The sequence below is a fragment of the Patagioenas fasciata genome, chromosome 2 (assembly GCF_037038585.1).
Source record: "Patagioenas fasciata isolate bPatFas1 chromosome 2, bPatFas1.hap1, whole genome shotgun sequence".
Lineage (NCBI taxonomy): Eukaryota > Metazoa > Chordata > Aves > Columbiformes > Columbidae > Patagioenas > Patagioenas fasciata.
Genome location: NC_092521.1, coordinates 111,303,684 through 111,364,631, shown reverse-complemented (window position 1 = coordinate 111,364,631; position 60,948 = coordinate 111,303,684). Strand labels below are relative to the sequence as shown.

General features: G+C 53.2%; 6 protein-coding genes across 6 annotated transcripts in view; all 6 read left to right on the top strand.

Moving 5' to 3' along the window:
- The first annotated feature begins 825 nt into the window (after positions 1 to 825).
- Positions 826 to 3,254, top strand: LOC136098785 (uncharacterized). Its single transcript, XM_065832469.2, has 4 exons — positions 826 to 1,867; positions 1,978 to 2,072; positions 2,204 to 2,328; positions 2,530 to 3,254. Exons 1-4 carry the CDS (start codon positions 1,217 to 1,219, stop codon positions 2,547 to 2,549), a joined length of 891 nt encoding a protein of 296 aa, XP_065688541.1. The 5' UTR covers positions 826 to 1,216; the 3' UTR covers positions 2,550 to 3,254.
- Positions 3,255 to 10,788: 7,534 nt separating this feature from the next.
- On the top strand, positions 10,789 to 13,217 carry LOC139827236 (uncharacterized). Its single transcript, XM_071804730.1, has 4 exons — positions 10,789 to 11,830; positions 11,941 to 12,035; positions 12,167 to 12,291; positions 12,493 to 13,217. The coding sequence occupies exons 1-4, from the start codon at positions 11,180 to 11,182 to the stop codon at positions 12,510 to 12,512; spliced, it is 891 nt and encodes a 296-aa protein (XP_071660831.1). The 5' UTR covers positions 10,789 to 11,179; the 3' UTR covers positions 12,513 to 13,217.
- Positions 13,218 to 20,753: 7,536 nt separating this feature from the next.
- Positions 20,754 to 23,167, top strand: LOC139827237 (uncharacterized). Its single transcript, XM_071804731.1, has 4 exons — positions 20,754 to 21,780; positions 21,891 to 21,985; positions 22,117 to 22,241; positions 22,443 to 23,167. The coding sequence occupies exons 1-4, from the start codon at positions 21,130 to 21,132 to the stop codon at positions 22,460 to 22,462; spliced, it is 891 nt and encodes a 296-aa protein (XP_071660832.1). The 5' UTR covers positions 20,754 to 21,129; the 3' UTR covers positions 22,463 to 23,167.
- Positions 23,168 to 40,675: 17,508 nt separating this feature from the next.
- Positions 40,676 to 43,099, top strand: LOC139827235 (uncharacterized). The gene is made up of 4 exons (XM_071804729.1): positions 40,676 to 41,717; positions 41,828 to 41,922; positions 42,054 to 42,178; positions 42,380 to 43,099. The coding sequence occupies exons 1-4, from the start codon at positions 41,067 to 41,069 to the stop codon at positions 42,397 to 42,399; spliced, it is 891 nt and encodes a 296-aa protein (XP_071660830.1). The 5' UTR covers positions 40,676 to 41,066; the 3' UTR covers positions 42,400 to 43,099.
- Positions 43,100 to 50,628: 7,529 nt separating this feature from the next.
- LOC139827238 (uncharacterized) lies at positions 50,629 to 53,052 on the top strand. The gene is made up of 4 exons (XM_071804732.1): positions 50,629 to 51,670; positions 51,781 to 51,875; positions 52,007 to 52,131; positions 52,333 to 53,052. Exons 1-4 carry the CDS (start codon positions 51,020 to 51,022, stop codon positions 52,350 to 52,352), a joined length of 891 nt encoding a protein of 296 aa, XP_071660833.1. The 5' UTR covers positions 50,629 to 51,019; the 3' UTR covers positions 52,353 to 53,052.
- A 7,556-nt stretch (positions 53,053 to 60,608) lies between these two features.
- The window catches only part of LOC139827239 (uncharacterized), a 2,424-nt gene continuing 2,084 nt past the window's right edge, over positions 60,609 to 60,948 (top strand). The window contains exon 1 of the mRNA XM_071804733.1: positions 60,609 to 60,948. This exon is cut by the window's right edge and continues 702 nt beyond it. The gene's annotated coding sequence lies outside the window, so the exon portion shown is untranslated.

Below are 60,948 nucleotides of genomic sequence, written 5' to 3'. Positions count from 1 at the left end.
AGATGGGACAGAGCTTGACCGACATCCAGGCTGATCAACAAGCGTATTTCATCCCATTAGCATCACGGTCATTCTTTAAGGAGGGAGGGGATCTTTCTCACTCTCTCAGGCGTGCAGTGGAATCTCGATCAACTGGCCACATGGGTCAGGAAAGCTACCTGGCAACCAAAAAGATCCATTGCACTCTTCTGCTCAGCACATCAAGATTTGCCCTCTGAGTCGCGGCAACTTCTTGAATATCACCAAGAATCAAAACAGGTTTCAAATAGCAACATGGCATGGCCAAATAACAAATACTTCTCTTTAAGTCCACTCATTTGTTTAATCTTTGCCTAGACCTTCAGGAAATGGAAAAGCAAACGAACTACGGAGAAGTTCAACACAACAACCCACGCCAAATAAAGGCTACCAGTTAGGAACCCGATGACAAGGATCAGTCACGCAACTGCTACTCTATGACAGGGCTGCCCCGAACAGATCACCCCCAAGGATTCAGTCCAAGGCAGAAACTACTCAGCTGGCAAACATTCATTCCAAAAAAACAAGCACGTTTTGCTTACAGACCTTACAGCAAGTTTTCCCTCAGGAAATACAAACTTAAACAGCAACAACAAGCAGAAATAATACTCACAAGCCTGTAACATCTTCGACGGGATTTTCCCGCACCGGCCGACACCGCCGGACCCGGCGGGCACACCCGCTCCCCCCGCTCCAGCTGCCCGCCAAGCGGCGGCGCCGACCGCGCCACCCACGCGTGCCCGCAAGCGGCCTCGGCCTCCCTCCCCGCCCGCCCGCCCGCCGGGCACAGGCCGGGCCCCAGCGCAGCCCCGCCCGGGCACCGGGAGAGCGCGGAAGCGTCGCGGCGCCGCTTACCGAGCGGCAGCAGCAGCTGAGAGGGGCTGCTGCTCGCCTTGGCCGCCATGCTGGACACAGAGCCGACCAATCGCTACCGCCTCCCGCAAAGACCGAGCCAGCAGCCCTGACGAGCGGATGGCAGAGCCGTCGCTCCTCGGCCCCGCCCCGTGTGCCGGTAAACGCGGGAACGAGCACTGTCTCTTCAAACACCTTTTGCATTCTTCATCGTACAGCACTAAAGAAACAGCAGAATCCCTTAGCACAGGATAATTGTGCAATACAAGTGCCAGGTTTGTCGTGCTGGTCAAAGATACTGTCAAAAGATGTGCGGCTGTCGGTCTTTCCTTTAGACAAAAGGCAAATGAGTTGGTTCCACCTGAGGCGAGGCGAGGCGAGGCGAGGCAAACCAAGTATAAGCATTGACAGCACTGCAGAGCAAAATGGCCCCGCGACGGGGCCCTCGTGGCCCTGTGGGCCGCCATGCCGGCCACCGCAGCGTTCGCTGGGGACGCCGCGAGCCTCTGTTGTGGCAGTTGGAGCAGAGCCGTGGCAGCCGCGCCAGCGCTCGGAGAGAAGAGGCCGCAGCGAGCAGAAGAAAGAAGAGGAGGCTCACGGACCCCCCGGCCCATGGCTCCGCCGCCCAAGAAACGGCGGCAGCCTGCCGGGAGCAGCAGCACCGCCCCCAGGCGAGAGGAGGAGCCGATGGAGGTTGACCCACCCCGGGAGGAGGAGGAGCAGCCCATGGACATCGACCCGCCTCGGGAGGAGGCGGAGCCGATGGACGTGGACCCGCCTCAGGCAGGGCTGCTGGGGCACAAGAGCAGCGTGGGCGGGCTGCCCCCAGCGCCGTGGTGCCCGAAGCACCGCAGGACGGCCGGGGGCTCTCCCAGAGCCCCCAAGCAGGCGCCTGGGCACAAGCGGCGCCGCCCCCGCAGCCGCCACTAGCCGCCTCCGGGGCATGGGACGGGACGGGATGGGCCGGGCCGGAGCAGCAGCCGCTCTGGAGCCGCAGGTGAGCCCGGCTTCCCAGCCCGCAGCCCCGGCCCTCATGCCGGGGCATCTCCTCTGCCCTGGGGCCTGGGGAAGAGGCGAGGAGAGTCGCTGCCATCTTCTGGTCGGCAGCCCCAGAGCACCGGGAGGAGTCCTCAGGAGCCCCCACAGACGGCCAGGACACCCAAGGGCAGCGCTGGAGCTGGAGCTTGCCTTCAAGGGAAAAGGTTTGCACATGGCACAAATAATTCAGACTTTTTCTCCTTCTCCCTGTAGACGTGTATACAGACTCTAGAGTTAATAGAAATGTGTAGATATAGAAAATAAAAACCAGATATGTGCGTGTGTGTGTGCACAGAAGCCCGCTGGAGAGCGCCAGAGACCGCCGGGGACCGAAGGACGCCGCGTCGGAGACCAAAGGACAGCGTGGGATCTGCAGCTTGCCTTCAAAAGAGGAAAAGTTTGGAGACAAAACCTTACGAGGTATGCTTTGTATTCAGAGCCTGGTCTTTTGGAAGCCTTCTCTTACTCCTCTGATTGGGTGAGATTCAAGGGTCTCGTTTCCTTCTGTGTTCTCTGCTCCTCCTCTCCTTCCCCTCTTGCTGTTTTCCTCCGTCATCTCTGTTGTGTCCTCTTGTTACGTGCAGTAAGTTTCATCTCTGGCATTTTGTTTTCTCTGCCCAGGTTTGGTCATGAATTCTTGACAGGACAGCTGGAAGCAGGATTTTCCGAAGCGTTCTTGCCCCCCGCCAAGGTCCGTTAGGTCGGAGGCCTTTGGGCACTCTCCCAAGTCCAGGAGATGGCTCCAGCGCAAGGTAGGATAGCCTAGGGTAGGGTAGGAGAGGATAGGATAGGATAAGATAGGGCTTGGGCAGGTCCTGGGAGGCGTGAGCAGCCTGTGGGACAAGGAGCCAGGTCTGGCTCACATGCTCAGGGAACAGCCGATCGCCAGCACTGGGGTCAGGAAGGAATTTTTTCCCCCGGGGCAGATTGGCACTGGTCCCCGGGGGTTTTTTGCCTTCCTCTGCAGCATTGAGCATGACCACTTTGCAGAGCTCCTCTGGGCCCTTTTGGCTCGGATCCTGCCTGCTGCTCAAGCACCAGGAAGATGGCCTCTCGTGCCCTGCAGCTGGGGGGAGGAAGGCTTTTTTTTCCCCCAGGTGGGACAGCAAGGGTCTCCGGGGGTTTTTTGCCTTCCTCTGCAGCGCTGAGCACGGCCCCTTGCCATGGCTTCTTTGGGCCATTTGGGCTGGGTGCCTGCTGCTCCACGAGGTGGTCCTAAACTTAGCTAGAACAGCACACCCAAACCAGCATAGAACAACTCACCTAAAGCAACCTACAACAACAGCAAGCAACTAACCAACCTTCAAGAACCTATAATAAAATAAAAAGGAACACTTTGTATCCATTGTGTTTTGTGTCCTTGAAAGTCTTTTTTAGGGAAAAGAGGAGGGAGGGGGGAGAGAGGGAGAAGGAGGGAGGGGAAGTGAAGAGAGAGGGATAGGACGGGGAGGGGGGACAGAGCGGGGAGAGGGGAAGGGGGTGGGGGGAAGAGGGGGGGAGAAGGGGTGAGAGACAGGGGATGGGGGGGAGGGGACATGATAGAGGGAACTACCATTTTAAGGGTTAACTAAACATATAATGGGTGCCTACTAATGAACTACCACTTTAAGGCTTAGGCACACAATAAGTGCTTAGTTTAGAGCTTTATGTAGACTCATGCTAAGAAAAACAGAACCCCCTCGAATGCCAAGATAAGAAGTTTTACTGCACCCAGCTGTAAACTTGAGGAGACGAGGTAACAAAGACTTAGAGCAAAAGGGGGCGCCAGCCTGGTTTCAATTGACTTGGCCGCTTGGGTCCCAGTCAATTCAACATAATGAGCCAAAGGTAAAAAGTTCACTGTGACGAAGCTGAAGGAGCCTTCATCCAAAGACCCCTCCTCAAGACCACCAGATGGCACCGCGCAGGCGCAACAGGGAGCTGTCTAGGAGGAGGCTTTGGAAATTATGACCTGGGACTCATTTTAATAAGAAGCGGGGAAAGGTTATGAATAAGTATAGGCGTTCCTGGGGTCATTATGAATACCTAACACCTTGCTGTATTTAAACACACCTCATAGTGTTAGAAGGTGCGCATGAATGGTGGAACGATCCCCCTTGCGCCCGATATCAGATAAACGTACCCGCTTTATAGGCTTGCACGTTGTAAAGTTTTATGACTTTATAGGCTGTAAAGTTGTTTCCACATATCAATTTTGGCGACCACGAAGGGACAAGCTCTGCCCGGCTGTGCGGACCGCCTGAGAGAAACGGACCTCCCAGACGTGTCCCACACCTTTTATTTCAGAGGGGCTCCGTTCCACTCCGGCTGGTCACCGCGGGGGCAGACAACGACTTTTTGAATTAAGCGGATAAGGTATGCTTTTGTTTTACTGTAACGTGGGCCTGTAACATGGGGGCCAGCAACTGGCGAGGGAAGCCTCCGCATGGCCAGATTCCCCATATTGCTGTAAATGGGCACCTACCTAAGGGGGCTACTGACTTGACTCCACCAGAAGGGGGTCTGCCGCTAGCGATCTTGGGGGTAGATCGAGTAACCCTGAGTGAGCCTTCTGTTGCGTCCCGGTCACTGGAGCCAGGATGGACCCGCTAATGACTGCATGCAAGTGGGAGAAGGGTAAACAGACTCTCCAGTCATGGGTTCGAGTCCCCATGGCAACTGAAGCTTTATAACAGAACCAACCTAAGCCACCCAACCTCAAACCATCTCAACAACCTCAACCAAACCACCTACACCAACCTCAAACAAAATACTGGAAACAACCTCAATGAAAACAACTTCACATACCCCACCTAAAACAACCAAGGGAAAACAACTTCAACCAAGTATCACCTACATCAAGCTACCTAAACCCACCAGCCTTCAACAACCCAGCCTCCCACAACCACCCTCAAAGAAGAACCTGCCTCAAACAAACCACCTCCAACCACCTCAACAACCTCAACCAAGCTACCAAAACCAAAAACCTCCCTCCACCAAAACAGCCCCTGCTTGGAAGGGCTCCAGCCCGGCTGCAACATCCGCAGCTGCCACTCGGCACCTCTCCCTGCGGGCAACACAAGCGCCTGGCAGGGACCAAAGCGCTTCTCGTGCATCCCTGCCCAAGAAGCACAGCAGCAAAACAAGCTGTGGAAGGCAAAAAGTCCGCTCGTTGTCGCTACGTGTCACGTAGCTCTGGAAAACATCCCACGGTACCACACCCGTCATCATCATCTTCTACTTCTTCTTCTTCTTTTGGGCATGGTCAGTCCTGCGCCTGATTCTCAAGGTTCTCCCTCTTACGAACCAGGGAAAGCTTGGCCTCTATTCCTGCTGCTGCTCTCTGCAGCTCTCAAAATCACTCTCTTTATGCCTCAGGAAAGGGTTTGTGTCCAGCTGGATTGAGTCCCTGGTCTTCCTTGCTGTGGGACCCAGTGGGCATTTTATGTGGGGCAGAGAGGAGATGGCTATACTAGGGTGGCCTCGAGGCTGCAGGGCTGGTTTCTGCCTGAGAGAAGAGAAACAGCAGGAGGTTTGTTCTGGGGAGCCGAGCGGCAGAGGAGGCCTCAGGGACACCCAGCAGCTCTGCCCAGCGAATGCACACCAAGGGCAGGGACAGCCTCCTGGGCCTCTTCAGCTCAGGGACTGATCTGGGGCCAGCACCCCAAAGGCTTCCTCCATAGGGTGCTGGGCGGATTGGGGGCGGGCGGGGCTGCACACGTGGGGCTCTGTCACCCCCACGTCACAATGCCAGCACCCGGCAACGCAGAGCTCACAATGCCCTGGGCAGGATCAAAAGGAGCAGCCGGGTCCCGTGTCCACTGCCAGAGCTGGCCCGGGGGCAGCCCCAACACATCCCGGAGGAAGCACTTGAGGAGCTGGTGGCATCACAGGGCAGGGGCTGAGGGAGGAAGAGCTTGCGTGAGGCTGCTGGAGGTTCTCCACTGTAAGACAATCTGCTGCCAGGGCCACCTTCAAACCTCAGCTCATGGATGGAAATCCTTTTCAGCTGGGTAGCAGTGGCAAGACAAAGGGAATTTCTTCTTGAGGAGCACTGCAGAGCTCTTCAAGGACGATATCAAGGATGAAAGCCAAAGCAGGAAAAGAGCTATCAAGTCCAGGGAAAGAGACGGTAAACAGCACAAAACCATTCAGGACTTCTTCCCGAGCAGACAGCGTCACCATAAATGACAGCGTAGCAGCACGCCACTTGCTGCGTTGGGCAGCACAAGTCACTTGCTGCATTGGGAAGGAATGGCACACGGACTGCCAGGGCCACCTGCCAAGCTTATCTGATGGCTGGAAATCCTTTTCAGCTGGATAGCAGTGGCAAGACCAAGGGAATTCCTTCGGGAGGAGCACTGCAGAGCTCACCATCTTCATCCCCTGTGGAGCCAGGCTCAGGAGCCGTAAGAACTAGGATGTAAAGGGGTTGCAAGGGATTGCAGTGCTTTGGGACAACCACTGGTGTCCCACCAGGCACAGGAAGCATTCTAGTCCCCGCCAAGGTCCATCAGGTCAGGGGCATTTGAGCACTCTCGGGAGTCCGGGAGATGACTCCAGCTCAAGGGAGGAAAGGATGGGATGGGATGGGATAGGATAGGATGGGATAGGATAGGATGGGATAGGATAGGATGGGATAGGATAGGATGGGATAGGGCTTGGGCAGGTCCTGGCAGGCGTGAGCAGCCTGTGGGACAAGGAGCCAGGTCTGGCTCACATGCTCAGGGAACAGCCGATCGCCAGCACTGGGGTCAGGAAGGAATTTTTTCCCCCGGGGCAGATTGGCACTGGTCCCCGGGGGTTTTTTGCCTTCCTCTGCAGCATTGAGCATGACCACTTTGCAGAGCTCCTCTGGGCCCTTTTGGCTCGGATCCTGCCTGCTGCTCAAGCACCAGGGAGATGGCCTCTCGTGCCCTGCAGCTGGGGGGAGGAAGGCTTTTTTTTTCCCCCAGGTGGGACAGCAAGCGTCTCCGGGGGTTTTTTGCCTTCCTCTGCAGCGCTGAGCACGGCCCCTTGCCACGGCTTCTTTGCGCCATTTGGGCTGGGTGCCTGCTGCTCCACGAGCTGGCCCTAAACTTAGCTAGAACAGCCTACCCAAACCAGCATAGAACAGCTCACCTAAACCAACCTTAAAGAAGCTAAACCAGTCTGCCTTAAAAAACTTCAATCAGCCACCAACAACCTAAACAGAATCTTAAACAATCTACAACAAATTACCTAAACCAAACAAAATAAACCAACCTAAACACCCTAAAACAAACCTACCTAAACCAAATGATCTAAAAATATCCTACCTAAAACAATCTAAAACTACATAAACCGGCATTTCTCAACCAACCTTAAGCAACCTAGAACCAAACAAGCTAAACAAACTGAAACCAACCAATCTTAACCTAAAATAACCATTAAACAATCTCAAACAACTTAAAACCAATCTAATAAAGGATAAAACTACCTAAAGCGACCGATCTAAACCAGCCTCAAAAATACGAAACCCAATGACATAACCTGACCAAAATGACCTAAAGCAAACAACCCAAAGCTAAATAGAACCACTGAAACCAGCCTACAATGACCAAGCTAAAAACCAATCTAGATCAACTCAACTTCAACAACAAAGCTAAAACACCCTAAAAAACCTCAACAACAAAAACCCAACCACCAGCCACCCTACCCCAGGCAGTGTCTCACTTGGATGTGCCTGCAGTCTTGGAAGCTTGGCTACCCCAGGTTCTCCTCCTAACGGACCCTGAGCTTGTTTGGAGGGAGGTTCTCAAGCACAGCGCAGCTACCGTATACCCTTGACCTAGCAATGGTTCGCCTCTAGCGGGGAACGTCATCCTCTTTGAGCAAGGCAGGGAAACACGTGGAGCAGGGAAGGAGGAAGGGGACATCTGCCGAGACAGCAGAAACAGCCCAATCGAGCCTGGTGATTAGTGGGGGGACACATGTCCCAGCGAGATTGCAGTCACATCCAAAGCATCCAGACACAACCTAAAACCAACAAAACACAATGTACATCTAACCAAACCACCTAAAGCACCCTCAACAACCAATCTAAGCCACCCCAGCCTGAAGGAACCCATCTTCAAAACATGCACCGTGCATAACACTGCCCTAAACAACCTACCAGGAAATAACTAAACCAACCTAAACCAAACAACCTGAACCAACCTTAACAGAAACCCTTCAAGCGACCTAAACAATGTAAACCAAACCTGCCTAAACCAACCTACCTAAAAACACAGACACCCACCAACCCACCTAAACTGCTTACTGAAAAGAAACAACCTCAAATAACCAACCCACCCCCAACTTAAAATCATCTAAACAAACCTCAACCAAACTAAAGAAAACAGCCTCCATGAAAACGGCTTCAGATACACCACCTACAACAACCGACGGAAGACAACTTCAACCAAAAATCACCTGCATCAAGCAACCTCAACCCACCAGCCTTCAACAACCAGCCTCTCACAACCACCCTCAAAGAACCTGCCTCAAACCAACCTCAAACGACCGCAACAAACTGAACCAAGCTACTAAAACCAGAAACCTAAACCAAACTAACACAACCAGTGCTAAAGAATCCTCAGAAAACAGCACCAACCAAAGAACCCAGCAAAACCAAGAAAAAGAAACCTCCTAAGCTAAACCACACAGAGCAGCGCTAAGAAAATCACATCAAACAACCTGAACCCGCCCACCTAAACTAACCAACCCAAACCAAGCTAAACCATCAAACCTGAAACAAGCAGCTAAGACCGCCAACCTAAACCAAACTTAACAAACCTTAACCTAAAACAACCCGCCTTCAGTGACCTACGAACACACAACCTACCAACAACGTAATACAGCGTCAAACAACCACCTTCGAACAACCACTCTCAAAAAGCCTACCAAAACCAACTCATAGAAACTGACCTAAACCAACCAAACGAAACAAACTTCAAAAGCCCCAACAAAACCAGAACAACAGCAACAAGAGAAACACCACCACCACCACCACCACAACAAAAAAACAAACAAGGTAGAAAGAAACAGGCAAAACCCAAACAAGTTACAGACAAAGAAGGCAGATGTAGGCAACAGGATGCAGAGATGTTGCATGGGGACCCAGTGCTTTGGAGCAGCCACTGGTGTCCTGTCAGGAACAGGAAGGATTCGCAGCTGCCACTCGGCAGCTCTCCCTGCGGGCAACACCAGCGCCTGGCAGGGACCAGAGCGCTTCTCGTGCATCCCTGCCCGAGAAGCACAGCAGCAAAACAAGCTGTGGAAGGCAAAACGTCTGCTTGTCATCGCTACATGTGATGCTTCGGAAAAGATCCCACAGTACCACATACCTCTTCTTTTGTGCATGGTCAGGCCCGCGCCTCATTCTCAAGGTTCTCCCTCTTCAACAACCAGGGAAAGCTTGGCCTCTATTCCTGCTGCTGCTCTCTGCAGCTCTGGGACTTGCCTTTGCCAGCCTGCAAGGGCTGTTTGTTCAAGCTAAACTGAAGAACGCATCAGCCTGCTCCTGGCTACACGTGGGCTTGTGTTAAGGATTGTGAGCACTGGCTCTGAAACAGAGTGAGAAACAGAAATGACATGAAATAACATCAAAGGAAGTAAATTAAAAAAGAAAATAAAACAAAATCAAATAGAAACACTTGTATCCATTGCGTTTTGTGTCCTGGGAAGTGGTTTTTAGGGAAGAGTGAAGGAAGGGAGAGGGAAGGTGGAAGGGAAGGGAAGGGAAGGGAAGGGAAGGGAAGGGAAGGGAAGGGAAGGGAAGGGAAGGGAAGGGAAGGGAAGGCAGAGGAGAAAAGAAAGCCCTGACAGAGCCCTGAGGGCTCCATACCTGAAAGAAATTGTGCTCTTTTCGCCGAAAGCGAACTGATTTTCTTCACGCGGTTAGAAACCTTTCTTTTTCACAGCTCGCACAGTCATTCTTTGGAATTAGGTTGAGAACAAGAGCTAACACCCCAGCACAGAACTAATGTTTGTAATTGCTCTGGTCTGAGAGCCAGGGACATTCTGACCGCTCTGCCCACAGATGGGACCTGTCGAGGAAGGGGGGCAGAGATGGGACAGAGCTTGACTGACATCCAGGCTGATCAACAAGCGTATTTCATCCCATTAGCATCACGGTCATTCTTTAAGGAGGGAGGGGATCTTTCTCACTCTCTCAGGCGTGCAGTGGAATCTCGATCAACTGGCCACATGGGTCAGGAAAGCTACCTGGCAACCAAAAAGATCCATTGCACTCTTCTGCTCAGCACATCAAGATTTGCCCTCTGAGTCGCGGCAACTTCTTGAATATCACCAAGAATCAAAACAGGTTTCAAATAGCAACATGGCATGGCCAAATAACAAATACTTCTCTTTAAGTCCACTCATTTGTTTAATCTTTGCCTAGACCTTCAGGAAATGGAAAAGCAAACGAACTATGGAGAAGTTCAACACAACAACCCACGCCAAATAAAGGCTACCAGTTAGGAACCCGATGACAAGGATCAGTCACGCAACTGCTACTCTATGACAGGGCTGCCCCGAACAGATCACCCCCAAGGATTCAGTCCAAGGCAGAAACTACTCAGCTGGCAAACATTCATTCCAAAAAAACAAGCACGTTTTGCTTACAGACCTTACAGCAAGTTTTCCCTCAGGAAACACAAACTTAAACAGCAACAACAAGCAGAAATAATACTCACAAGCCTGTAACATCTTCGACGGGATTTTCCCGCACCGGCCGACACCGCCGGACCCGGCGGGCACACCCGCTCCCCCCGCTCCAGCTGCCCGCCAAGCGGCGGCGCCGACCGCGCCACCCACGCGTGCCCGCAAGCGGCCTCGGCCTCCCTCCCCGCCCGCCCGCCCGCCCGCCCGCCGGGCACAGGCCGGGCCCCAGCGCAGCCCCGCCCGGGCACCGGGAGAGCGCGGAAGCGTCGCGGCGCCGCTTACCGAGCGGCAGCAGCAGCTGAGAGGGGCTGCTGCTCGCCTTGGCCGCCATGCTGGACACAGAGCCGACCAATCGCTACCGCCTCCCGCAAAGACCGAGCCAGCAGCCCTGACGAGCGGATGGCAGAGCCGTCGCTCCTCGGCCCCGCCCCGTGTGCCGGTAAACGCGGGAACGAGCACTGTCTCTTCAAACACCTTTTGCATTCTTCATCGTACAGCACTAAAGAAACAGCAGAATCCCTTAGCACAGGATAATTGTGCAATACAAGTGCCAGGTTTGTCGTGCTGGTCAAAGATACTGTCAAAAGATGTGCGGCTGTCGGTCTTTCCTTTAGACAAAAGGCAAATGAGTTGGTTCCACCTGAGGCGAGGCGAGGCGAGGCGAGGCAAACCAAGTATAAGCATTGACAGCACTGCAGAGCAAAATGGCCCCGCGACGGGGCCCTCGTGGCCCTGTGGGCCGCCATGCCGGCCACCGCAGCGTTCGCTGGGGACGCCGCGAGCCTCTGTTGTGGCAGTTGGAGCAGAGCCGTGCCAGCCGCGCCAGCGCTCGGAGAGAAGAGGCCGCAGCGAGCAGAAGAAAGAAGAGGAGGCTCACGGACCCCCCGGCCCATGGCTCCGCCGCCCAAGAAACGGCGGCAGCCTGCCGGGAGCAGCAGCACCGCCCCCAGGCGAGAGGAGGAGCCGATGGAGGTTGACCCACCCCGGGAGGAGGAGGAGCAGCCCATGGACATCGACCCGCCTCGGGAGGAGGCGGAGCCGATGGACGTGGACCCGCCTCAGGCAGGGCTGCTGGGGCACAAGAGCAGCGTGGGCGGGCTGCCCCCAGCGCCGTGGTGCCCGAAGCGCCGCAGGACGGCCGGGGGCTCTCCCAGAGCCCCCAAGCAGGCGCCTGGGCACAAGCGGCGCCGCCCCCGCAGCCGCCACTAGCCGCCTCCGGGGCATGGGACGGGACGGGATGGGCCGGGCCGGAGCAGCAGCCGCTCTGGAGCCGCAGGTGAGCCCGGCTTCCCAGCCCGCAGCCCCGGCCCTCATGCCGGGGCATCTCCTCTGCCCTGGGGCCTGGGGAAGAGGCGAGGAGAGTCGCTGCCATCTTCTGGTCGGCAGCCCCAGAGCACCGGGAGGAGTCCTCAGGAGCCCCCACAGACGGCCAGGACACCCAAGGGCAGCGCTGGAGCTGGAGCTTGCCTTCAAGGGAAAAGGTTTGCACATGGCACAAATAATTCAGACTTTTTCTCCTTCTCCCTGTAGACGTGTATACAGACTCTAGAGTTAATAGAAATGTGTAGATATAGAAAATAAAAACCAGATATGTGCGTGTGTGTGTGCACAGAAGCCCGCTGGAGAGCGCCAGAGACCGCCGGGGACCGAAGGACGCCGCGTCGGAGACCAAAGGACAGCGTGGGATCTGCAGCTTGCCTTCAAAAGAGGAAAAGTTTGGAGACAAAACCTTACGAGGTATGCTTTGTATTCAGAGCCTGGTCTTTTGGAAGCCTTCTCTTACTCCTCTGATTGGGTGAGATTCAAGGGTCTCGTTTCCTTCTGTGTTCTCTGCTCCTCCTCTCCTTCCCCTCTTGCTGTTTTCCTCCGTCATCTCTGTTGTGTCCTCTTGTTACGTGCAGTAAGTTTCATCTCTGGCATTTTGTTTTCTCTGCCCAGGTTTGGTCATGAATTCTTGACAGGACAGCTGGAAGCAGGATTTTCCGAAGCGTTCTTGCCCCCCGCCAAGGTCCGTTAGGTCGGAGGCCTTTGGGCACTCTCCCAAGTCCAGGAGATGGCTCCAGCGCAAGGTAGGATAGCCTAGGGTAGGGTAGGAGAGGATAGGATAGGATAAGATAGGGCTTGGGCAGGTCCTGGGAGGCGTGAGCAGCCTGTGGGACAAGGAGCCAGGTCTGGCTCACATGCTCAGGGAACAGCCGATCGCCAGCACTGGGGTCAGGAAGGAATTTTTTCCCCCGGGGCAGATTGGCACTGGTCCCCGGGGGTTTTTTGCCTTCCTCTGCAGCATTGAGCATGACCACTTTGCAGAGCTCCTCTGGGCCCTTTTGGCTCGGATCCTGCCTGCTGCTCAAGCACCAGGAAGATGGCCTCTCGTGCCCTGCAGCTGGGGGGAGGAAGGCTTTTTTTTCCCCCAGGTGGGACAGCAAGGGTCTCCGGGGGTTTTTTGCCTTCCTCTGCAGCGCTGAGCACGGCCCCTTGCCATGGCTTCTTTGGGCCATTTGGGCTGGGTGCCTGCTGCTCCACGAGGTGGTCCTAAACTTAGCTAGAACAGCACACCCAAACCAGCATAGAACAACTCACCTAAAGCAACCTACAACAACAGCAAGCAACTAACCAACCTTCAAGAACCTATAATAAAATAAAAAGGAACACTTTGTATCCATTGTGTTTTGTGTCCTTGAAAGTCTTTTTTAGGGAAAAGAGGAGGGAGGGGGGAGAGAGGGAGAAGGAGGGAGGGGAAGTGAAGAGAGAGGGATAGGACGGGGAGGGGGGACAGAGCGGGGAGAGGGGAAGGGGGTGGGGGGAAGAGGGGGGGAGAAGGGGTGAGAGACAGGGGATGGGGGGGAGGGGACATGATAGAGGGAACTACCATTTTAAGGGTTAACTAAACATATAATGGGTGCCTACTAATGAACTACCACTTTAAGGCTTAGGCACACAATAAGTGCTTAGTTTAGAGCTTTATGTAGACTCATGCTAAGAAAAACAGAACCCCCTCGAATGCCAAGATAAGAAGTTTTACTGCACCCAGCTGTAAACTTGAGGAGACGAGGTAACAAAGACTTAGAGCAAAAGGGGGCGCCAGCCTGGTTTCAATTGACTTGGCCGCTTGGGTCCCAGTCAATTCAACATAATGAGCCAAAGGTAAAAAGTTCACTGTGACGAAGCTGAAGGAGCCTTCATCCAAAGACCCCTCCTCAAGACCACCAGATGGCACCGCGCAGGCGCAACAGGGAGCTGTCTAGGAGGAGGCTTTGGAAATTATGACCTGGGACTCATTTTAATAAGAAGCGGGGAAAGGTTATGAATAAGTATAGGCGTTCCTGGGGTCATTATGAATACCTAACACCTTGCTGTATTTAAACACACCTCATAGTGTTAGAAGGTGCGCATGAATGGTGGAACGATCCCCCTTGCGCCCGATATCAGATAAACGTACCCGCTTTATAGGCTTGCACGTTGTAAAGTTTTATGACTTTATAGGCTGTAAAGTTGTTTCCACATATCAATTTTGGCGACCACGAAGGGACAAGCTCTGCCCGGCTGTGCGGACCGCCTGAGAGAAACGGACCTCCCAGACGTGTCCCGCACCTTTTATTTCACAGGGGCTCCGTTCCACTCCGGCTGGTCACCGCGGGGGCAGACAACGACTTTTTGAATTAAGCGGATAAGGTATGCTTTTGTTTTACTGTAACGTGGGCCTGTAACATGGGGGCCAGCAACTGGCGAGGGAAGCCTCCGCATGGCCAGATTCCCCATATTGCTGTAAATGGGCACCTACCTAAGGGGGCTACTGACTTGACTCCACCAGAAGGGGGTCTGCCGCTAGCGATCTTGGGGGTAGATCGAGTAACCCTGAGTGAGCCTTCTGTTGCGTCCCGGTCACTGGAGCCAGGATGGACCCGCTAATGACTGCATGCAAGTGGGAGAAGGGTAAACAGACTCTCCAGTCATGGGTTCGAGTCCCCATGGCAACTGAAGCTTTATAACAGAACCAACCTAAGCCACCCAACCTCAAACCATCTCAACAACCTCAACCAAACCACCTACACCAACCTCAAACAAAATACTGGAAACAACCTCAATGAAAACAACTTCACATACCCCACCTAAAACAACCAAGGGAAAACAACTTCAACCAAGTATCACCTACATCAAGCTACCTAAACCCACCAGCCTTCAACAACCCAGCCTCCCACAACCACCCTCAAAGAAGAACCTGCCTCAAACAAACCACCTCCAACCACCTCAACAACCTCAACCAAGCTACCAAAACCAAAAACCTCCCTCCACCAAAACAGCCCCTGCTTGGAAGGGCTCCAGCCCGGCTGCAACATCCGCAGCTGCCACTCGGCACCTCTCCCTGCGGGCAACACAAGCGCCTGGCAGGGACCAAAGCGCTTCTCGTGCATCCCTGCCCAAGAAGCACAGCAGCAAAACAAGCTGTGGAAGGCAAAAAGTCCGCTCGTTGTCGCTACGTGTCGCGTAGCTCTGGAAAACATCCCACGGTACCACACCCGTCATCATCATCTTCTACTTCTTCTTCTTCTTTTGGGCATGGTCAGTCCTGCGCCTGATTCTCAAGGTTCTCCCTCTTACGAACCAGGGAAAGCTTGGCCTCTATTCCTGCTGCTGCTCTCTGCAGCTCTCAAAATCACTCTCTTTATGCCTCAGGAAAGGGTTTGTGTCCAGCTGGATTGAGTCCCTGGTCTTCCTTGCTGTGGGACCCAGTGGGCATTTTATGTGGGGCAGAGAGGAGATGGCTATACTAGGGTGGCCTCGAGGCTGCAGGGCTGGTTTCTGCCTGAGAGAAGAGAAACAGCAGGAGGTTTGTTCTGGGGAGCCGAGCGGCAGAGGAGGCCTCAGGGACACCCAGCAGCTCTGCCCAGCGAATGCACACCAAGGGCAGGGACAGCCTCCTGGGCCTCTTCAGCTCAGGGACTGATCTGGGGCCAGCACCCCAAAGGCTTCCTCCATAGGGTGCTGGGCGGATTGGGGGCGGGCGGGGCTGCACACGTGGGGCTCTGTCACCCCCACGTCACAATGCCAGCACCCGGCAACGCAGAGCTCACAATGCCCTGGGCAGGATCAAAAGGAGCAGCCGGGTCCCGTGTCCACTGCCAGAGCTGGCCCGGGGGCAGCCCCAACACATCCCGGAGGAAGCACTTGAGGAGCTGGTGGCATCACAGGGCAGGGGCTGAGGGAGGAAGAGCTTGCGTGAGGCTGCTGGAGGTTCTCCACTGTAAGACAATCTGCTGCCAGGGCCACCTTCAAACCTCAGCTCATGGATGGAAATCCTTTTCAGCTGGGTAGCAGTGGCAAGACAAAGGGAATTTCTTCTTGAGGAGCACTGCAGAGCTCTTCAAGGACGATATCAAGGATGAAAGCCAAAGCAGGAAAAGAGCTATCAAGTCCAGGGAAAGAGACGGTAAACAGCACAAAACCATTCAGGACTTCTTCCCGAGCAGACAGCGTCACCATAAATGACAGCGTAGCAGCACGCCACTTGCTGCGTTGGGCAGCACAAGTCACTTGCTGCATTGGGAAGGAATGGCACACGGACTGCCAGGGCCACCTGCCAAGCTTATCTGATGGCTGGAAATCCTTTTCAGCTGGATAGCAGTGGCAAGACCAAGGGAATTCCTTCGGGAGGAGCACTGCAGAGCTCACCATCTTCATCCCCTGTGGAGCCAGGCTCAGGAGCCGTAAGAACTAGGATGTAAAGGGGTTGCAAGGGGTTGCAGTGCTTTGGGACAACCACTGGTGTCCCACCAGGCACAGGAAGCATTCTAGTCCCCGCCAAGGTCCATCATGTCAGGGGCATTTGAGCACTCTCGGGAGTCCGGGAGATGACTCCAGCTCAAGGGAGGATAGGATAGGATAGGATAGGATAGGATAGGATAGGATAGGATAGGATAGGATAGGATAGGATAGGATAGGATAGGATAGGGCTTGGGCAGGTCCTGGGAGGCGTGAGCAGCCTGTGGGACAAGGAGCCAGGTCTGGCTCACATGCTCAGGGAACAGCCGATCGCCAGCACTGGGGTCAGGAAGGAATTTTTTCCCCCGGGGCAGATTGGCACTGGTCCCCGGGGGTTTTTTGCCTTCCTCTGCAGCATTGAGCATGACCACTTTGCAGAGCTCCTCTGGGCCCTTTTGGCTCGGATCCTGCCTGCTGCTCAAGCACCAGGGAGATGGCCTCTCGTGCCCTGCAGCTGGGGGGAGGAAGGCTTTTTTTTTCCCCCAAGTGGGACAGCAAGCGTCTCCGGGGGTTTTTTGCCTTCCTCTGCAGCGCTGAGCACGGCCCCTTGCCACGGCTTCTTTGCGCCATTTGGGCTGGGTGCCTGCTGCTCCACGAGCTGGCCCTAAACTTAGCTAGAACAGCCTACCCAAACCAGCATAGAACAGCTCACCTAAACCAACCTTAAAGAAGCTAAACCAGTCTGCCTTAAAAAACTTCAATCAGCCACCAACAACCTAAACAGAATCTTAAACAATCTACAACAAATTACCTAAACCAAACAAAATAAACCAACCTTAACACCCTAAAACAAACCTACCTAAACCAAATGATCTAAAAAAATCCTACCTAAAACAATCTAAAACTACATAAACCGGCATTTCTCAACCAACCTTAAGCAACCTAGAACCAAACAAGCTAAACAAACTGAAACCAACCAATCTTAACCTAAAATAACCATTAAACAATCTCAAACAACTTAAAACCAATCTAATAAAGGATAAAACTACCTAAAGCGACCGATCTAAACCAGCCTCAAAAATACGAAACCCAATGACATAACCTGACCAAAATGACCTAAAGCAAACAACCCAAAGCTAAATAGAACCACTGAAACCAGCCTACAATGACCAAGCTAAAAACCAATCTAGATCAACTCAACTTCAACAACAAAGCTAAAACACCCTAAAAAACCTCAACAACAAAAACCCAACCACCAGCCACCCTACCCCAGGCAGTGTCTCACTTGGATGTGCCTGCAGTCTTGGAAGCTTGACTACCCCAGGTTCTCCTCCTAACGGACCCTGAGCTTGTTTGGAGGGAGGTTCTCAAGCACAGCGCAGCTACCGTATACCCTTGACCTAGCAATGGTTCGCCTCTAGCGGGGAACGTCATCCTCTTTGAGCAAGGCAGGGAAACACGTGGAGCAGGGAAGGAGGAAGGGGACATCTGCCGAGACAGCAGAAACAGCCCAATCGAGCCTGGTGATTAGTGGGGGGACACATGTCCCAGCGAGATTGCAGTTACATCCAAAGCATCCAGACACAACCTAAAACCAACAAAACACAATGTACATCTAACCAAACCACCTAAAGCACCCTCAACAACCAATCTAAGCCACCCCAGCCTGAAGGAACCCATCTTCAAAACATGCACCGTGCATAACACTGCCCTAAACAACCTACCAGGAAATAACTAAACCAACCTAAACCAAACAACCTGAACCAACCTTAACAGAAACCCTTCAAGCGACCTAAACAATGTAAACCAAACCTGCCTAAACCAACCTACCTAAAAACACAGACACCCACCAACCCACCTAAACTGCTTACTGAAAAGAAACAACCTCAAATAACCAACCCACCCCCAACTTAAAATCATCTAAACAAACCTCAACCAAACTAAAGAAAACAGCCTCCATGAAAACGGCTTCAGATACGCCACCTACAACAACCGACGGAAGACAACTTCAACCAAAAATCACCTGCATCAAGCAACCTCAACCCACCAGCCTTCAACAACCAGCCTCTCACAACCACCCTCAAAGAACCTGCCTCAAACCAACCTCAAACGACCGCAACAAACTGAACCAAGCTACTAAAACCAGAAACCTAAACCAAACTAACACAACCAGTGCTAAAGAATCCTCAGAAAACAGCACCAACCAAAGAACCCAGCAAAACCAAGAAAAAGAAACCTCCTAAGCTAAACCACACAGAGCAGCGCTAAGAAAATCACATCAAACAACCTGAACCCGCCCACCTAAACTAACCAACCCAAACCAAGCTAAACCATCAAACCTGAAACAAGCAGCTAAGACCGCCAACCTAAACCAAACTTAACAAACCTTAACCTAAAACAACCCGCCTTCAGTGACCTACGAACACACAACCTACCAACAACGTAATACAGCGTCAAACAACCACCTTCGAACAACCACTCTCAAAAAGCCTACCAAAACCAACTCATAGAAACTGACCTAAACCAACCAAACGAAACAAACTTCAAAAGCCCCAACAAAACCAGAACAACAGCAACAAGAGAAACAACACCACCACCACCACCACAACAAAAAAACAAACAAGGTAGAAAGAAACAGGCAAAACCCAAACAAGTTACAGACAAAGAAGGCAGATGTAGGCAACAGGATGCAGAGATGTTGCATGGGGACCCAGTGCTTTGGAGCAGCCACTGGTGTCCTGTCAGGAACAGGAAGGATTCGCAGCTGCCACTCGGCAGCTCTCCCTGCGGGCAACACCAGCGCCTGGCAGGGACCAGAGCGCTTCTCGTGCATCCCTGCCCGAGAAGCACAGCAGCAAAACAAGGTGTGGAAGGCAAAACGTCTGCTTGTCATCGCTACATGTGATGCTTCGGAAAAGATCCCACAGTACCACATACCTCTTCTTTTGTGCATGGTCAGGCCCGCGCCTCATTCTCAAGGTTCTCCCTCTTCAACAACCAGGGAAAGCTTGGCCTCTATTCCTGCTGCTGCTCTCTGCAGCTCTGGGACTTGCCTTTGCCAGCCTGCAAGGGCTGTTTGTTCAAGCTAAACTGAAGAATGCATCAGCCTGCTCCTGGCTACACGTGGGCTTGTGTTAAGGATTGTGAGCACTGGCTCTGAAACAGAGTGAGAAACAGAAATGACATGAAATAACATCAAAGGAAGTAAATTAAAAAAGAAAATAAAACAAAATCAAATAGAAACACTTGTATCCATTGCGTTTTGTGTCCTGGGAAGTGGTTTTTAGGGAAGAGTGAAGGAAGGGAGAGGGAAGGTGGAAGGGAAGGGAAGGGAAGGGAAGGGAAGGGAAGGGAAGGGAAGGGAAAGGAAGGGAAAGGAAGGGAAGGGAAGGCAGAGGAGAAAAGAAAGCCCTGACAGAGCCCTGAGGGCTCCATACCTGAAAGAAATTGTGCTCTTTTCGCCGAAAGCGAACTGATTTTCTTCACGCGGTTAGAAACCTTTCTTTTTCACAGCTCGCACAGTCATTCTTTGGAATTAGGTTGAGAACAAGAGCTAACACCCCAGCACAGAACTAATGTTTGTAATTGCTCTGGTCTGAGAGCCAGGGACATTCTGACCGCTCTGCCCACAGATGGGACCTGTCGAGGAAGGGGGGCAGAGATGGGACAGAGCTTGACTGACATCCAGGCTGATCAACAAGCGTATTTCATCCCATTAGCATCACGGTCATTCTTTAAGGAGGGAGGGGATCTTTCTCACTCTCTCAGGCGTGCAGTGGAATCTCGATCAACTGGCCACATGGGTCAGGAAAGCTACCTGGCAACCAAAAAGATCCATTGCACTCTTCTGCTCAGCACATCAAGATTTGCCCTCTGAGTCGCGGCAACTTCTTGAATATCACCAAGAATCAAAACAGGTTTCAAATAGCAACATGGCATGGCCAAATAACAAATACTTCTCTTTAAGTCCACTCATTTGTTTAATCTTTGCCTAGACCTTCAGGAAATGGAAAAGCAAACGAACTACGGAGAAGTTCAACACAACAACCCACGCCAAATAAAGGCTACCAGTTAGGAACCCGATGACAAGGATCAGTCACGCAACTGCTACTCTATGACAGGGCTGCCCCGAACAGATCACCCCCAAGGATTCAGTCCAAGGCAGAAACTACTCAGCTGGCAAACATTCATTCCAAAAAAACAAGCACGTTTTGCTTACAGACCTTACAGCAAGTTTTCCCTCAGGAAACACAAACTTAAACAGCAACAACAAGCAGAAATAATACTCACAAGCCTGTAACATCTTCGACGGGATCTTCCCGCACCGGCCGACACCGCCGGACCCGGCGGGCACACCCGCTCCCCCCGCTCCAGCTGCCCGCCAAGCGGCGGCGCCGACCGCGCCACCCACGCGTGCCCGCAAGCGGCCTCGGCCTCCCTCCCCGCCCGCCCGCCCGCCGGGCACAGGCCGGGCCCCAGCGCAGCCCCGCCCGGGCACCGGGAGAGCGCGGAAGCGTCGCGGCGCCGCTTACCGAGCGGCAGCAGCAGCTGAGAGGGGCTGCTGCTCGCCTTCGCCGCCATGCTGGACACAGACCCGAGCAATCGCTACCGCCTCCCGCAAAGACCGAGCCAGCAGCCCTGACGAGCGGATGGCAGAGCCGTCGCTCCTCGGCCCCGCCCCGTGTGCCGGTAAACGCGGGAACGAGCACTGTCTCTTCAAACACCTTTTGCATTCTTCATCGTACAGCACTAAAGAAACAGCAGAATCCCTTAGCACAGGATAATTGTGCAATACAAGTGCCAGGTTTGTCGTGCTGGTCAAAGATACTGTCAAAAGATGTGCGGCTGTCGGTCTTTCCTTTAGACAAAAGGCAAATGAGTTGGTTCCACCTGAGGCGAGGCGAGGCGAGGCGAGGCAAACCAAGTATAAGCATTGACAGCACTGCAGAGCAAAATGGCCCCGCGACGGGGCCCTCGTGGCCCTGTGGGCCGCCATGCCGGCCACCGCAGCGTTCGCTGGGGACGCCGCGAGCCTCTGTTGTGGCAGTTGGAGCAGAGCCGTGCCAGCCGCGCCAGCGCTCGGAGAGAAGAGGCCGCAGCGAGCAGAAGAAAGAAGAGGAGGCTCACGGACCCCCCGGCCCATGGCTCCGCCGCCCAAGAAACGGCGGCAGCCTGCCGGGAGCAGCAGCACCGCCCCCAGGCGAGAGGAGGAGCCGATGGAGGTTGACCCACCCCGGGAGGAGGAGGAGCAGCCCATGGACATCGACCCGCCTCGGGAGGAGGCGGAGCCGATGGACGTGGACCCGCCTCAGGCAGGGCTGCTGGGGCACAAGAGCAGCGTGGGCGGGCTGCCCCCAGCGCCGTGGTGCCCGAAGCGCCGCAGGACGGCCGGGGGCTCTCCCAGAGCCCCCAAGCAGGCGCCTGGGCACAAGCGGCGCCGCCCCCGCAGCCGCCACTAGCCGCCTCCGGGGCATGGGACGGGACGGGATGGGCCGGGCCGGAGCAGCAGCCGCTCTGGAGCCGCAGGTGAGCCCGGCTTCCCAGCCCGCAGCCCCGGCCCTCATGCCGGGGCATCTCCTCTGCCCTGGGGCCTGGGGAAGAGGCGAGGAGAGTCGCTGCCATCTTCTGGTCGGCAGCCCCAGAGCACCGGGAGGAGTCCTCAGGAGCCCCCACAGACGGCCAGGACACCCAAGGGCAGCGCTGGAGCTGGAGCTTGCCTTCAAGGGAAAAGGTTTGCACATGGCACAAATAATTCAGACTTTTTCTCCTTCTCCCTGTAGACGTGTATACAGACTCTAGAGTTAATAGAAATGTGTAGATATAGAAAATAAAAACCAGATATGTGCGTGTGTGTGTGCACAGAAGCCCGCTGGAGAGCGCCAGAGACCGCCGGGGACCGAAGGACGCCGCGTCGGAGACCAAAGGACAGCGTGGGATCTGCAGCTTGCCTTCAAAAGAGGAAAAGTTTGGAGACAAAACCTTACGAGGTATGCTTTGTATTCAGAGCCTGGTCTTTTGGAAGCCTTCTCTTACTCCTCTGATTGGGTGAGATTCAAGGGTCTCGTTTCCTTCTGTGTTCTCTGCTCCTCCTCTCCTTCCCCTCTTGCTGTTTTCCTCCGTCATCTCTGTTGTGTCCTCTTGTTACGTGCAGTAAGTTTCATCTCTGGCATTTTGTTTTCTCTGCCCAGGTTTGGTCATGAATTCTTGACAGGACAGCTGGAAGCAGGATTTTCCGAAGCGTTCTTGCCCCCCGCCAAGGTCCGTTAGGTCGGAGGCCTTTGGGCACTCTCCCAAGTCCAGGAGATGGCTCCAGCGCAAGGTAGGATAGCCTAGGGTAGGGTAGGAGAGGATAGGATAGGATAAGATAGGGCTTGGGCAGGTCCTGGGAGGCGTGAGCAGCCTGTGGGACAAGGAGCCAGGTCTGGCTCACATGCTCAGGGAACAGCCGATCGCCAGCACTGGGGTCAGGAAGGAATTTTTTCCCCCGGGGCAGATTGGCACTGGTCCCCGGGGGTTTTTTGCCTTCCTCTGCAGCATTGAGCATGACCACTTTGCAGAGCTCCTCTGGGCCCTTTTGGCTCGGATCCTGCCTGCTGCTCAAGCACCAGGAAGATGGCCTCTCGTGCCCTGCAGCTGGGGGGAGGAAGGCTTTTTTTTCCCCCAGGTGGGACAGCAAGGGTCTCCGGGGGTTTTTTGCCTTCCTCTGCAGCGCTGAGCACGGCCCCTTGCCATGGCTTCTTTGGGCCATTTGGGCTGGGTGCCTGCTGCTCCACGAGGTGGTCCTAAACTTAGCTAGAACAGCACACCCAAACCAGCATAGAACAACTCACCTAAAGCAACCTACAACAACAGCAAGCAACTAACCAACCTTCAAGAACCTATAATAAAATAAAAAGGAACACTTTGTATCCATTGTGTTTTGTGTCCTTGAAAGTCTTTTTTAGGGAAAAGAGGAGGGAGGGGGGAGAGAGGGAGAAGGAGGGAGGGGAAGTGAAGAGAGAGGGATAGGACGGGGAGGGGGGACAGAGCGGGGAGAGGGGAAGGGGGTGGGGGGAAGAGGGGGGGAGAAGGGGTGAGAGACAGGGGATGGGGGGGAGGGGACATGATAGAGGGAACTACCATTTTAAGGGTTAACTAAACATATAATGGGTGCCTACTAATGAACTACCACTTTAAGGCTTAGGCACACAATAAGTGCTTAGTTTAGAGCTTTATGTAGACTCATGCTAAGAAAAACAGAACCCCCTCGAATGCCAAGATAAGAAGTTTTACTGCACCCAGCTGTAAACTTGAGGAGACGAGGTAACAAAGACTTAGAGCAAAAGGGGGCGCCAGCCTGGTTTCAATTGACTTGGCCGCTTGGGTCCCAGTCAATTCAACATAATGAGCCAAAGGTAAAAAGTTCACTGTGACGAAGCTGAAGGAGCCTTCATCCAAAGACCCCTCCTCAAGACCACCAGATGGCACCGCGCAGGCGCAACAGGGAGCTGTCTAGGAGGAGGCTTTGGAAATTATGACCTGGGACTCATTTTAATAAGAAGCGGGGAAAGGTTATGAATAAGTATAGGCGTTCCTGGGGTCATTATGAATACCTAACACCTTGCTGTATTTAAACACACCTCATAGTGTTAGAAGGTGCGCATGAATGGTGGAACGATCCCCCTTGCGCCCGATATCAGATAAACGTACCCGCTTTATAGGCTTGCACGTTGTAAAGTTTTATGACTTTATAGGCTGTAAAGTTGTTTCCACATATCAATTTTGGCGACCACGAAGGGACAAGCTCTGCCCGGCTGTGCGGACCGCCTGAGAGAAACGGACCTCCCAGACGTGTCCCACACCTTTTATTTCAGAGGGGCTCCGTTCCACTCCGGCTGGTCACCGCGGGGGCAGACAACGACTTTTTGAATTAAGCGGATAAGGTATGCTTTTGTTTTACTGTAACGTGGGCCTGTAACATGGGGGCCAGCAACTGGCGAGGGAAGCCTCCGCATGGCCAGATTCCCCATATTGCTGTAAATGGGCACCTACCTAAGGGGGCTACTGACTTGACTCCACCAGAAGGGGGTCTGCCGCTAGCGATCTTGGGGGTAGATCGAGTAACCCTGAGTGAGCCTTCTGTTGCGTCCCGGTCACTGGAGCCAGGATGGACCCGCTAATGACTGCATGCAAGTGGGAGAAGGGTAAACAGACTCTCCAGTCATGGGTTCGAGTCCCCATGGCAACTGAAGCTTTATAACAGAACCAACCTAAGCCACCCAACCTCAAACCATCTCAACAACCTCAACCAAACCACCTACACCAACCTCAAACAAAATACTGGAAACAACCTCAATGAAAACAACTTCACATACCCCACCTAAAACAACCAAGGGAAAACAACTTCAACCAAGTATCACCTACATCAAGCTACCTAAACCCACCAGCCTTCAACAACCCAGCCTCCCACAACCACCCTCAAAGAAGAACCTGCCTCAAACAAACCACCTCCAACCACCTCAACAACCTCAACCAAGCTACCAAAACCAAAAACCTCCCTCCACCAAAACAGCCCCTGCTTGGAAGGGCTCCAGCCCGGCTGCAACATCCGCAGCTGCCACTCGGCACCTCTCCCTGCGGGCAACACAAGCGCCTGGCAGGGACCAAAGCGCTTCTCGTGCATCCCTGCCCAAGAAGCACAGCAGCAAAACAAGCTGTGGAAGGCAAAAAGTCCGCTCGTTGTCGCTACGTGTCACGTAGCTCTGGAAAACATCCCACGGTACCACACCCGTCATCATCATCTTCTACTTCTTCTTCTTCTTTTGGGCATGGTCAGTCCTGCGCCTGATTCTCAAGGTTCTCCCTCTTACGAACCAGGGAAAGCTTGGCCTCTATTCCTGCTGCTGCTCTCTGCAGCTCTCAAAATCACTCTCTTTATGCCTCAGGAAAGGGTTTGTGTCCAGCTGGATTGAGTCCCTGGTCTTCCTTGCTGTGGGACCCAGTGGGCATTTTATGTGGGGCAGAGAGGAGATGGCTATACTAGGGTGGCCTCGAGGCTGCAGGGCTGGTTTCTGCCTGAGAGAAGAGAAACAGCAGGAGGTTTGTTCTGGGGAGCCGAGCGGCAGAGGAGGCCTCAGGGACACCCAGCAGCTCTGCCCAGCGAATGCACACCAAGGGCAGGGACAGCCTCCTGGGCCTCTTCAGCTCAGGGACTGATCTGGGGCCAGCACCCCAAAGGCTTCCTCCATAGGGTGCTGGGCGGATTGGGGGCGGGCGGGGCTGCACACGTGGGGCTCTGTCACCCCCACGTCACAATGCCAGCACCCGGCAACGCAGAGCTCACAATGCCCTGGGCAGGATCAAAAGGAGCAGCCGGGTCCCGTGTCCACTGCCAGAGCTGGCCCGGGGGCAGCCCCAACACATCCCGGAGGAAGCACTTGAGGAGCTGGTGGCATCACAGGGCAGGGGCTGAGGGAGGAAGAGCTTGCGTGAGGCTGCTGGAGGTTCTCCACTGTAAGACAATCTGCTGCCAGGGCCACCTTCAAACCTCAGCTCATGGATGGAAATCCTTTTCAGCTGGGTAGCAGTGGCAAGACAAAGGGAATTTCTTCTTGAGGAGCACTGCAGAGCTCTTCAAGGACGATATCAAGGATGAAAGCCAAAGCAGGAAAAGAGCTATCAAGTCCAGGGAAAGAGACGGTAAACAGCACAAAACCATTCAGGACTTCTTCCCGAGCAGACAGCGTCACCATAAATGACAGCGTAGCAGCACGCCACTTGCTGCGTTGGGCAGCACAAGTCACTTGCTGCATTGGGAAGGAATGGCACACGGACTGCCAGGGCCACCTGCCAAGCTTATCTGATGGCTGGAAATCCTTTTCAGCTGGATAGCAGTGGCAAGACCAAGGGAATTCCTTCGGGAGGAGCACTGCAGAGCTCACCATCTTCATCCCCTGTGGAGCCAGGCTCAGGAGCCGTAAGAACTAGGATGTAAAGGGGTTGCAAGGGATTGCAGTGCTTTGGGACAACCACTGGTGTCCCACCAGGCACAGGAAGCATTCTAGTCCCCGCCAAGGTCCATCAGGTCAGGGGCATTTGAGCACTCTCGGGAGTCCGGGAGATGACTCCAGCTCAAGGGAGGATAGGATGGGATGGGATGGGATAGGATAGGATGGGATAGGATAGGATGGGATAGGATAGGATGGGATAGGATAGGATAGGATAGGGCTTGGGCAGGTCCTGGCAGGCGTGAGCAGCCTGTGGGACAAGGAGCCAGGTCTGGCTCACATGCTCAGGGAACAGCCGATCGCCAGCACTGGGGTCAGGAAGGAATTTTTTCCCCCGGGGCAGATTGGCACTGGTCCCCGGGGGTTTTTTGCCTTCCTCTGCAGCATTGAGCATGACCACTTTGCAGAGCTCCTCTGGGCCCTTTTGGCTCGGATCCTGCCTGCTGCTCAAGCACCAGGGAGATGGCCTCTCGTGCCCTGCAGCTGGGGGGAGGAAGGCTTTTTTTTTCCCCCAGGTGGGACAGCAAGCGTCTCCGGGGGTTTTTTGCCTTCCTCTGCAGCGCTGAGCACGGCCCCTTGCCACGGCTTCTTTGCGCCATTTGGGCTGGGTGCCTGCTGCTCCACGAGCTGGCCCTAAACTTAGCTAGAACAGCCTACCCAAACCAGCATAGAACAGCTCACCTAAACCAACCTTAAAGAAGCTAAACCAGTCTGCCTTAAAAAACTTCAATCAGCCACCAACAACCTAAACAGAATCTTAAACAATCTACAACAAATTACCTAAACCAAACAAAATAAACCAACCTAAACACCCTAAAACAAACCTACCTAAACCAAATGATCTAAAAATATCCTACCTAAAACAATCTAAAACTACATAAACCGGCATTTCTCAACCAACCTTAAGCAACCTAGAACCAAACAAGCTAAACAAACTGAAACCAACCAATCTTAACCTAAAATAACCATTAAACAATCTCAAACAACTTAAAACCAATCTAATAAAGGATAAAACTACCTAAAGCGACCGATCTAAACCAGCCTCAAAAATACGAAACCCAATGACATAACCTGACCAAAATGACCTAAAGCAAACAACCCAAAGCTAAATAGAACCACTGAAACCAGCCTACAATGACCAAGCTAAAAACCAATCTAGATCAACTCAACTTCAACAACAAAGCTAAAACACCCTAAAAAACCTCAACAACAAAAACCCAACCACCAGCCACCCTACCCCAGGCAGTGTCTCACTTGGATGTGCCTGCAGTCTTGGAAGCTTGACTACCCCAGGTTCTCCTCCTAACGGACCCTGAGCTTGTTTGGAGGGAGGTTCTCAAGCACAGCGCAGCTACCGTATACCCTTGACCTAGCAATGGTTCGCCTCTAGCGGGGAACGTCATCCTCTTTGAGCAAGGCAGGGAAACACGTGGAGCAGGGAAGGAGGAAGGGGACATCTGCCGAGACAGCAGAAACAGCCCAATCGAGCCTGGTGATTAGTGGGGGGACACATGTCCCAGCGAGATTGCAGTTACATCCAAAGCATCCAGACACAACCTAAAACCAACAAAACACAATGTACATCTAACCAAACCACCTAAAGCACCCTCAACAACCAATCTAAGCCACCCCAGCCTGAAGGAACCCATCTTCAAAACATGCACCGTGCATAACACTGCCCTAAACAACCTACCAGGAAATAACTAAACCAACCTAAACCAAACAACCTGAACCAACCTTAACAGAAACCCTTCAAGCGACCTAAACAATGTAAACCAAACCTGCCTAAACCAACCTACCTAAAAACACAGACACCCACCAACCCACCTAAACTGCTTACTGAAAAGAAACAACCTCAAATAACCAACCCACCCCCAACTTAAAATCATCTAAACAAACCTCAACCAAACTAAAGAAAACAGCCTCCATGAAAACGGCTTCAGATACGCCACCTACAACAACCGACGGAAGACAACTTCAACCAAAAATCACCTGCATCAAGCAACCTCAACCCACCAGCCTTCAACAACCAGCCTCTCACAACCACCCTCAAAGAACCTGCCTCAAACCAACCTCAAACGACCGCAACAAACTGAACCAAGCTACTAAAACCAGAAACCTAAACCAAACTAACACAACCAGTGCTAAAGAATCCTCAGAAAACAGCACCAACCAAAGAACCCAGCAAAACCAAGAAAAAGAAACCTCCTAAGCTAAACCACACAGAGCAGCGCTAAGAAAATCACATCAAACAACCTGAACCCGCCCACCTAAACTAACCAACCCAAACCAAGCTAAACCATCAAACCTGAAACAAGCAGCTAAGACCGCCAACCTAAACCAAACTTAACAAACCTTAACCTAAAACAACCCGCCTTCAGTGACCTACGAACACACAACCTACCAACAACGTAATACAGCGTCAAACAACCACCTTCGAACAACCACTCTCAAAAAGCCTACCAAAACCAACTCATAGAAACTGACCTAAACCAACCAAACGAAACAAACTTCAAAAGCCCCAACAAAACCAGAACAACAGCAACAAGAGAAACACCACCACCACCACCACCACAACAAAAAAACAAACAAGGTAGAAAGAAACAGGCAAAACCCAAACAAGTTACAGACAAAGAAGGCAGATGTAGGCAACAGGATGCAGAGATGTTGCATGGGGACCCAGTGCTTTGGAGCAGCCACTGGTGTCCTGTCAGGAACAGGAAGGATTCGCAGCTGCCACTCGGCAGCTCTCCCTGCGGGCAACACCAGCGCCTGGCAGGGACCAGAGCGCTTCTCGTGCATCCCTGCCCGAGAAGCACAGCAGCAAAACAAGCTGTGGAAGGCAAAACGTCTGCTTGTCATCGCTACATGTGATGCTTCGGAAAAGATCCCACAGTACCACATACCTCTTCTTTTGTGCATGGTCAGGCCCGCGCCTCATTCTCAAGGTTCTCCCTCTTCAACAACCAGGGAAAGCTTGGCCTCTATTCCTGCTGCTGCTCTCTGCAGCTCTGGGACTTGCCTTTGCCAGCCTGCAAGGGCTGTTTGTTCAAGCTAAACTGAAGAACGCATCAGCCTGCTCCTGGCTACACGTGGGCTTGTGTTAAGGATTGTGAGCACTGGCTCTGAAACAGAGTGAGAAACAGAAATGACATGAAATAACATCAAAGGAAGTAAATTAAAAAAGAAAATAAAACAAAATCAAATAGAAACACTTGTATCCATTGCGTTTTGTGTCCTGGGAAGTGGTTTTTAGGGAAGAGTGAAGGAAGGGAGAGGGAAGGTGGAAGGGAAGGGAAGGGAAGGGAAGGGAAGGGAAGGGAAGGGAAGGGAAGGGAAGGGAAGGGAAGGGAAGGGAAGGCAGAGGAGAAAAGAAAGCCCTGACAGAGCCCTGAGGGCTCCATACCTGAAAGAAATTGTGCTCTTTTCGCCGAAAGCGAACTGATTTTCTTCACGCGGTTAGAAACCTTTCTTTTTCACAGCTCGCACAGTCATTCTTTGGAATTAGGTTGAGAACAAGAGCTAACACCCCAGCACAGAACTAATGTTTGTAATTGCTCTGGTCTGAGAGCCAGGGACATTCTGACCGCTCTGCCCACAGATGGGACCTGTCGAGGAAGGGGGGCAGAGATGGGACAGAGCTTGACTGACATCCAGGCTGATCAACAAGCGTATTTCATCCCATTAGCATCACGGTCATTCTTTAAGGAGGGAGGGGATCTTTCTCACTCTCTCAGGCGTGCAGTGGAATCTCGATCAACTGGCCACATGGGTCAGGAAAGCTACCTGGCAACCAAAAAGATCCATTGCACTCTTCTGCTCAGCACATCAAGATTTGCCCTCTGAGTCGCGGCAACTTCTTGAATATCACCAAGAATCAAAACAGGTTTCAAATAGCAACATGGCATGGCCAAATAACAAATACTTCTCTTTAAGTCCACTCATTTGTTTAATCTTTGCCTAGACCTTCAGGAAATGGAAAAGCAAACGAACTACGGAGAAGTTCAACACAACAACCCACGCCAAATAAAGGCTACCAGTTAGGAACCCGATGACAAGGATCAGTCACGCAACTGCTACTCTATGACAGGGCTGCCCCGAACAGATCACCCCAAGGATTCAGTCCAAGGCAGAAACTACTCAGCTGGCAAACATTCATTCCAAAAAAACAAGCACGTTTTGCTTACAGACCTTACAGCAAGTTTTCCCTCAGGAAACACAAACTTAAACAGCAACAACAAGCAGAAATAATACTCACAAGCCTGTAACATCTTCGACGGGATTTTCCCGCACCGGCCGACACCGCCGGACCCGGCGGGCACACCCGCTCCCCCCGCTCCAGCTGCCCGCCAAGCGGCGGCGCCGACCGCGCCACCCACGCGTGCCCGCAAGCGGCCTCGGCCTCCCTCCCCGCCCGCCCGCCCGCCCGCCCGCCGGGCACAGGCCGGGCCCCAGCGCAGCCCCGCCCGGGCACCGGGAGAGCGCGGAAGCGTCGCGGCGCCGCTTACCGAGCGGCAGCAGCAGCTGAGAGGGGCTGCTGCTCGCCTTGGCCGCCATGCTGGACACAGAGCCGACCAATCGCTACCGCCTCCCGCAAAGACCGAGCCAGCAGCCCTGACGAGCGGATGGCAGAGCCGTCGCTCCTCGGCCCCGCCCCGTGTGCCGGTAAACGCGGGAACGAGCACTGTCTCTTCAAACACCTTTTGCATTCTTCATCGTACAGCACTAAAGAAACAGCAGAATCCCTTAGCACAGGATAATTGTGCAATACAAGTGCCAGGTTTGTCGTGCTGGTCAAAGATACTGTCAAAAGATGTGCGGCTGTCGGTCTTTCCTTTAGACAAAAGGCAAATGAGTTGGTTCCACCTGAGGCGAGGCGAGGCGAGGCGAGGCAAACCAAGTATAAGCATTGACAGCACTGCAGAGCAAAATGGCCCCGCGACGGGGCCCTCGTGGCCCTGTGGGCCGCCATGCCGGCCACCGCAGCGTTCGCTGGGGACGCCGCGAGCCTCTGTTGTGGCAGTTGGAGCAGAGCCGTGCCAGCCGCGCCAGCGCTCGGAGAGAAGAGGCCGCAGCGAGCAGAAGAAAGAAGAGGAGGCTCACGGACCCCCCGGCCCATGGCTCCGCCGCCCAAGAAACGGCGGCAGCCTGCCGGGAGCAGCAGCACCGCCCCCAGGCGAGAGGAGGAGCCGATGGAGGTTGACCCACCCCGGGAGGAGGAGGAGCAGCCCATGGACATCGACCCGCCTCGGGAGGAGGCGGAGCCGATGGACGTGGACCCGCCTCAGGCAGGGCTGCTGGGGCACAAGAGCAGCGTGGGCGGGCTGCCCCCAGCGCCGTGGTGCCCGAAGCGCCGCAGGACGGCCGGGGGCTCTCCCAGAGCCCCCAAGCAGGCGCCTGGGCACAAGCGGCGCCGCCCCCGCAGCCGCCACTAGCCGCCTCCGGGGCATGGGACGGGACGGGACGGGATGGGCCGGGCCGGAGCAGCAGCCGCTCTGGAGCCGCAGGTGAGCCCGGCTTCCCAGCCCGCAGCCCCGGCCCTCATGCCGGGGCATCTCCTCTGCCCTGGGGCCTGGGGAAGAGGCGAGGAGAGTCGCTGCCATCTTCTGGTCGGCAGCCCCAGAGCACCGGGAGGAGTCCTCAGGAGCCCCCACAGACGGCCAGGACACCCAAGGGCAGCGCTGGAGCTGGAGCTTGCCTTCAAGGGAAAAGGTTTGCACATGGCACAAATAATTCAGACTTTTTCTCCTTCTCCCTGTAGACGTGTATACAGACTCTAGAGTTAATAGAAATGTGTAGATATAGAAAATAAAAACCAGATATGTGCGTGTGTGTGTGCACAGAAGCCCGCTGGAGAGCGCCAGAGACCGCCGGGGACCGAAGGACGCCGCGTCGGAGACCAAAGGACAGCGTGGGATCTGCAGCTTGCCTTCAAAAGAGGAAAAGTTTGGAGACAAAACCTTACGAGGTATGCTTTGTATTCAGAGCCTGGTCTTTTGGAAGCCTTCTCTTACTCCTCTGATTGGGTGAGATTCAAGGGTCTCGTTTCCTTCTGTGTTCTCTGCTCCTCCTCTCCTTCCCCTCTTGCTGTTTTCCTCCGTCATCTCTGTTGTGTCCTCTTGTTACGTGCAGTAAGTTTCATCTCTGGCATTTTGTTTTCTCTGCCCAGGTTTGGTCATGAATTCTTGACAGGACAGCTGGAAGCAGGATTTTCCGAAGCGTTCTTGCCCCCCGCCAAGGTCCGTTAGGTCGGAGGCCTTTGGGCACTCTCCCAAGTCCAGGAGATGGCTCCAGCGCAAGGTAGGATAGCCTAGGGTAGGGTAGGAGAGGATAGGATAAGATAGGGCTTGGGCAGGTCCTGGGAGGCGTGAGCAGCCTGTGGGACAAGGAGCCAGGTCTGGCTCACATGCTCAGGGAACAGCCGATCGCCAGCACTGGGGTCAGGAAGGAATTTTTTCCCCCGGGGCAGATTGGCACTGGTCCCCGGGGGTTTTTTGCCTTCCTCTGCAGCATTGAGCATGACCACTTTGCAGAGCTCCTCTGGGCCCTTTTGGCTCGGATCCTGCCTGCTGCTCAAGCACCAGGAAGATGGCCTCTCGTGCCCTGCAGCTGGGGGGAGGAAGGCTTTTTTTTCCCCCAGGTGGGACAGCAAGGGTCTCCGGGGGTTTTTTGCCTTCCTCTGCAGCGCTGAGCACGGCCCCTTGCCATGGCTTCTTTGGGCCATTTGGGCTGGGTGCCTGCTGCTCCACGAGGTGGTCCTAAACTTAGCTAGAACAGCACACCCAAACCAGCATAGAACAACTCACCTAAAGCAACCTACAACAACAGCAAGCAACTAACCAACCTTCAAGAACCTATAATAAAATAAAAAGGAACACTTTGTATCCATTGTGTTTTGTGTCCTTGAAAGTCTTTTTTAGGGAAAAGAGGAGGGAGGGGGGAGAGAGGGAGAAGGAGGGAGGGGAAGTGAAGAGAGAGGGATAGGACGGGGAGGGGGGACAGAGCGGGGAGAGGGGAAGGGGGTGGGGGGAAGAGGGGGGGAGAAGGGGTGAGAGACAGGGGATGGGGGGGAGGGGACATGATAGAGGGAACTACCATTTTAAGGGTTAACTAAACATATAATGGGTGCCTACTAATGAACTACCACTTTAAGGCTTAGGCACACAATAAGTGCTTAGTTTAGAGCTTTATGTAGACTCATGCTAAGAAAAACAGAACCCCCTCGAATGCCAAGATAAGAAGTTTTACTGCACCCAGCTGTAAACTTGAGGAGACGAGGTAACAAAGACTTAGAGCAAACGGGGGCGCCAGCCTGGTTTCAATTGACTTGGCCGCTTGGGTCCCAGTCAATTCAACATAATGAGCCAAAGGTAAAAAGTTCACTGTGACGAAGCTGAAGGAGCCTTCATCCAAAGACCCCTCCTCAAGACCACCAGATGGCACCGCGCAGGCGCAACAGGGAGCTGTCTAGGAGGAGGCTTTGGAAATTATGACCTGGGACTCATTTTAATAAGAAGCGGGGAAAGGTTATGAATAAGTATAGGCGTTCCTGGGGTCATTATGAATACCTAACACCTTGCTGTATTTAAACACACCTCATAGTGTTAGAAGGTGCGCATGAATGGTGGAACGATCCCCCTTGCGCCCGATATCAGATAAACGTACCCGCTTTATAGGCTTGCACGTTGTAAAGTTTTATGACTTTATAGGCTGTAAAGTTGTTTCCACATATCAATTTTGGCGACCACGAAGGGACAAGCTCTGCCCGGCTGTGCGGACCGCCTGAGAGAAACGGACCTCCCAGACGTGTCCCGCACCTTTTATTTCACAGGGGCTCCGTTCCACTCCGGCTGGTCACCGCGGGGGCAGACAACGACTTTTTGAATTAAGCGGATAAGGTATGCTTTTGTTTTACTGTAACGTGGGCCTGTAACATGGGGGCCAGCAACTGGCGAGGGAAGCCTCCGCATGGCCAGATTCCCCATATTGCTGTAAATGGGCACCTACCTAAGGGGGCTACTGACTTGACTCCACCAGAAGGGGGTCTGCCGCTAGCGATCTTGGGGGTAGATCGAGTAACCCTGAGTGAGCCTTCTGTTGCGTCCCGGTCACTGGAGCCAGGATGGACCCGCTAATGACTGCATGCAAGTGGGAGAAGGGTAAACAGACTCTCCAGTCATGGGTTCGAGTCCCCATGGCAACTGAAGCTTTATAACAGAACCAACCTAAGCCACCCAACCTCAAACCATCTCAACAACCTCAACCAAACCACCTACACCAACCTCAAACAAAATACTGGAAACAACCTCAATGAAAACAACTTCACATACCCCACCTAAAACAACCAAGGGAAAACAACTTCAACCAAGTATCACCTACATCAAGCTACCTAAACCCACCAGCCTTCAACAACCCAGCCTCCCACAACCACCCTCAAAGAAGAACCTGCCTCAAACAAACCACCTCCAACCACCTCAACAACCTCAACCAAGCTACCAAAACCAAAAACCTCCCTCCACCAAAACAGCCCCTGCTTGGAAGGGCTCCAGCCCGGCTGCAACATCCGCAGCTGCCACTCGGCACCTCTCCCTGCGGGCAACACAAGCGCCTGGCAGGGACCAAAGCGCTTCTCGTGCATCCCTGCCCAAGAAGCACAGCAGCAAAACAAGCTGTGGAAGGCAAAAAGTCCGCTCGTTGTCGCTACGTGTCACGTAGCTCTGGAAAACATCCCACGGTACCACACCCGTCATCATCATCTTCTACTTCTTCTTCTTCTTTTGGGCATGGTCAGTCCTGCGCCTGATTCTCAAGGTTCTCCCTCTTACGAACCAGGGAAAGCTTGGCCTCTATTCCTGCTGCTGCTCTCTGCAGCTCTCAAAATCACTCTCTTTATGCCTCAGGAAAGGGTTTGTGTCCAGCTGGATTGAGTCCCTGGTCTTCCTTGCTGTGGGACCCAGTGGGCATTTTATGTGGGGCAGAGAGGAGATGGCTATACTAGGGTGGCCTCGAGGCTGCAGGGCTGGTTTCTGCCTGAGAGAAGAGAAACAGCAGGAGGTTTGTTCTGGGGAGCCGAGCGGCAGAGGAGGCCTCAGGGACACCCAGCAGCTCTGCCCAGCGAATGCACACCAAGGGCAGGGACAGCCTCCTGGGCCTCTTCAGCTCAGGGACTGATCTGGGGCCAGCACCCCAAAGGCTTCCTCCATAGGGTGCTGGGCGGATTGGGGGCGGGCGGGGCTGCACACGTGGGGCTCTGTCACCCCCACGTCACAATGCCAGCACCCGGCAACGCAGAGCTCACAATGCCCTGGGCAGGATCAAAAGGAGCAGCCGGGTCCCGTGTCCACTGCCAGAGCTGGCCCGGGGGCAGCCCCAACACATCCCGGAGGAAGCACTTGAGGAGCTGGTGGCATCACAGGGCAGGGGCTGAGGGAGGAAGAGCTTGCGTGAGGCTGCTGGAGGTTCTCCACTGTAAGACAATCTGCTGCCAGGGCCACCTTCAAACCTCAGCTCATGGATGGAAATCCTTTTCAGCTGGGTAGCAGTGGCAAGACAAAGGGAATTTCTTCTTGAGGAGCACTGCAGAGCTCTTCAAGGACGATATCAAGGATGAAAGCCAAAGCAGGAAAAGAGCTATCAAGTCCAGGGAAAGAGACGGTAAACAGCACAAAACCATTCAGGACTTCTTCCCGAGCAGACAGCGTCACCATAAATGACAGCGTAGCAGCACGCCACTTGCTGCGTTGGGCAGCACAAGTCACTTGCTGCATTGGGAAGGAATGGCACACGGACTGCCAGGGCCACCTGCCAAGCTTATCTGATGGCTGGAAATCCTTTTCAGCTGGATAGCAGTGGCAAGACCAAGGGAATTCCTTCGGGAGGAGCACTGCAGAGCTCACCATCTTCATCCCCTGTGGAGCCAGGCTCAGGAGCCGTAAGAACTAGGATGTAAAGGGGTTGCAAGGGATTGCAGTGCTTTGGGACAACCACTGGTGTCCCACCAGGCACAGGAAGCATTCTAGTCCCCGCCAAGGTCCATCAGGTCAGGGGCATTTGAGCACTCTCGGGAGTCCGGGAGATGACTCCAGCTCAAGGGAGGATAGGATGGGATGGGATGGGATAGGATAGGATGGGATAGGATAGGATGGGATAGGATAGGATGGGATAGGATAGGATGGGATAGGGCTTGGGCAGGTCCTGGGAGGCGTGAGCAGCCTGTGGGACAAGGAGCCAGGTCTGGCTCACATGCTCAGGGAACAGCCGATCGCCAGCACTGGGGTCAGGAAGGAATTTTTTCCCCCGGGGCAGATTGGCACTGGTCCCCGGGGGTTTTTTGCCTTCCTCTGCAGCATTGAGCATGACCACTTTGCAGAGCTCCTCTGGGCCCTTTTGGCTCGGATCCTGCCTGCTGCTCAAGCACCAGGGAGATGGCCTCTCGTGCCCTGCAGCTGGGGGGAGGAAGGCTTTTTTTTTCCCCCAAGTGGGACAGCAAGCGTCTCCGGGGGTTTTTTGCCTTCCTCTGCAGCGCTGAGCACGGCCCCTTGCCACGGCTTCTTTGCGCCATTTGGGCTGGGTGCCTGCTGCTCCACGAGCTGGCCCTAAACTTAGCTAGAACAGCCTACCCAAACCAGCATAGAACAGCTCACCTAAACCAACCTTAAAGAAGCTAAACCAGTCTGCCTTAAAAAACTTCAATCAGCCACCAACAACCTAAACAGAATCTTAAACAATCTACAACAAATTACCTAAACCAAACAAAATAAACCAACCTTAACACCCTAAAACAAACCTACCTAAACCAAATGATCTAAAAAAATCCTACCTAAAACAATCTAAAACTACATAAACCGGCATTTCTCAACCAACCTTAAGCAACCTAGAACCAAACAAGCTAAACAAACTGAAACCAACCAATCTTAACCTAAAATAACCATTAAACAATCTCAAACAACTTAAAACCAATCTAATAAAGGATAAAACTACCTAAAGCGACCGATCTAAACCAGCCTCAAAAATACGAAACCCAATGACATAACCTGACCAAAATGACCTAAAGCAAACAACCCAAAGCTAAATAGAACCACTGAAACCAGCCTACAATGACCAAGCTAAAAACCAATCTAGATCAACTCAACTTCAACAACAAAGCTAAAACACCCTAAAAAACCTCAACAACAAAAACCCAACCACCAGCCACCCTACCCCAGGCAGTGTCTCACTTGGATGTGCCTGCAGTCTTGGAAGCTTGACTACCCCAGGTTCTCCTCCTAACGGACCCTGAGCTTGTTTGGAGGGAGGTTCTCAAGCACAGCGCAGCTACCGTATACCCTTGACCTAGCAATGGTTCGCCTCTAGCGGGGAACGTCATCCTCTTTGAGCAAGGCAGGGAAACACGTGGAGCAGGGAAGGAGGAAGGGGACATCTGCCGAGACAGCAGAAACAGCCCAATCGAGCCTGGTGATTAGTGGGGGGACACATGTCCCAGCGAGATTGCAGTTACATCCAAAGCATCCAGACACAACCTAAAACCAACAAAACACAATGTACATCTAACCAAACCACCTAAAGCACCCTCAACAACCAATCTAAGCCACCCCAGCCTGAAGGAACCCATCTTCAAAACATGCACCGTGCATAACACTGCCCTAAACAACCTACCAGGAAATAACTAAACCAACCTAAACCAAACAACCTGAACCAACCTTAACAGAAACCCTTCAAGCGACCTAAACAATGTAAACCAAACCTGCCTAAACCAACCTACCTAAAAACACAGACACCCACCAACCCACCTAAACTGCTTACTGAAAAGAAACAACCTCAAATAACCAACCCACCCCCAACTTAAAATCATCTAAACAAACCTCAACCAAACTAAAGAAAACAGCCTCCATGAAAACGGCTTCAGATACGCCACCTACAACAACCGACGGAAGACAACTTCAACCAAAAATCACCTGCATCAAGCAACCTCAACCCACCAGCCTTCAACAACCAGCCTCTCACAACCACCCTCAAAGAACCTGCCTCAAACCAACCTCAAACGACCGCAACAAACTGAACCAAGCTACTAAAACCAGAAACCTAAACCAAACTAACACAACCAGTGCTAAAGAATCCTCAGAAAACAGCACCAACCAAAGAACCCAGCAAAACCAAGAAAAAGAAACCTCCTAAGCTAAACCACACAGAGCAGCGCTAAGAAAATCACATCAAACAACCTGAACCCGCCCACCTAAACTAACCAACCCAAACCAAGCTAAACCATCAAACCTGAAACAAGCAGCTAAGACCGCCAACCTAAACCAAACTTAACAAACCTTAACCTAAAACAACCCGCCTTCAGTGACCTACGAACACACAACCTACCAACAACGTAATACAGCGTCAAACAACCACCTTCGAACAACCACTCTCAAAAAGCCTACCAAAACCAACTCATAGAAACTGACCTAAACCAACCAAACGAAACAAACTTCAAAAGCCCCAACAAAACCAGAACAACAGCAACAAGAGAAACACCACCACCACCACCACCACAACAAAAAAACAAACAAGGTAGAAAGAAACAGGCAAAACCCAAACAAGTTACAGACAAAGAAGGCAGATGTAGGCAACAGGATGCAGAGATGTTGCATGGGGACCCAGTGCTTTGGAGCAGCCACTGGTGTCCTGTCAGGAACAGGAAGGATTCGCAGCTGCCACTCGGCAGCTCTCCCTGCGGGCAACACCAGCGCCTGGCAGGGACCAGAGCGCTTCTCGTGCATCCCTGCCCGAGAAGCACAGCAGCAAAACAAGCTGTGGAAGGCAAAACGTCTGCTTGTCATCGCTACATGTGATGCTTCGGAAAAGATCCCACAGTACCACATACCTCTTCTTTTGTGCATGGTCAGGCCCGCGCCTCATTCTCAAGGTTCTCCCTCTTCAACAACCAGGGAAAGCTTGGCCTCTATTCCTGCTGCTGCTCTCTGCAGCTCTGGGACTTGCCTTTGCCAGCCTGCAAGGGCTGTTTGTTCAAGCTAAACTGAAGAACGCATCAGCCTGCTCCTGGCTACACGTGGGCTTGTGTTAAGGATTGTGAGCACTGGCTCTGAAACAGAGTGAGAAACAGAAATGACATGAAATAACATCAAAGGAAGTAAATTAAAAAAGAAAATAAAACAAAATCAAATAGAAACACTTGTATCCATTGCGTTTTGTGTCCTGGGAAGTGGTTTTTAGGGAAGAGTGAAGGAAGGGAGAGGGAAGGTGGAAGGGAAGGGAAGGGAAGGGAAGGGAAGGGAAGGGAAGGGAAGGGAAGGGAAGGGAAGGGAAGGGAAGGGAAGGGAAGGGAAGGGAAGGGAAGGCAGAGGAGAAAAGAAAGCCCTGACAGAGCCCTGAGGGCTCCATACCTGAAAGAAATTGTGCTCTTTTCGCCGAAAGCGAACTGATTTTCTTCACGCGGTTAGAAACCTTTCTTTTTCACAGCTCGCACAGTCATTCTTTGGAATTAGGTTGAGAACAAGAGCTAACACCCCAGCACAGAACTAATGTTTGTAATTGCTCTGGTCTGAGAGCCAGGGACATTCTGACCGCTCTGCCCACAGATGGGACCTGTCGAGGAAGGGGGGCAGAGATGGGACAGAGCTTGACTGACATCCAGGCTGATCAACAAGCGTATTTCATCCCATTAGCATCACGGTCATTCTTTAAGGAGGGAGGGGATCTTTCTCACTCTCTCAGGCGTGCAGTGGAATCTCGATCAACTGGCCACATGGGTCAGGAAAGCTACCTGGCAACCAAAAAGATCCATTGCACTCTTCTGCTCAGCACATCAAGATTTGCCCTCTGAGTCGCGACAACTTCTTGAATATCACCAAGAATCAAAACAGGTTTCAAATAGCAACATGGCATGGCCAAATAACAAATACTTCTCTTTAAGTCCACTCATTTGTTTAATCTTTGCCTAGACCTTCAGGAAATGGAAAAGCAAACGAACTACGGAGAAGTTCAACACAACAACCCACGCCAAATAAAGGCTACCAGTTAGGAACCCGATGACAAGGATCAGTCACGCAACTGCTACTCTATGACAGGGCTGCCCCGAACAGATCACCCCCAAGGATTCAGTCCAAGGCAGAAACTACTCAGCTGGCAAACATTCATTCCAAAAAAACAAGCACGTTTTGCTTACAGACCTTACAGCAAGTTTTCCCTCAGGAAACACAAACTTAAACAGCAACAACAAGCAGAAATAATACTCACAAGCCTGTAACATCTTCGACGGGATCTTCCCGCACCGGCCGACACCGCCGGACCCGGCGGGCACACCCGCTCCCCCCGCTCCAGCTGCCCGCCAAGCGGCGGCGCCGACCGCGCCACCCACGCGTGCCCGCAAGCGGCCTCGGCCTCCCTCCCCGCCCGCCCGCCCGCCGGGCACAGGCCGGGCCCCAGCGCAGCCCCGCCCGGGCACCGGGAGAGCGCGGAAGCGTCGCGGCGCCGCTTACCGAGCGGCAGCAGCAGCTGAGAGGGGCTGCTGCTCGCCTTGGCCGCCATGCTGGACACAGAGCCGACCAATCGCTACCGCCTCCCGCAAAGACCGAGCCAGCAGCCCTGACGAGCGGATGGCAGAGCCGTCGCTCCTCGGCCCCGCCCCGTGTGCCGGTAAACGCGGGAACGAGCACTGTCTCTTCAAACACCTTTTGCATTCTTCATCGTACAGCACTAAAGAAACAGCAGAATCCCTTAGCACAGGATAATTGTGCAATACAAGTGCCAGGTTTGTCGTGCTGGTCAAAGATACTGTCAAAAGATGTGCGGCTGTCGGTCTTTCCTTTAGACAAAAGGCAAATGAGTTGGTTCCACCTGAGGCGAGGCGAGGCGAGGCGAGGCAAACCAAGTATAAGCATTGACAGCACTGCAGAGCAAAATGGCCCCGCGACGGGGCCCTCGTGGCCCTGTGGGCCGCCATGCCGGCCACCGCAGCGTTCGCTGGGGACGCCGCGAGCCTCTGTTGTGGCAGTTGGAGCAGAGCCGTGCCAGCCGCGCCAGCGCTCGGAGAGAAGAGGCCGCAGCGAGCAGAAGAAAGAAGAGGAGGCTCACGGACCCCCCGGCCCATGGCTCCGCCGCCCAAGAAACGGCGGCAGCCTGCCGGGAGCAGCAGCACCGCCCCCAGGCGAGAGGAGGAGCCGATGGAGGTTGACCCACCCCGGGAGGAGGAGGAGCAGCCCATGGACATCGACCCGCCTCGGGAGGAGGCGGAGCCGATGGACGTGGACCCGCCTCAGGCAGGGCTGCTGGGGCACAAGAGCAGCGTGGGCGGGCTGCCCCCAGCGCCGTGGTGCCCGAAGCGCCGCAGGACGGCCGGGGGCTCTCCCAGAGCCCCCAAGCAGGCGCCTGGGCACAAGCGGCGCCGCCCCCGCAGCCGCCACTAGCCGCCTCCGGGGCATGGGACGGGACGGGATGGGCCGGGCCGGAGCAGCAGCCGCTCTGGAGCCGCAGGTGAGCCCGGCTTCCCAGCCCGCAGCCCCGGCCCTCATGCCGGGGCATCTCCTCTGCCCTGGGGCCTGGGGAAGAGGCGAGGAGAGTCGCTGCCATCTTCTGGTCGGCAGCCCCAGAGCACCGGGAGGAGTCCTCAGGAGCCCCCACAGACGGCCAGGACACCCAAGGGCAGCGCTGGAGCTGGAGCTTGCCTTCAAGGGAAAAGGTTTGCACATGGCACAAATAATTCAGACTTTTTCTCCTTCTCCCTGTAGACGTGTATACAGACTCTAGAGTTAATAGAAATGTGTAGATATAGAAAATAAAAACCAGATATGTGCGTGTGTGTGTGCACAGAAGCCCGCTGGAGAGCGCCAGAGACCGCCGGGGACCGAAGGACGCCGCGTCGGAGACCAAAGGACAGCGTGGGATCTGCAGCTTGCCTTCAAAAGAGGAAAAGTTTGGAGACAAAACCTTACGAGGTATGCTTTGTATTCAGAGCCTGGTCTTTTGGAAGCCTTCTCTTACTCCTCTGATTGGGTGAGATTCAAGGGTCTCGTTTCCTTCTGTGTTCTCTGCTCCTCCTCTCCTTCCCCTCTTGCTGTTTTCCTCCGTCATCTCTGTTGTGTCCTCTTGTTACGTGCAGTAAGTTTCATCTCTGGCATTTTGTTTTCTCTGCCCAGGTTTGGTCATGAATTCTTGACAGGACAGCTGGAAGCAGGATTTTCCGAAGCGTTCTTGCCCCCCGCCAAGGTCCGTTAGGTCGGAGGCCTTTGGGCACTCTCCCAAGTCCAGGAGATGGCTCCAGCGCAAGGTAGGATAGCCTAGGGTAGGGTAGGAGAGGATAGGATAAGATAGGGCTTGGGCAGGTCCTGGGAGGCGTGAGCAGCCTGTGGGACAAGGAGCCAGGTCTGGCTCACATGCTCAGGGAACAGCCGATCGCCAGCACTGGGGTCAGGAAGGAATTTTTTCCCCCGGGGCAGATTGGCACTGGTCCCCGGGGGTTTTTTGCCTTCCTCTGCAGCATTGAGCATGACCACTTTGCAGAGCTCCTCTGGGCCCTTTTGGCTCGGATCCTGCCTGCTGCTCAAGCACCAGGAAGATGGCCTCTCGTGCCCTGCAGCTGGGGGGAGGAAGGCTTTTTTTTCCCCCAGGTGGGACAGCAAGGGTCTCCGGGGGTTTTTTGCCTTCCTCTGCAGCGCTGAGCACGGCCCCTTGCCATGGCTTCTTTGGGCCATTTGGGCTGGGTGCCTGCTGCTCCACGAGGTGGTCCTAAACTTAGCTAGAACAGCACACCCAAACCAGCATAGAACAACTCACCTAAAGCAACCTACAACAACAGCAAGCAACTAACCAACCTTCAAGAACCTATAATAAAATAAAAAGGAACACTTTGTATCCATTGTGTTTTGTGTCCTTGAAAGTCTTTTTTAGGGAAAAGAGGAGGGAGGGGGGAGAGAGGGAGAAGGAGGGAGGGGAAGTGAAGAGAGAGGGATAGGACGGGGAGGGGGGACAGAGCGGGGAGAGGGGAAGGGGGTGGGGGGAAGAGGGGGGGAGAAGGGGTGAGAGACAGGGGATGGGGGGGAGGGGACATGATAGAGGGAACTACCATTTTAAGGGTTAACTAAACATATAATGGGTGCCTACTAATGAACTACCACTTTAAGGCTTAGGCACACAATAAGTGCTTAGTTTAGAGCTTTATGTAGACTCATGCTAAGAAAAACAGAACCCCCTCGAATGCCAAGATAAGAAGTTTTACTGCACCCAGCTGTAAACTTGAGGAGACGAGGTAACAAAGACTTAGAGCAAAAGGGGGCGCCAGCCTGGTTTCAATTGACTTGGCCGCTTGGGTCCCAGTCAATTCAACATAATGAGCCAAAGGTAAAAAGTTCACTGTGACGAAGCTGAAGGAGCCTTCATCCAAAGACCCCTCCTCAAGACCACCAGATGGCACCGCGCAGGCGCAACAGGGAGCTGTCTAGGAGGAGGCTTTGGAAATTATGACCTGGGACTCATTTTAATAAGAAGCGGGGAAAGGTTATGAATAAGTATAGGCGTTCCTGGGGTCATTATGAATACCTAACACCTTGCTGTATTTAAACACACCTCATAGTGTTAGAAGGTGCGCATGAATGGTGGAACGATCCCCCTTGCGCCCGATATCAGATAAACGTACCCGCTTTATAGGCTTGCACGTTGTAAAGTTTTATGACTTTATAGGCTGTAAAGTTGTTTCCACATATCAATTTTGGCGACCACGAAGGGACAAGCTCTGCCCGGCTGTGCGGACCGCCTGAGAGAAACGGACCTCCCAGACGTGTCCCGCACCTTTTATTTCACAGGGGCTCCGTTCCACTCCGGCTGGTCACCGCGGGGGCAGACAACGACTTTTTGAATTAAGCGGATAAGGTATGCTTTTGTTTTACTGTAACGTGGGCCTGTAACATGGGGGCCAGCAACTGGCGAGGGAAGCCTCCGCATGGCCAGATTCCCCATATTGCTGTAAATGGGCACCTACCTAAGGGGGCTACTGACTTGACTCCACCAGAAGGGGGTCTGCCGCTAGCGATCTTGGGGGTAGATCGAGTAACCCTGAGTGAGCCTTCTGTTGCGTCCCGGTCACTGGAGCCAGGATGGACCCGCTAATGACTGCATGCAAGTGGGAGAAGGGTAAACAGACTCTCCAGTCATGGGTTCGAGTCCCCATGGCAACTGAAGCTTTATAACAGAACCAACCTAAGCCACCCAACCTCAAACCATCTCAACAACCTCAACCAAACCACCTACACCAACCTCAAACAAAATACTGGAAACAACCTCAATGAAAACAACTTCACATACCCCACCTAAAACAACCAAGGGAAAACAACTTCAACCAAGTATCACCTACATCAAGCTACCTAAACCCACCAGCCTTCAACAACCCAGCCTCCCACAACCACCCTCAAAGAAGAACCTGCCTCAAACAAACCACCTCCAACCACCTCAACAACCTCAACCAAGCTACCAAAACCAAAAACCTCCCTCCACCAAAACAGCCCCTGCTTGGAAGGGCTCCAGCCCGGCTGCAACATCCGCAGCTGCCACTCGGCACCTCTCCCTGCGGGCAACACAAGCGCCTGGCAGGGACCAAAGCGCTTCTCGTGCATCCCTGCCCAAGAAGCACAGCAGCAAAACAAGCTGTGGAAGGCAAAAAGTCCGCTCGTTGTCGCTACGTGTCACGTAGCTCTGGAAAACATCCCTCGGTACCACACCCGTCATCATCATCTTCTACTTCTTCTTCTTCTTTTGGGCATGGTCAGTCCTGCGCCTGATTCTCAAGGTTCTCCCTCTTACGAACCAGGGAAAGCTTGGCCTCTATTCCTGCTGCTGCTCTCTGCAGCTCTCAAAATCACTCTCTTTATGCCTCAGGAAAGGGTTTGTGTCCAGCTGGATTGAGTCCCTGGTCTTCCTTGCTGTGGGACCCAGTGGGCATTTTATGTGGGGCAGAGAGGAGATGGCTATACTAGGGTGGCCTCGAGGCTGCAGGGCTGGTTTCTGCCTGAGAGAAGAGAAACAGCAGGAGGTTTGTTCTGGGGAGCCGAGCGGCAGAGGAGGCCTCAGGGACACCCAGCAGCTCTGCCCAGCGAATGCACACCAAGGGCAGGGACAGCCTCCTGGGCCTCTTCAGCTCAGGGACTGATCTGGGGCCAGCACCCCAAAGGCTTCCTCCATAGGGTGCTGGGCGGATTGGGGGCGGGCGGGGCTGCACACGTGGGGCTCTGTCACCCCCACGTCACAATGCCAGCACCCGGCAACGCAGAGCTCACAATGCCCTGGGCAGGATCAAAAGGAGCAGCCGGGTCCCGTGTCCACTGCCAGAGCTGGCCCGGGGGCAGCCCCAACACATCCCGGAGGAAGCACTTGAGGAGCTGGTGGCATCACAGGGCAGGGGCTGAGGGAGGAAGAGCTTGCGTGAGGCTGCTGGAGGTTCTCCACTGTAAGACAATCTGCTGCCAGGGCCACCTTCAAACCTCAGCTCATGGATGGAAATCCTTTTCAGCTGGGTAGCAGTGGCAAGACAAAGGGAATTTCTTCTTGAGGAGCACTGCAGAGCTCTTCAAGGACGATATCAAGGATGAAAGCCAAAGCAGGAAAAGAGCTATCAAGTCCAGGGAAAGAGACGGTAAACAGCACAAAACCATTCAGGACTTCTTCCCGAGCAGACAGCGTCACCATAAATGACAGCGTAGCAGCACGCCACTTGCTGCGTTGGGCAGCACAAGTCACTTGCTGCATTGGGAAGGAATGGCACACGGACTGCCAGGGCCACCTGCCAAGCTTATCTGATGGCTGGAAATCCTTTTCAGCTGGATAGCAGTGGCAAGACCAAGGGAATTCCTTCGGGAGGAGCACTGCAGAGCTCACCATCTTCATCCCCTGTGGAGCCAGGCTCAGGAGCCGTAAGAACTAGGATGTAAAGGGGTTGCAAGGGATTGCAGTGCTTTGGGACAACCACTGGTGTCCCACCAGGCACAGGAAGCATTCTAGTCCCCGCCAAGGTCCATCAGGTCAGGGGCATTTGAGCACTCTCGGGAGTCCAGGAGATGACTCCAGCTCAAGGGAGGATAGGATGGGATGGGATAGGATAGGATGGGATAGGATAGGATGGGATAGGATAGGATGGGATAGGATAGGATAGGGCTTGGGCAGGTCCTGGGAGGCGTGAGCAGCCTGTGGGACAAGGAGCCAGGTCTGGCTCACATGCTCAGGGAACAGCCGATCGCCAGCACTGGGGTCAGGAAGGAATTTTTTCCCCCGGGGCAGATTGGCACTGGTCCCCGGGGGTTTTTTGCCTTCCTCTGCAGCATTGAGCATGACCACTTTGCAGAGCTCCTCTGGGCCCTTTTGGCTCGGATCCTGCCTGCTGCTCAAGCACCAGGAAGATGGCCTCTCGTGCCCTGCAGCTGGGGGGAGGAAGGCTTTTTTTTTCCCCCAGGTGGGACAGCAAGCGTCTCCGGGGGTTTTTTGCCTTCCTCTGCAGCGCTGAGCACGGCCCCTTGCCACGGCTTCTTTGCGCCATTTGGGCTGGGTGCCTGCTGCTCCACGAGCTGGCCCTAAACTTAGCTAGAACAGCCTACCCAAACCAGCATAGAACAGCTCACCTAAACCAACCTTAAAGAAGCTAAACCAGTCTGCCTTAAAAAACTTCAATCAGCCACCAACAACCTAAACAGAATCTTAAACAATCTACAACAAATTACCTAAACCAAACAAAATAAACCAACCTTAACACCCTAAAACAAACCTACCTAAACCAAATGATCTAAAAAAATCCTACCTAAAACAATCTAAAACTACATAAACCGGCATTTCTCAACCAACCTTAAGCAACCTAGAACCAAACAAGCTAAACAAACTGAAACCAACCAATCTTAACCTAAAATAACCATTAAACAATCTCAAACAACTTAAAACCAATCTAATAAAGGATAAAACTACCTAAAGCGACCGATCTAAACCAGCCTCAAAAATACAAAACCCAATGACATAACCTGACCAAAATGACCTAAAGCAAACAACCCAAAGCTAAATAGAACCACTGAAACCAGCCTACAATGACCAAGCTAAAAACCAATCTAGATCAACTCAACTTCAACAACAAAGCTAAAACACCCTAAAAAACCTCAACAACAAAAACCCAACCACCAGCCACCCTACCCCAGGCAGTGTCTCACTTGGATGTGCCTGCAGTCTTGGAAGCTTGACTACCCCAGGTTCTCCTCCTAACGGACCCTGAGCTTGTTTGGAGGGAGGTTCTCAAGCACAGCGCAGCTACCGTATACCCTTGACCTAGCAATGGTTCGCCTCTAGCGGGGAACGTCATCCTCTTTGAGCAAGGCAGGGAAACACGTGGAGCAGGGAAGGAGGAAGGGGACATCTGCCGAGACAGCAGAAACAGCCCAATCGAGCCTGGTGATTAGTGGGGGGACACATGTCCCAGCGAGATTGCAGTTACATCCAAAGCATCCAGACACAACCTAAAACCAACAAAACACAATGTACATCTAACCAAACCACCTAAAGCACCCTCAACAACCAATCTAAGCCACCCCAGCCTGAAGGAACCCATCTTCAAAACATGCACCGTGCATAACACTGCCCTAAACAACCTACCAGGAAATAACTAAACCAACCTAAACCAAACAACCTGAACCAACCTTAACAGAAACCCTTCAAGCGACCTAAACAATGTAAACCAAACCTGCCTAAACCAACCTACCTAAAAACACAGACACCCACCAACCCACCTAAACTGCTTACTGAAAAGAAACAACCTCAAATAACCAACCCACCCCCAACTTAAAATCATCTAAACAAACCTCAACCAAACTAAAGAAAACAGCCTCCATGAAAACGGCTTCAGATACGCCACCTACAACAACCGACGGAAGACAACTTCAACCAAAAATCACCTGCATCAAGCAACCTCAACCCACCAGCCTTCAACAACCAGCCTCTCACAACCACCCTCAAAGAACCTGCCTCAAACCAACCTCAAACGACCGCAACAAACTGAACCAAGCTACTAAAACCAGAAACCTAAACCAAACTAACACAACCAGTGCTAAAGAATCCTCAGAAAACAGCACCAACCAAAGAACCCAGCAAAACCAAGAAAAAGAAACCTCCTAAGCTAAACCACACAGAGCAGCGCTAAGAAAATCACATCAAACAACCTGAACCCGCCCACCTAAACTAACCAACCCAAACCAAGCTAAACCATCAAACCTGAAACAAGCAGCTAAGACCGCCAACCTAAACCAAACTTAACAAACCTTAACCTAAAACAACCCGCCTTCAGTGACCTACGAACACACAACCTACCAACAACGTAATACAGCGTCAAACAACCACCTTCGAACAACCACTCTCAAAAAGCCTACCAAAACCAACTCATAGAAACTGACCTAAACCAACCAAACGAAACAAACTTCAAAAGCCCCAACAAAACCAGAACAACAGCAACAAGAGAAACACCACCACCACCACCACCACAACAAAAAAACAAACAAGGTAGAAAGAAACAGGCAAAACCCAAACAAGTTACAGACAAAGAAGGCAGATGTAGGCAACAGGATGCAGAGATGTTGCATGGGGACCCAGTGCTTTGGAGCAGCCACTGGTGTCCTGTCAGGAACAGGAAGGATTCGCAGCTGCCACTCGGCAGCTCTCCCTGCGGGCAACACCAGCGCCTGGCAGGGACCAGAGCGCTTCTCGTGCATCCCTGCCCGAGAAGCACAGCAGCAAAACAAGGTGTGGAAGGCAAAACGTCTGCTTGTCATCGCTACATGTGATGCTTCGGAAAAGATCCCACAGTACCACATACCTCTTCTTTTGTGCATGGTCAGGCCCGCGCCTCATTCTCAAGGTTCTCCCTCTTCAACAACCAGGGAAAGCTTGGCCTCTATTCCTGCTGCTGCTCTCTGCAGCTCTGGGACTTGCCTTTGCCAGCCTGCAAGGGCTGTTTGTTCAAGCTAAACTGAAGAACGCATCAGCCTGCTCCTGGCTACACGTGGGCTTGTGTTAAGGATTGTGAGCACTGGCTCTGAAACAGAGTGAGAAACAGAAATGACATGAAATAACATCAAAGGAAGTAAATTAAAAAAGAAAATAAAACAAAATCAAATAGAAACACTTGTATCCATTGCGTTTTGTGTCCTGGGAAGTGGTTTTTAGGGAAGAGTGAAGGAAGGGAGAGGGAAGGTGGAAGGGAAGGGAAGGGAAGGGAAGGGAAGGGAAGGGAAGGGAAGGGAAGGGAAGGGAAGGGAAGGGAAGGGAAGGGAAGGCAGAGGAGAAAAGAAAGCCCTGACAGAGCCCTGAGGGCTCCATACCTGAAAGAAATTGTGCTCTTTTCGCCGAAAGCGAACTGATTTTCTTCACGCGGTTAGAAACCTTTCTTTTTCACAGCTCGCACAGTCATTCTTTGGAATTAGGTTGAGAACAAGAGCTAACACCCCAGCACAGAACTAATGTTTGTAATTGCTCTGGTCTGAGAGCCAGGGACATTCTGACCGCTCTGCCCACAGATGGGACCTGTCGAGGAAGGGGGGCAGAGATGGGACAGAGCTTGACTGACATCCAGGCTGATCAACAAGCGTATTTCATCCCATTAGCATCACGGTCATTCTTTAAGGAGGGAGGGGATCTTTCTCACTCTCTCAGGCGTGCAGTGGAATCTCGATCAACTGGCCACATGGGTCAGGAAAGCTACCTGGCAACCAAAAAGATCCATTGCACTCTTCTGCTCAGCACATCAAGATTTGCCCTCTGAGTCGCGACAACTTCTTGAATATCACCAAGAATCAAAACAGGTTTCAAATAGCAACATGGCATGGCCAAATAACAAATACTTCTCTTTAAGTCCACTCATTTGTTTAATCTTTGCCTAGACCTTCAGGAAATGGAAAAGCAAACGAACTATGGAGAAGTTCAACACAACAACCCACGCCAAATAAAGGCTACCAGTTAGGAACCCGATGACAAGGATCAGTCACGCAACTGCTACTCTATGACAGGGCTGCCCCGAACAGATCACCCCCAAGGATTCAGTCCAAGGCAGAAACTACTCAGCTGGCAAACATTCATTCCAAAAAAACAAGCACGTTTTGCTTACAGACCTTACAGCAAGTTTTCCCTCAGGAAACACAAACTTAAACAGCAACAACAAGCAGAAATAATACTCACAAGCCTGTAACATCTTCGACGGGATTTTCCCGCACCGGCCGACACCGCCGGACCCGGCGGGCACACCCGCTCCCCCCGCTCCAGCTGCCCGCCAAGCGGCGGCGCCGACCGCGCCACCCACGCGTGCCCGCAAGCGGCCTCGGCCTCCCTCCCCGCCCGCCCGCCCGCCCGCCCGCCGGGCACAGGCCGGGCCCCAGCGCAGCCCCGCCCGGGCACCGGGAGAGCGCGGAAGCGTCGCGGCGCCGCTTACCGAGCGGCAGCAGCAGCTGAGAGGGGCTGCTGCTCGCCTTGGCCGCCATGCTGGACACAGAGCCGACCAATCGCTACCGCCTCCCGCAAAGACCGAGCCAGCAGCCCTGACGAGCGGATGGCAGAGCCGTCGCTCCTCGGCCCCGCCCCGTGTGCCGGTAAACGCGGGAACGAGCACTGTCTCTTCAAACACCTTTTGCATTCTTCATCGTACAGCACTAAAGAAACAGCAGAATCCCTTAGCACAGGATAATTGTGCAATACAAGTGCCAGGTTTGTCGTGCTGGTCAAAGATACTGTCAAAAGATGTGCGGCTGTCGGTCTTTCCTTTAGACAAAAGGCAAATGAGTTGGTTCCACCTGAGGCGAGGCGAGGCGAGGCGAGGCAAACCAAGTATAAGCATTGACAGCACTGCAGAGCAAAATGGCCCCGCGACGGGGCCCTCGTGGCCCTGTGGGCCGCCATGCCGGCCACCGCAGCGTTCGCTGGGGACGCCGCGAGCCTCTGTTGTGGCAGTTGGAGCAGAGCCGTGCCAGCCGCGCCAGCGCTCGGAGAGAAGAGGCCGCAGCGAGCAGAAGAAAGAAGAGGAGGCTCACGGACCCCCCGGCCCATGGCTCCGCCGCCCAAGAAACGGCGGCAGCCTGCCGGGAGCAGCAGCACCGCCCCCAGGCGAGAGGAGGAGCCGATGGAGGTTGACCCACCCCGGGAGGAGGAGGAGCAGCCCATGGACATCGACCCGCCTCGGGAGGAGGCGGAGCCGATGGACGTGGACCCGCCTCAGGCAGGGCTGCTGGGGCACAAGAGCAGCGTGGGCGGGCTGCCCCCAGCGCCGTGGTGCCCGAAGCGCCGCAGGACGGCCGGGGGCTCTCCCAGAGCCCCCAAGCAGGCGCCTGGGCACAAGCGGCGCCGCCCCCGCAGCCGCCACTAGCCACCTCCGGGGCATGGGACGGGACGGGATGGGCCGGGCCGGAGCAGCAGCCGCTCTGGAGCCGCAGGTGAGCCCGGCTTCCCAGCCCGCAGCCCCGGCCCTCATGCCGGGGCATCTCCTCTGCCCTGGGGCCTGGGGAAGAGGCGAGGAGAGTCGCTGCCATCTTCTGGTCGGCAGCCCCAGAGCACCGGGAGGAGTCCTCAGGAGCCCCCACAGACGGCCAGGACACCCAAGGGCAGCGCTGGAGCTGGAGCTTGCCTTCAAGGGAAAAGGTTTGCACATGGCACAAATAATTCAGACTTTTTCTCCTTCTCCCTGTAGACGTGTATACAGACTCTAGAGTTAATAGAAATGTGTAGATATAGAAAATAAAAACCAGATATGTGCGTGTGTGTGTGCACAGAAGCCCGCTGGAGAGCGCCAGAGACCGCCGGGGACCGAAGGATGCCGCGTCGGAGACCAAAGGACAGCGTGGGATCTGCAGCTTGCCTTCAAAAGAGGAAAAGTTTGGAGACAAAACCTTACGAGGTATGCTTTGTATTCAGAGCCTGGTCTTTTGGAAGCCTTCTCTTACTCCTCTGATTGGGTGAGATTCAAGGGTCTCGTTTCCTTCTGTGTTCTCTGCTCCTCCTCTCCTTCCCCTCTTGCTGTTTTCCTCCGTCATCTCTGTTGTGTCCTCTTGTTACGTGCAGTAAGTTTCATCTCTGGCATTTTGTTTTCTCTGCCCAGGTTTGGTCATGAATTCTTGACAGGACAGCTGGAAGCAGGATTTTCCGAAGCGTTCTTGCCCCCCGCCAAGGTCCGTTAGGTCGGAGGCCTTTGGGCACTCTCCCAAGTCCAGGAGATGGCTCCAGCGCAAGGTAGGATAGCCTAGGGTAGGGTAGGAGAGGATAGGATAAGATAGGGCTTGGGCAGGTCCTGGGAGGCGTGAGCAGCCTGTGGGACAAGGAGCCAGGTCTGGCTCACATGCTCAGGGAACAGCCGATCGCCAGCACTGGGGTCAGGAAGGAATTTTTTCCCCCGGGGCAGATTGGCACTGGTCCCCGGGGGTTTTTTGCCTTCCTCTGCAGCATTGAGCATGACCACTTTGCAGAGCTCCTCTGGGCCCTTTTGGCTCGGATCCTGCCTGCTGCTCAAGCACCAGGAAGATGGCCTCTCGTGCCCTGCAGCTGGGGGGAGGAAGGCTTTTTTTTCCCCCAGGTGGGACAGCAAGGGTCTCCGGGGGTTTTTTGCCTTCCTCTGCAGCGCTGAGCACGGCCCCTTGCCATGGCTTCTTTGGGCCATTTGGGCTGGGTGCCTGCTGCTCCACGAGGTGGTCCTAAACTTAGCTAGAACAGCACACCCAAACCAGCATAGAACAACTCACCTAAAGCAACCTACAACAACAGCAAGCAACTAACCAACCTTCAAGAACCTATAATAAAATAAAAAGGAACACTTTGTATCCATTGTGTTTTGTGTCCTTGAAAGTCTTTTTTAGGGAAAAGAGGAGGGAGGGGGGAGAGAGGGAGAAGGAGGGAGGGGAAGTGAAGAGAGAGGGATAGGACGGGGAGGGGGGACAGAGCGGGGAGAGGGGAAGGGGGTGGGGGGAAGAGGGGGGGAGAAGGGGTGAGAGACAGGGGATGGGGGGGAGGGGACATGATAGAGGGAACTACCATTTTAAGGGTTAACTAAACATATAATGGGTGCCTACTAATGAACTACCACTTTAAGGCTTAGGCACACAATAAGTGCTTAGTTTAGAGCTTTATGTAGACTCATGCTAAGAAAAACAGAACCCCCTCGAATGCCAAGATAAGAAGTTTTACTGCACCCAGCTGTAAACTTGAGGAGACGAGGTAACAAAGACTTAGAGCAAAAGGGGGTGCCAGCCTGGTTTCAATTGACTTGGCCGCTTGGGTCCCAGTCAATTCAACATAATGAGCCAAAGGTAAAAAGTTCACTGTGACGAAGCTGAAGGAGCCTTCATCCAAAGACCCCTCCTCAAGACCACCAGATGGCACCGCGCAGGCGCAACAGGGAGCTGTCTAGGAGGAGGCTTTGGAAATTATGACCTGGGACTCATTTTAATAAGAAGCGGGGAAAGGTTATGAATAAGTATAGGCGTTCCTGGGGTCATTATGAATACCTAACACCTTGCTGTATTTAAACACACCTCATAGTGTTAGAAGGTGCGCATGAATGGTGGAACGATCCCCCTTGCGCCCGATATCAGATAAACGTACCCGCTTTATAGGCTTGCACGTTGTAAAGTTTTACGACTTTATAGGCTGTAAAGTTGTTTCCACATATCAATTTTGGCGACCACGAAGGGACAAGCTCTGCCCGGCTGTGCGGACCGCCTGAGAGAAACGGACCTCCCAGACGTGTCCCGCACCTTTTATTTCACAGGGGCTCCGTTCCACTCCGGCTGGTCACCGCGGGGGCAGACAACGACTTTTTGAATTAAGCGGATAAGGTATGCTTTTGTTTTACTGTAACGTGGGCCTGTAACATGGGGGCCAGCAACTGGCGAGGGAAGCCTCCGCATGGCCAGATTCCCCATATTGCTGTAAATGGGCACCTACCTAAGGGGGCTACTGACTTGACTCCACCAGAAGGGGGTCTGCCGCTAGCGATCTTGGGGGTAGATCGAGTAACCCTGAGTGAGCCTTCTGTTGCGTCCCGGTCACTGGAGCCAGGATGGACCCGCTAATGACTGCATGCAAGTGGGAGAAGGGTAAACAGACTCTCCAGTCATGGGTTCGAGTCCCCATGGCAACTGAAGCTTTATAACAGAACCAACCTAAGCCACCCAACCTCAAACCATCTCAACAACCTCAACCAAACCACCTACACCAACCTCAAACAAAATACTGGAAACAACCTCAATGAAAACAACTTCACATACCCCACCTAAAACAACCAAGGGAAAACAACTTCAACCAAATATCACCTACATCAAGCTACCTAAACCCACCAGCCTTCAACAACCCAGCCTCCCACAACCACCCTCAAAGAAGAACCTGCCTCAAACAAACCACCTCCAACCACCTCAACAACCTCAACCAAGCTACCAAAACCAAAAACCTCCCTCCACCAAAACAGCCCCTGCTTGGAAGGGCTCCAGCCCGGCTGCAACATCCGCAGCTGCCACTCGGCACCTCTCCCTGCGGGCAACACAAGCGCCTGGCAGGGACCAAAGCGCTTCTCGTGCATCCCTGCCCAAGAAGCACAGCAGCAAAACAAGGTGTGGAAGGCAAAAAGTCCACTCGTTGTCGCTACGTGTCACGTAGCTCTGGAAAACATCCCTCGGTACCACACCCGTCATCATCATCTTCTACTTCTTCTTCTTCTTTTGGGCATGGTCAGTCCTGCGCCTGATTCTCAAGGTTCTCCCTCTTACGAACCAGGGAAAGCTTGGCCTCTATTCCTGCTGCTGCTCTCTGCAGCTCTCAAAATCACTCTCTTTATGCCTCAGGAAAGGGTTTGTGTCCAGCTGGATTGAGTCCCTGGTCTTCCTTGCTGTGGGACCCAGTGGGCATTTTATGTGGGGCAGAGAGGAGATGGCTATACTAGGGTGGCCTCGAGGCTGCAGGGCTGGTTTCTGCCTGAGAGAAGAGAAACAGCAGGAGGTTTGTTCTGGGGAGCCGAGCGGCAGAGGAGGCCTCAGGGACACCCAGCAGCTCTGCCCAGCGAATGCACACCAAGGGCAGGGACAGCCTCCTGGGCCTCTTCAGCTCAGGGACTGATCTGGGGCCAGCACCCCAAAGGCTTCCTCCATAGGGTGCTGGGCGGATTGGGGGCGGGCGGGGCTGCACACGTGGGGCTCTGTCACCCCCACGTCACAATGCCAGCACCCGGCAACGCAGAGCTCACAATGCCCTGGGCAGGATCAAAAGGAGCAGCCGGGTCCCGTGTCCACTGCCAGAGCTGGCCCGGGGGCAGCCCCAACACATCCCGGAGGAAGCACTTGAGGAGCTGGTGGCATCACAGGGCAGGGGCTGAGGGAGGAAGAGCTTGCGTGAGGCTGCTGGAGGTTCTCCACTGTAAGACAATCTGCTGCCAGGGCCACCTTCAAACCTCAGCTCATGGATGGAAATCCTTTTCAGCTGGGTAGCAGTGGCAAGACAAAGGGAATTTCTTCTTGAGGAGCACTGCAGAGCTCTTCAAGGACGATATCAAGGATGAAAGCCAAAGCAGGAAAAGAGCTATCAAGTCCAGGGAAAGAGACGGTAAACAGCACAAAACCATTCAGGACTTCTTCCCGAGCAGACAGCGTCACCATAAATGACAGCGTAGCAGCACGCCACTTGCTGCGTTGGGCAGCACAAGTCACTTGCTGCATTGGGAAGGAATGGCACACGGACTGCCAGGGCCACCTGCCAAGCTTATCTGATGGCTGGAAATCCTTTTCAGCTGGATAGCAGTGGCAAGACCAAGGGAATTCCTTCGGGAGGAGCACTGCAGAGCTCACCATCTTCATCCCCTGTGGAGCCAGGCTCAGGAGCCGTAAGAACTAGGATGTAAAGGGGTTGCAAGGGATTGCAGTGCTTTGGGACAACCACTGGTGTCCCACCAGGCACAGGAAGCATTCTAGTCCCCGCCAAGGTCCATCAGGTCAGGGGCATTTGAGCACTCTCGGGAGTCCGGGAGATGACTCCAGCTCAAGGGAGGATAGGATGGGATGGGATAGGATAGGATGGGATAGGATAGGATGGGATAGGATAGGATGGGATAGGATAGGATGGGATAGGATAGGATAGGATAGGGCTTGGGCAGGTCCTGGGAGGCGTGAGCAGCCTGTGGGACAAGGAGCCAGGTCTGGCTCACATGCTCAGGGAACAGCCGATCGCCAGCACTGGGGTCAGGAAGGAATTTTTTCCCCCGGGGCAGATTGGCACTGGTCCCCGGGGGTTTTTTGCCTTCCTCTGCAGCATTGAGCATGACCACTTTGCAGAGCTCCTCTGGGCCCTTTTGGCTCGGATCTTGCCTGCTGCTCAAGCACCAGGGAGATGGCCTCTCGTGCCCTGCAGCTGGGGGGAGGAAGGCTTTTTTTTTCCCCCAGGTGGGACAGCAAGCGTCTCCGGGGGTTTTTTGCCTTCCTCTGCAGCGCTGAGCACGGCCCCTTGCCACGGCTTCTTTGCGCCATTTGGGCTGGGTGCCTGCTGCTCCACGAGCTGGCCCTAAACTTAGCTAGAACAGCCTACCCAAACCAGCATAGAACAGCTCACCTAAACCAACCTTAAAGAAGCTAAACCAGTCTGCCTTAAAAAACTTCAATCAGCCACCAACAACCTAAACAGAATCTTAAACAATCTACAACAAATTACCTAAACCAAACAAAATAAACCAACCTTAACACCCTAAAACAAACCTACCTAAACCAAATGATCTAAAAAAATCCTACCTAAAACAATCTAAAACTACATAAACCGGCATTTCTCAACCAACCTTAAGCAACCTAGAACCAAACAAGCTAAACAAACTGAAACCAACCAATCTTAACCTAAAATAACCATTAAACAATCTCAAACAACTTAAAACCAATCTAATAAAGGATAAAACTACCTAAAGCGACCGATCTAAACCAGCCTCAAAAATACGAAACCCAATGACATAACCTGACCAAAATGACCTAAAGCAAACAACCCAAAGCTAAATAGAACCACTGAAACCAGCCTACAATGACCAAGCTAAAAACCAATCTAGATCAACTCAACTTCAACAACAAAGCTAAAACACCCTAAAAAACCTCAACAACAAAAACCCAACCACCAGCCACCCTACCCCAGGCAGTGTCTCACTTGGATGTGCCTGCAGTCTTGGAAGCTTGACTACCCCAGGTTCTCCTCCTAACGGACCCTGAGCTTGTTTGGAGGGAGGTTCTCAAGCACAGCGCAGCTACCGTATACCCTTGACCTAGCAATGGTTCGCCTCTAGCGGGGAACGTCATCCTCTTTGAGCAAGGCAGGGAAACACGTGGAGCAGGGAAGGAGGAAGGGGACATCTGCCGAGACAGCAGAAACAGCCCAATCGAGCCTGGTGATTAGTGGGGGGACACATGTCCCAGCGAGATTGCAGTTACATCCAAAGCATCCAGACACAACCTAAAACCAACAAAACACAATGTACATCTAACCAAACCACCTAAAGCACCCTCAACAACCAATCTAAGCCACCCCAGCCTGAAGGAACCCATCTTCAAAACATGCACCGTGCATAACACTGCCCTAAACAACCTACCAGGAAATAACTAAACCAACCTAAACCAAACAACCTGAACCAACCTTAACAGAAACCCTTCAAGCGACCTAAACAATGTAAACCAAACCTGCCTAAACCAACCTACCTAAAAACACAGACACCCACCAACCCACCTAAACTGCTTACTGAAAAGAAACAACCTCAAATAACCAACCCACCCCCAACTTAAAATCATCTAAACAAACCTCAACCAAACTAAAGAAAACAGCCTCCATGAAAACGGCTTCAGATACGCCACCTACAACAACCGACGGAAGACAACTTCAACCAAAAATCACCTGCATCAAGCAACCTCAACCCACCAGCCTTCAACAACCAGCCTCTCACAACCACCCTCAAAGAACCTGCCTCAAACCAACCTCAAACGACCGCAACAAACTGAACCAAGCTACTAAAACCAGAAACCTAAACCAAACTAACACAACCAGTGCTAAAGAATCCTCAGAAAACAGCACCAACCAAAGAACCCAGCAAAACCAAGAAAAAGAAACCTCCTAAGCTAAACCACACAGAGCAGCGCTAAGAAAATCACATCAAACAACCTGAACCCGCCCACCTAAACTAACCAACCCAAACCAAGCTAAACCATCAAACCTGAAACAAGCAGCTAAGACCGCCAACCTAAACCAAACTTAACAAACCTTAACCTAAAACAACCCGCCTTCAGTGACCTACGAACACACAACCTACCAACAACGTAATACAGCGTCAAACAACCACCTTCGAACAACCACTCTCAAAAAGCCTACCAAAACCAACTCATAGAAACTGACCTAAACCAACCAAACGAAACAAACTTCAAAAGCCCCAACAAAACCAGAACAACAGCAACAAGAGAAACACCACCACCACCACCACCACAACAAAAAAACAAACAAGGTAGAAAGAAACAGGCAAAACCCAAACAAGTTACAGACAAAGAAGGCAGATGTAGGCAACAGGATGCAGAGATGTTGCATGGGGACCCAGTGCTTTGGAGCAGCCACTGGTGTCCTGTCAGGAACAGGAAGGATTCGCAGCTGCCACTCGGCAGCTCTCCCTGCGGGCAACACCAGCGCCTGGCAGGGACCAGAGCGCTTCTCGTGCATCCCTGCCCGAGAAGCACAGCAGCAAAACAAGGTGTGGAAGGCAAAACGTCTGCTTGTCATCGCTACATGTGATGCTTCGGAAAAGATCCCACAGTACCACATACCTCTTCTTTTGTGCATGGTCAGGCCCGCGCCTCATTCTCAAGGTTCTCCCTCTTCAACAACCAGGGAAAGCTTGGCCTCTATTCCTGCTGCTGCTCTCTGCAGCTCTGGGACTTGCCTTTGCCAGCCTGCAAGGGCTGTTTGTTCAAGCTAAACTGAAGAACGCATCAGCCTGCTCCTGGCTACACGTGGGCTTGTGTTAAGGATTGTGAGCACTGGCTCTGAAACAGAGTGAGAAACAGAAATGACATGAAATAACATCAAAGGAAGTAAATTAAAAAAGAAAATAAAACAAAATCAAATAGAAACACTTGTATCCATTGCGTTTTGTGTCCTGGGAAGTGGTTTTTAGGGAAGAGTGAAGGAAGGGAGAGGGAAGGTGGAAGGGAAGGGAAGGGAAGGGAAGGGAAGGGAAGGGAAGGGAAGGGAAGGGAAGGGAAGGGAAGGGAAGGGAAGGGAAGGGAAGGGAAGGGAAGGGAGAGGAGAAAAGAAAGCCCTGACAGAGCCCTGAGGGCTCCATACCTGAAAGAAATTGTGCTCTTTTCGCCGAAAGCGAACTGATTTTCTTCACGCGGTTAGAAACCTTTCTTTTTCACAGCTCGCACAGTCATTCTTTGGAATTAGGTTGAGAACAAGAGCTAACACCCCAGCACAGAACTAATGTTTGTAATTGCTCTGGTCTGAGAGCCAGGGACATTCTGACCGCTCTGCCCACAGATGGGACCTGTCGAGGAAGGGGGGCAGAGATGGGACAGAGCTTGACTGACATCCAGGCTGATCAACAAGCGTATTTCATCCCATTAGCATCACGGTCATTCTTTAAGGAGGGAGGGGATCTTTCTCACTCTCTCAGGCGTGCAGTGGAATCTCGATCAACTGGCCACATGGGTCAGGAAAGCTACCTGGCAACCAAAAAGATCCATTGCACTCTTCTGCTCAGCACATCAAGATTTGCCCTCTGAGTCGCGGCAACTTCTTGAATATCACCAAGAATCAAAACAGGTTTCAAATAGCAACATGGCATGGCCAAATAACAAATACTTCTCTTTAAGTCCACTCATTTGTTTAATCTTTGCCTAGACCTTCAGGAAATGGAAAAGCAAACGAACTATGGAGAAGTTCAACACAACAACCCACGCCAAATAAAGGCTACCAGTTAGGAACCCGATGACAAGGATCAGTCACGCAACTGCTACTCTATGACAGGGCTGCCCCGAACAGATCACCCCCAAGGATTCAGTCCAAGGCAGAAACTACTCAGCTGGCAAACATTCATTCCAAAAAAACAAGCACGTTTTGCTTACAGACCTTACAGCAAGTTTTCCCTCAGGAAACACAAACTTAAACAGCAACAACAAGCAGAAATAATACTCACAAGCCTGTAACATCTTCGACGGGATCTTCCCGCACCGGCCGACACCGCCGGACCCGGCGGGCACACCCGCTCCCCCCGCTCCAGCTGCCCGCCAAGCGGCGGCGCCGACCGCGCCACCCACGCGTGCCCGCAAGCGGCCTCGGCCTCCCTCCCCGCCCGCCCGCCCGCCGGGCACAGGCCGGGCCCCAGCGCAGCCCCGCCCGGGCACCGGGAGAGCGCGGAAGCGTCGCGGCGCCGCTTACCGAGCGGCAGCAGCAGCTGAGAGGGGCTGCTGCTCGCCTTGGCCGCCATGCTGGACACAGAGCCGACCAATCGCTACCGCCTCCCGCAAAGACCGAGCCAGCAGCCCTGACGAGCGGATGGCAGAGCCGTCGCTCCTCGGCCCCGCCCCGTGTGCCGGTAAACGCGGGAACGAGCACTGTCTCTTCAAACACCTTTTGCATTCTTCATCGTACAGCACTAAAGAAACAGCAGAATCCCTTAGCACAGGATAATTGTGCAATACAAGTGCCAGGTTTGTCGTGCTGGTCAAAG

Coding starts and splice junctions, on each gene's coding strand:
- LOC139827236 (XM_071804730.1), top strand. CDS start 11,180: ATGAGTTGGTTCCACCTGAGGCGAGGCGAGGCGAGGCGAGGCAAACCA. Junction 11,831..11,940: donor CAGCCGCTCTGGAGCCGCAG/GTGAGCCCGGCT, acceptor TCTGGTCGGCAG/CCCCAGAGCACCGGGAGGAG. Junction 12,292..12,492: donor TGGAGACAAAACCTTACGAG/GTATGCTTTGTA, acceptor TTCTCTGCCCAG/GTTTGGTCATGAATTCTTGA.
- LOC136098785 (XM_065832469.2), top strand. CDS start 1,217: ATGAGTTGGTTCCACCTGAGGCGAGGCGAGGCGAGGCGAGGCAAACCA. Junction 1,868..1,977: donor CAGCCGCTCTGGAGCCGCAG/GTGAGCCCGGCT, acceptor TCTGGTCGGCAG/CCCCAGAGCACCGGGAGGAG. Junction 2,073..2,203: donor GCTTGCCTTCAAGGGAAAAG/GTTTGCACATGG, acceptor GTGTGTGCACAG/AAGCCCGCTGGAGAGCGCCA.
- LOC139827237 (XM_071804731.1), top strand. CDS start 21,130: ATGAGTTGGTTCCACCTGAGGCGAGGCGAGGCGAGGCGAGGCAAACCA. Junction 21,781..21,890: donor CAGCCGCTCTGGAGCCGCAG/GTGAGCCCGGCT, acceptor TCTGGTCGGCAG/CCCCAGAGCACCGGGAGGAG. Junction 21,986..22,116: donor GCTTGCCTTCAAGGGAAAAG/GTTTGCACATGG, acceptor GTGTGTGCACAG/AAGCCCGCTGGAGAGCGCCA.
- LOC139827235 (XM_071804729.1), top strand. CDS start 41,067: ATGAGTTGGTTCCACCTGAGGCGAGGCGAGGCGAGGCGAGGCAAACCA. Junction 41,718..41,827: donor CAGCCGCTCTGGAGCCGCAG/GTGAGCCCGGCT, acceptor TCTGGTCGGCAG/CCCCAGAGCACCGGGAGGAG. Junction 41,923..42,053: donor GCTTGCCTTCAAGGGAAAAG/GTTTGCACATGG, acceptor GTGTGTGCACAG/AAGCCCGCTGGAGAGCGCCA.
- LOC139827238 (XM_071804732.1), top strand. CDS start 51,020: ATGAGTTGGTTCCACCTGAGGCGAGGCGAGGCGAGGCGAGGCAAACCA. Junction 51,671..51,780: donor CAGCCGCTCTGGAGCCGCAG/GTGAGCCCGGCT, acceptor TCTGGTCGGCAG/CCCCAGAGCACCGGGAGGAG. Junction 51,876..52,006: donor GCTTGCCTTCAAGGGAAAAG/GTTTGCACATGG, acceptor GTGTGTGCACAG/AAGCCCGCTGGAGAGCGCCA.